Below are 60,948 nucleotides of genomic sequence, written 5' to 3' on the forward strand. Positions count from 1 at the left end.
TATACATAAAACCTATCATCAGCCCACCCAAACAATACAATTAATGATAACTGTTTTTAAGCATGTCATAACCATCCCTTCACCCTCAAAAACTTTTTAGACACATATAAAAATAAACTATTCTTCACCCTCTCATTCCCTCAATATCCCATCACCAGAATGTTCAAAAATGTATGCCCAACCCCAATACCCAATATACAAATTAATTTGGAAGCAACTTTTCATTAGAAAGTGTTCCACTGCATCCCTTAACACGTTCACTGTCAAAGGAGCTTCTAACTTCACCCTCTGATCATCCTACAAAAGTGGCAGCCGAGTCAAATTTCATAAAGATCTTCACAATTCACACTAGACTTAGAAATGTTCAGGTTTGGGAAATAGAGAAATGATGTCTCCAAAATTTAATCCTCCTTTTTTAACCAAAGAATTATCAGGCCTTCTCATTGCTGCCACATAAGATGATGATTCCTGTGCCTTAATTATAGAAGCCAGACATGACCACCTGCTTCTCCTTCCTCAAAGATCTTCTACTTCATAAAAAGACACTTATTTTTTGCAACACCTCTCAGATGATCAGCAACTTGAGACTGCGCCTCTTTCCAGTTAATTTCCGCCTGATTAGTGGAAGAATATACATATGCTTGATCTGCATCTGAAGCTCTTCGCTGAAGAGCCCTAATGACATCAACGAAATATAGACTTATGTGGGCTAGTCTTCTGTATAAAACAAGCACATATAAATGCCTTCATAGCATCCCACACTGCAACACTGAGAAAGAGCCAATGTTAATCTAAAAAACTCCAATAGAGCCTCCTCCGTTCTAGCATTACCATCAAAAAGGTTCAACCAAAAGGGATTTAACCTCCAAACTCTATCCAAACCAAATCCCCCACTATTCATAATCAACAACAAAGTGGAGAATGATCAGGCACAGTTTGTGCTACATATTCCACTCTACGAACATAAGGAAGCATAGACGGAGTGTCTAAAAGGACTTCTATTCTAGAAAGTGTATTGTGTGAACTCGAATAACGAGTATTGTCTAACCAATGGACTTCTCAACATTCACAGGCTACATAAACCCAATGCTATTGATAAATGTGCAATAGTTGGGGAAGGAGAAACCACTATAGGGCCTTTATTAAATCTAAACAGGGATCCAGGGAATTATTAAAATCACCCAAATTTAATGTAGGAACAGCAGGGATATAGCCACAAATTCCATCACCTTCTTAATGTATTTGCTGGAATACACAGGGAAGATATATATTGCCACCAAGAAATATTTTATCAATTAGTATACTCCATGCAAATAACTTGAGTACATAGAATGAAAAGAATGTGCCCATACAAAATGGTGAAGCAAGTGTACAGTATCTCCTGTTAAATGTGTTTCTAGTAGACAAACAATAGCTAGTTGGAATTGTTGAATAGATGAAAAAAAAAACATATGTTTTAACCCCTTGAGTGGCACGCCCGGAAAATTTCCGGGGCCGAGCTCCACTGCTCATAGCGATACTGCCCGGAAGGTTTCCGGGCTATGTATCACTATGGGAGCTGCAGAGCACAATGCCACAAGCTGTGACAGTGTGCTCTGCCTGCACAGACCCACAGAAAACAAAGCAAGGGCTATGACAGAAGCAGAAGATATTGCCGACATGTCGGCAATGTCCTGCTTTGTTTACAGGTTGCCATAGAGACCATCGGCTTGTCAGAAGCAAGCCGATGGTCTCTGTGGCAGGGAGAGCTAGTTGTTAGCTGTCAGAGGACAGCTAGGTACTAGCTCTTACAGCAGAGATCAGAGAAAACCTCCGATCTCTGCTGTGTTAACCCTTTACATGCTGCAGTCTATGTGACTGCAGCATGTAAAGGGTTGTCACTGCAGCATGTAAAGGGCTGTCACCATCGGACCCCCGGAATGTGATCAGGGGTCCTGATGGGTCCCTGTGGAAGTCCCCTATAGGGACAAAAAAAAATAAAATAAATTTAAAAAAATTTTAAAAAAAAGTAAAAAAATTATTAAAAAAATAAAAAAAACACTTGTCCCCCTTTACTTTGTAAAAAAATCAAAAATACAATCACACATGTGGTATCCATGCGTCGTAATGACCCAGAGAAGGAAGTTAATACATTATTTAACCCCTTAATGACATGGCCCCTTTTTTTCTTTTTTCCCCATTTCTTTTTTTCCTCCCCCCTGTTTAAAAAATCACAACTTGTCCCGCAAAAAACAAGCCCTCATATGGCCATGTCAATGGAAAAATGAAAAAGTTATGGCTCTTGAGACGCAACTGCAAAACTAGTTGAAATTCAATGATTAGACCATTTTAAAAAACCTGCCCTGGTGGGCACGACAGGGTGGTAGGAAACCTGCCACTCAAGGGGTTAATTGTATCCACCATATCTCACTCATTCTATGAGACTATATTACCCTCTTGGAGTATAGTAAATGATATTCATTCTCTATGTTTTACACATATAATTTAAAATGTTGGCTGCATTGCATGATAAAAGAGAAGAATTAAGGCCTCTTTCACATGGGCAACAAGATCATTGCTACAAAATGCATCTATGTGAAGCCTATGGCTTCCAATGGGTTCTTATAGGCTACAAAACATCGCTCACATGAAAGAACCCATTGGAAACCATGAGCTCCACATACATGCGTTTTGTAGTGACGATTTTGTAGCCGGGTAAAAGAGGCGCAAAAGAAGAAAAAAAACCCACCAAACCCAACCCCATTTACACATACTCATATTCGCTATGGCTCTAATCACCTAGGTGTAGTGGTAATGTTCAAAAAGAACAATATCACAGTGAAGGCCTATTTAAATTGGGCGAGCGTTGGGCAGATGGTGCCCAACATTCGTCCCGCACATACTCACCCCCGTGCTGCTGCACAGGAGCTAGTATCGCTGGCTCTCAGCGGGGATGCTGGAGGAGATTTTACTCCTTGCACTCCCCTGCCTTTCTTAATTGACATAACACAGCAGACGTTCAATACTGAATGGCTGCTATTTACACTGAGCAATCAGAGATCTGCAGCCTCCCCGCCCTCCTGCTGGCCACTCTGTGAGTGAGCCAGCGCTTTTACCTCCTGTGCAATAGCACAGGAACGAGGATACACAGGGACGAGTGTCAGGCATCGTTTGTCTGACATTCGTCCTATGTAAATGGGCCTTTAGATCACTTATACTAAGAAGTAGTATCCACGATCCTCCCACCTCTGTACCAAATAATCTCATTTCAGGTGGTGCATTACTCTATCAATAATTCACTAATATAAAGGACTACTTATGACTGTTATATAAATATTGCCTCCTAGATTGATAACTATGAACAACTATGAAAATTATCAAAGAAAAAAGTCTCCCCCTGCATCACAACTCTCAGCCGAGCCGGATACAATATAGCATAAGGTAGCTGCAAACTCTGTAACCTTCCCTTAACATCATGAAACTGCAGATGTTTTTTTTTTGTGTGTCTACTAAATAATATGGGAAAAATAGCTATAGGATGACCATCCATAGTTATCTTTTTCATTTCTCTCGCTCTCTTTAAAATAATGTCCCTATGGTTATAATACAGGAAATTTTACCAAAACAGTCCTCGGCCTGGCACGAGGTGGAGGTGGTGTAGAAGGAACTCTAGGAGTACTCTTTCCACAGCAAAGAAGGATGACAAAGTATCTTCCCCAATAGTTGATTTCAGCAATCCCTCAAAAAATTCTCTGCCAACCATCTTTCCACTTTTTCTGTAACCGCCACCAGTAGTAAATTATTTCTCCTTAGCCTAGATGCCTGTGCCTGAGCGCCATCATAAGGCACATATGCACCACCAGCGTCATTCCTTACCGTCATTGCAACTTGGTTAAATGACAGGCAGGTCTCATAACAGACCAGCCTCCGCTATCACTTCTCCTCCGCTCCTGCACAACAGAATGGGGTGCAGCACAACAAATACCATCTCAGGAAGAAAACCAAGCTAGCAAAACAGGCGGGAGCTCTCCTGGTGTGTCTCCACTGCTGACATTACGCTCTACGCTACACCCCCAGGGAAGGGTTTTTAAGGAGGACCAGAAGTGTTGTGTTGGTTGTTGGCATACTCCAGAGAACAGATGAAGGGAGTCATAAGAACTGAGTGTCAGAAGCTAGGTGACTGCCAAAGCATCTCAATCAGATAATAAAAGCACTAGAGGGGTGGAGATGACCAGGTGATTCCAATTCAGTGTGTGAAAAGGCAATCACTACTCGCACTGATCACTATACTCTGTATATGCCCATAGCCAGGAGACTTGGTGAAGCTAAGTACTATAGCAAAGCTGACCAGTCATAAAGAGCATCTGGTATACTGAAGTTCAGTTTACTAGCAAGAAACAAGAAATCTTTTGTTCCAGTATAAACGATGCAATTGATATTAAAGGAAATGTGTCATCAGAAAATGTACAAATCATGTTTTTACGTTAAACAGATTTTTTTAAGAATTTTTAGTGATATTATTTAATTTTTCATCTCACAATCTATTTTTAATAATGCTAAAATCCTGCAGGTTTTACCACTGAACCTAATAATAGTCCGACACTTCCTGTTGGGTATAAAAAAACGTTTCAGTGGTCATTTCATTATCATCTAGGGCAAGCTTACAATGACAGATGACACCAACATATAGATAACACAGGATCCACCATTCAAAGTACCTGGTGGCCACAGCTCACCTCCTCCCCCCTCCCTACACAATGACTTTTGCACGTCACAGAACATGTCTAGAACACTCTACCATATAAGTCAGTGGATTATTTCCTGTCCATTGTGTGAGTGGCCCATTAGTTTTGCTGTAAAGCATATCTCTAAATGCTGTTAACTGAGGCTCAGGCAAGATGGCCGCCGCCATAGTCATGTACACAATAGAGTTTAAAAAAATCTACAATTAGAAAGTAAAAACAGGTTAGAAAAATGTTAGTAATTTTATGTACTACTAACTAATATAGGTTAGTAGTACATAAAATTAGATAAATGTATGAATAAAAAACATAGTTAAATGGAACTGTCAATATAGTATCTGATCTGCCAGTGACGGATTATAGAGCAGGAGGTGCTGAGCAGATTGATATATAGCTTTATGGAAAAGATTCAGTATAACTTAATTTAGAGTAATTTATTAAGTTATGTCTTTGCTCACTCTCGGCTAAACAGTCCAATGGGTGGTCCTATCAGTAATGTACACGTATATCTCTGTATGTACACTTAAGGCCCATTTAGACTGGACGAATGTTGGGCAAACGATGCTCGCCCCTCAACCCGCACATACTCACTCTTGTGCTGCTGCATGGGAACTAGTATGGCTGGCTCACAGCGGGGAGGCTGCAGGAGATTTCACTCCTCGCTCTCCCCCGCCCCTCCCCATTGACTTAACATAGCGACCGTTCAGTACTGAACGGCTGCTATTTACACTGAGCGATCAGCTCATCGTCCATTGTTTATGCTGCATAAAGGATGGACGATGAGCTGAGCAATCACCGTTCAGTGTAAATAGTCGCTATGTTATAGTATATAGTAAATAGTCACTATGTAAATGGTCGCTATGTTAAGTCAATGGAGAGGGGCAGGGGAGTGCGAGGTGAGAAATCTCCGGCAGCCGCCCGCACCCCCCTGCAGGCCACTCTGTGGGCGAGCCAACGCTACTAACTTTCATGCAGGTGCACAGGAGCTAGTAAATGCAGGAACGAGTGTCGGGCATCGTTTGCCTGACATTCATCCCGTCTAAATGGATCTTTATAGATGGAACACTGTCACCCACTGGCACCCGATTGTATATAAAATGTTTAGTACATATAACAGTGATGGGCAACCTTTTGAGCTCGGTGTGCCAAAATTCGCCAAAAAAACGAGCATAACTCGGGTGATGTGTCACTTCGAAAAAAAATCCATACATTCGCGATATTTATAGTTTACATAACAAAAGAAGTATAATTGTAATATATAACTGTATTTAGTAAACCTAAAACACCCATAGCACAGGCCCTCACCTCTCCCAGCCTCCCCCTCACTCATCTTAGTAATGATGACCCCCAGCAGTGACAGTGCCCCCCCACAGCAGCTCCAAGCGGTGACAGCGCCCCCCAGCAGCGACAGCAGACCCCCCAGCAGCGACAGCAAACCCCCACAGCAGCGACAGTGGCCCCCACAGCGGATCCGACACCAGCAACAATGGCCCCCACAGCGGACCCCCCAGCAGCGACAGTGGCCCCCACAGCGGACCCCCCAGCAGCGACAGCGGACCCCACAGTGGACCCCGACAGTGGCCCCCCAGCAGCGGCCCCCCAGCAGCGACAGCAGACCCCCCCCAGCAGCGGCAGTGGCCCCCACAGCGGACCCCCCAGCAGCGACAGTGGACCCCAACAGTGGCCCCCCCAGCAGCGACAGTGGACCCCCCAGCAGTGGCCCCCCAGCAGCGACAGCAGACCCCCCCCAGCAGCGACAGTGGCCCCCACAGCGGACCCCCCAGCAGTGACAGTGGCCCTCACAGCGGACCCCCCAGCAGCAACAGCAGACCCCACAGTGGACCCCGACAGCAGTTCCCCCAGCAGTGACAGTGGACCCCCCAGCAGCAACCCCCCCAGCAGCAACAGCAGACCCCCCAGCAGCGACAGCGGACCCCCCCAGCAGCGACAGTGGCCCCCACAGCGGACCCCCCCAGCAGCGACAGGGGACCCCACAGTGGACCCCAACAGTGGCCCTCCCAGCAGCGACAGTGGACCCCCCAGCAGCGGACCCCCAGCAGCGACATTGGACCCCCCAGCAGCGGCCCCCCAGCAGTGACAGCAGACCCCCCCAGCAGCGACAGTGGCCCCCACAGCGGACCCCCCAGCAGCGACAGTGGCCCTCACAGCGGACCCCCCAGCAGCGACAGCAGACCCCACAGTGGACCCCGACAGCGGCCCCCCCACAGTGACAGTGGACCCCCCAGCAGCGGACCCCCCAGCAGCAACAGCAGACCCCCCCCAGCAGCGACAGTGGCCCCCACAGCGGACCCCCCAGCAGTGACAGTGGCCCTCACAGCGGACCCCCCAGCAGCAACAGCAGACCCCACAGTGGACCCCGACAGCAGTTCCCCCAGCAGTGACAGTGGACCCCCCAGCAGCAACCCCCCCAGCAGCAACAGCAGACCCCCCAGCAGCGACAGCGGACCCCCCCAGCAGCGACAGTGGCCCCCACAGCGGACCCCCCCAGCAGCGACAGGGGACCCCACAGTGGACCCCAACAGTGGCCCTCCCAGCAGCGACAGTGGACCCCCCAGCAGCGGACCCCCAGCAGCGACATTGGACCCCCCAGCAGCGGCCCCCCAGCAGTGACAGCAGACCCCCCCAGCAGCGACAGTGGCCCCCACAGCGGACCCCCCAGCAGCGACAGTGGCCCTCACAGCGGACCCCCCAGCAGCGACAGCAGACCCCACAGTGGACCCCGACAGCGGCCCCCCCACAGTGACAGTGGACCCCCCAGCAGCGGACCCCCCAGCAGCAACAGCAGACCCCCCAGCAGCGACAGCGGACCCCCCCAGCAGCGACAGTGGCCCCCACAGCGGACCCCCCCAGCAGCGACAGCGGACCCCACAGCAGCGGACCCCCAGCAGCGACAGTGGACCCCCCCAGCAGCGGCCCCCCCAGCAGCGACAGCAGACCCCCCCAGCACCGACAGTGGCCCCCACAGCAGACCCCCCAGCAGCGACAGTGGCCCTCACAGCGGACCCCCCAGCAGCGACAGCAGACCCCACAGTGGACCCCGACAGCGGCCCCCCCAGCAGTGACAATGGACCCCCCAGCAGCGACAGCAGACCCCCCAGCAGCGACAGCAGACCCCCCCAGCAGTGACAGTGGCCCCCCACAGTGGACCCCCCCCAGCAGCGACAGTGGCCCCCACAGCGGACCCCCCAGCAGCAACAGTGGCCCCCACAGCGGACCCCCCAGCAGCGACAATAGACCCCCCAGCAATGACAGCAGACCCCCCAGCAGCGACAGTAGCCCCCCAGCAGCGACAGTGGCCCCCCACAGCGGACCCCCCCAGCAGCAACAGTGGCCCCTGAGACCCGCGTACTCACCCCATCAACTTCCTGAAAGCTCTGCTCCTCTGTTGGGCTCCGCGCCCACCAGCAGTGATGATCTCTGGTGCACACTGTGACGTCAGTGTGTTGCAGGACGCCTTCTTCCCCGGATGCTCCCGCGGAACCAACAGGTAGGAGACGTCAGGGGACAGGAGGAGGAGGATCCTGGCTGCACGCACACTGACATCACAGTTTGCGCCGGGATCAGCGCTGGTTATTGAATACCAGCAGGGGAGCCGCGGCGGCCCCTGCTGGTATTCACCAATGGGGTGAGCAGCCGCGTGTCAGCGACTATGGCCACGCGTGCCAGTGCTGACACGCGTGTCATAGGGTTCGCCATCACGGACATATAAAATAGAGGTGTCTGACTGCAACTATCCTTCTCTTCCTATTGGAACACAGATGCATGCTCAGCTGATCCAAGCATGCATATTTATGGGAGAACCAAGGGAGATAGCTGTTACAGCGCTTTTCCACGGAACAATTTATCATTTAAAAAAAAGTATCATAGAGAGAAAAATATAAAATGAAACAATCACAGAGACTGGCCAGTCACTTACTGATACAAGAGGGCAGATAGCTGCATCCCCTTAACATGCTGGCAGCTAAACTGCCAAATGAGGGAGCCAATTACACCTGTGCTGGACACCGATGAGACGGCCACTCACACAACTTCCTATATAGAGGGGGGTGGCTGCTGGGTGTATACTCCTGCAGAGTAGATACAAAGTGCCAGACCTTCTGATATATGTAGTCCACCATGCAGATTAGCAACCTATTAATGATGCCATAATAGTTCGGCGGGTTGCCCTGCACCTCAAAAAGTGAACCACATAGCGTAATTAATAGATTGCTAGTCTGCATGGTGGAATACATGTATCAGAAGGTCTGGCACTTTGTATCTACTCTGTGTAGGAATATACACCAAGCAGCCACCCCCCTCTATATAGGAGGTTGTGTAAGTGGCTGTCTCATCGGTGTCCAGCACAGGTGTAATTGGCTCCCTTATTTGGCAGTTTAGCAGCCTGCATGTTGAGGGGATGCAGCTATCTGCCCTCTTGTATCAGTAAGTATATGGCCATTTTCAGTGATTGATCATTTAAAAAAAGAAGCACTGGATCGTTCAAATTTGGAGGATTGTTGGCGGTGTAAATATGGCCAACAAGCAACGATAATCCATTGGCCATATTTATAAGCCTACTGTTCATCGCTCATTTTATGTAAGCATGAAAATCATTGTTGGCTCGTTCACTAATCATTCGGTTTAAACACTGATCGTTCAGTTGTTTTCATTCACCGATACAGCGAACTGAATGACTAAGGCCGGATACACATGGCAGAGCTGGATTCCGCATGTGGGAACCCACAGCGGAATCCGACTCTGACAGCAGCGGCGTTCGCGCGTACCTATCCTTTCTCCTCTTCATCTGTATTGCGGATAGACCCGGCGGCTCACTATCAGACATGCGCAGTACAGATTTTTTTCCCCTGCGCCGTCGTTAGGCGATGATGCAAAAATCTGTGACCTGTCTATAATTTTAATTGTGGGCGGGCCGCAGGTCAGATGGCTTCCATTGAATTCAACGGAAGCCATCCACGTGGAATCTGCGCAAAAGTGGAACATGTTATGATTTTTTTCTCTGCTTGCAGAAACCGCAATTGGTTTCCGCAAGTGTGCAGGAAAAAGCATTTTTCTATAGCATGCTATAGATGGTATCTGCTACCTGATCCGTGGTACGGACTCCGACTGCAGATTCCACAGCAAAAATCCGCCCATGTGCAGGCGGCCTAAATGATGCTGCTAAAAAACAATTTATCTTTGTGTTTGAACTGACTGCCCGAGCGAACTGTACCATCATCTGCTCGTTCGTTCAGGTGAACAGTTATTGCTGCATGAAAAAGTCCCCCAAGTTGAATTGGTTGACAAAAAGTTCAGGTGACAACCATCTAATATGAACATTAGGCTTCATTCACATGAGCGTAAAATAGCTGCGATAAAATGTTGGCCGAAAGTTGCTATCATGTGAAGCAATGGATTCCAATGTATTCATTCACATGGGGGATTTTCCGTCATGTGAAAGAATCGCACAATAAAATAGGCAAATCACCAACTGTTTTCCATCACCGATTTTTCTCACAGCATTGAAAGATAGGTCATGATCTATCTTTTGACAAAAAACACTGGAGGCTCCCATAGATTCCTATGGGAGCTGAAAAAAAGCAGAAGCGGAGAGAGAGTTTACCTGCATCCAACGCCGGGAGAAAGAAACAGCGGGCTCTGTTTTAGCTATTTAAGCTAATAGAAGCCATTCTTCCGACCAACGAAATTTCGCGCTGCAGCAATATTTTTTTTACGCGATACGCTCATCTGAATGGATGAGAAAATGCTAATTAATGTCGGAATTAGATCGTGGCTATTTTTAACAATTGCGATTTTTGGCTGTGAGCGACCAGTGTAAAATCACATACGCTCGTGTGAATGAAGCCATAGTTACACTGAATATAAAATTTTAGCCAGGCATTTAAAATGTCTCATTATTAACTTATTCAGCTAATTAAAAATAACAACTAAGGAATGTTCATGCTTCAGAAATAATATCATATAGGCTCGAAAAGTGAACGGCTTGAATTAATTGTCCCAGCTTTACTTTGTCTGACAGACACAACAAAATCAGGACTCCAGATCCTGAGAGCAGCACCTCCATGAGCTGAAGAGGTTAAGTGTGAACAGACACTCGACCATCTGCTTATGGATTTTTAAGTAACCCCACACAAGGAGCAGATCCCAGATATGTTTTATTTATTTGCTTTAGGAAGAAGTTGTTAAGGGAGAAGTTAGCAGATGGCTTCCTGGCCAGTCCAGTTAACTGAAGGTCTAAATTCCGCTTTTTGTCACTGTCATGCCCTCTAGCATGCCCCTAGCCCGGCTCTTCAAATCTTCACCTAAGGCCATTGTAGAAGGCAATAAATATACCTTCTAGCCCAACCATCTGTTAATGTATTGTACCTTCTGGCTGTAGGGCCATAGGGAATATCTGACAGCCTCATCATATCTTGAGTAGATAGCAAGTTTATATGCCAGATGCAATCGCTTATTACAGATCATATCAGTTGCTGTGCTACAGTTCTTAAATGCTTGTATTTCGGCTATTAAATATCTTTACCTTATTACGCAATTCACGGTTATTCTTTACCATTTACAGTAATACTTGAGTCAGGACAATCAATCATGTTGGTTTATTAGACATACATCTACACAGCCCCCATTGGACAGACCATCAGGAGATTTGGCTTTCTGTACCATCTCTATGCTAATGACACCCAGCTATACACCTCTTCCCGTGACATCTCTGCACCTTTCCTCCAGAACACCACTGACTGTCTGTCCGCCGTCTCTAACACTATGTCCTCTCTCTACTTAAAACTGAACCTCTCAAAAACTCACCTTCTGTTTCCACCCTCTACTAACCAACTTCATACTGACATCTCCATCTCAGTGTGTGGCACCACCATAATTCCCAGCACACCCGCTGCCTTGGGGTTATATTTCACTCCGATTTCTCCTTTACCCCCTACATCCAATCTCTCGCTGCATATCAGCTGCACCTCAAAAACATCGCAAGAATCTGCCGTTTTCTTACTGTGGTCACACTAAAAACGCTCATCGTTGCCCTCATCCACTCTTGGCTCGATTATTGCAACTCGCTGCTGATAGGCCTTCCCTGCTCCAGACTCTCCCCTCTCTAATCCATCCTGAATGCGGCAGCCAGGCTCATCTTCCTGTCCAGCCGCTACTCGGACGCCTCTGCCCTGTGCCGGTCACTGCATTGGCTGCCTGTTAAATACAGAATACAATCTAAACTCACTACCCTCATCTATAAAGCTCTCCACAGCACCGCTCCGCCCTACATTGCTTCCCTCATCTCAATTCACTACGCAGCCCGCGCCCTCCGCTCCACTAAAGAAATCAGACTAAGTGCCCCTCTAATTCAAACCTCTCATTCCTGCCTCCAAGACTTCTCCAGAGCAGCACCAATCCTCTGGAATGCGCTACCAAAAAATTTCCGAGCAATCACTGACACACTAAACTTCAGACGTGGTCTAAAAATGCACCTCTTCAGGGAGGCATACCATATCCCCTAAACCAAACCCCTCTGTACTTTTCCTGATAACATGCTCCCTGTCCTACCGACTGCAGTTCCTGTTAGCCATAATCAACCAGCCCCTGCAGTCATACCGATTTCGCCACTACACGGCCTGACCATTGTTTGTGTGTATAGCATCCCTCACTCTCCACCTCACCATACTGTGCACATCTCCAGCCATTTACCTTCTGCTTGCTTGCTGTGAATTGTGTATTTTACATTTCATCTGTTTGCATCGGTACGTTCATTTCTGCATCATCCCACTCCAAGCTCAACTCCCTCTGCTTAAATCATCTGTGCTGCTTGCCTGCTGTGAATTGTGTATTTTGCATTTCATCTGTTTGCATCGGTATGTTCATTTATGGCTAAATGAAACTTTACTTTTAGTCATTTCTGCCATCCACCTCCCCCAAATGGCATCTTTCACCCATCCTTGCTCAGATGCTTTCCTTATCTAAGGAGAGCAATAAATTTCACTCCCCACCCTTGGTCATTAGGTTTGCAATGCTACAGTCAGCTGGCTAGTCAATTGGAACCTGATTAGTCACTCCCAGCTGTTTCCTAGTCGTACCTTAAACTTTCACTATAATATCAGTGTAAGCATGCATGCCACGCGTGTGGCTGCCACCTGAATATGAGCTCTATGAAGTATGGCTGGATGAAGTATGATGCAGTTTGACCATGGCAGTTCGACAGGGTAGGAGACAGGTAGGCCTCAAACTCTGCCTAAATACTTTACACTTCAAAGCTATCGCTAATGCTGTCACCTCTGTTCTCATCCTTGCTCTCAGTTTCAGAACTTCTTTCAAATGCCCACCTCTGGGGCACTCTATTCACATTAGCCCCTCTCTCCTGTCCTCACCTATGCACAGCTCGCATGCACTCTTTACCTTATTGCTTAGCCTCAACCCCCCTAATGCCACTAACAAACATAACAGTCATCCTCATAAATCTCCTAACCATCTGCTAACCCTCTCTATCCTGCTGCTACTAGCTGCTGGGGATATCTCTTCCAATCCTGACCCACCCTCCACTGCTCCTAGCTATCACCCCCTACCTGACTTACTAATAAAATCCCCAAGCCCAACTGCTAGCCCATGCATACCCTTCCCTGACTCCTTTAAATGTACGCTCTGGAACTGCCAGTCAGCATGTAATAAACTTCCCACCATCCACAACTTTTTTACTGCTAAATCTTTAAATCTGCTCGCTCTCACAGAAACGTGGATACAGCAGTCTGACACGGCCTCCCCTGCTGCACTGTCTTACAACGGCCTGCAGTTGTTCTATACCCCGAGACCAGATGACAGGTGTGGCGGAGGAGTAGGTGCTCTTCTCTCCCTGAAATGTACCTACCAGGTCATCCCCCCTGTACCCTCACTTTTCCATAATTTGAGGTACATATGCTACGGCTTTTCCGTCCACTGTCCATGCGAGTAGCAGTTATCTATCCCAGGTGCTCCTTGCCTGTTTTGGACCACTTTGCTGCCTGGCTCCCCTACTTCCTATCCTGCGAAATTCCAACCCTCATGTTAGGTGATTTTAACATCCCCACTAATGACCCTATCTCCCCATCTGCCTCCCAGCTTCTTTCACTCACCTTCTCCCTTAGTCTCTAACAACTCACAGCCTCTCCCACTCACAGGGATGGCAACACTCTTGATCTGGTCTTCCTCCTCGTCTCTGCTCTGCTTCCAACTTCACTAACTCCCCTCTCCCGCTCTCAGATCATAACTTCCTCTCTTTCTCAGTCACGCTCCCTAACATCTCTCCAGACCCACCTACCTACCATACCTACAGGAACCTTAAGGCCATTCACAGCCAGGACTTTGCTGACTCCCTACAGTCCTCTCTGTCCCCTATCTCTCTCCTCTCCTGCCCCAACCTGGCTGCCGCTCACTACAACACCTCTCTCAAACATGCCCTGGATGAAGCGGCGCCCCCCATGACCGGAGCCATCCGATGTAGAACGCGGCAACCCTGGCTCACGTCTCAAACACGCTTCATCCGGCGGTGCTCTAGAAGTGCTGAACGGCTGTGGAGGAAGTCGTAAACATTCGCCGACTTCCTCCACTACAAATTCATGCTCAAAACCTACAGCCTCACCCTCTACCAAGCCAAACAAGTCTACTTCACCTCTCTCGTCTCCTCACTATCGCACAACCCTAAACGGCTCTTTGATACTTTTCACTCCCTTCCCAGCCCAAAACCGCAGCCCACGGTGAGGGATCTCAGTGCTGTAGAGTTGGCTGCTTACTTCAAAAAGAAAATTGATGACAGCCATCAGGAAATAACTTCCCAGTCCCAGACCCTAGTCTTGTCAGCACTGCAGCTAGCTCCTGCTCACTGTCTGTACTCAGACCAGCGACAGAGGAAGAAGTCTCCTAATTTCTCTTCTCTGCTCTCCCCACCGCCTGCGCTAGCGACCCCCTCCCCTTACATATCCTCCGATCCCTCTCCCCAGTGGTCATCTCCCATCTCACCATTATATTCAACCTCTCTCTGACCTCTGGCATCTTTCCCTCTTCTTTCAAACACGCCATCATATCCCCACTGCTATAGAAGCTGACTCTGAACACGACTGATGCAGCGAACTACCGATCTATCTCTAATCTCCCCTTCATCTCCAAATTACTAGAACGCCTGGTTTACACCCGCCTTGTAAGCTATATATCAGAGCACTCTCTCCTAGACCCCCTGCAGTCTGGCTTCCGGCCTCAACACTCGACAGAAACTGCCCTTACAAGAGTATCCAATGACCTACTGACAGCCAAATCAAGGGGCGATTACTCCCTACTGATCCTCCTCGACCTTTCCACAGCATTTGACACTGTTGACTACAAACTCCTCCTCAGTATGCTTTGCTCCATCGGCCTAAAGGACACTGCTCTCTCCTGGTTCTCCTCCTACCTATCTGACCGCTCTTTCAGCGTCTCCTTTGCTGGCTCTACCTCTCCTCCTCTTCCCCTTGCTTTTAGGGTCCCCAGGGCTCAGTCCTCGGCCCCCTCCCTTTTCTCCATCTACACAACCCCTATTGGACAGACCATCAGAAGACGACACCAAGCTATACACCACTTCCCGTGACATCTCTGCACCTTTCCTCCAAAACATCACTGACTGTTTATCCACTGTCTCTAACACTATGTCCTCTCTCTACCTAAAACTAAACCTCCCTAAAACTGATTTACTGGTATTTCCACCCTCCACTAACCAACCTCATCCTGACATCTCCATCTCAGTGTGGGGCACCACCATAACTCCTAGACAACATGCCCGCTGCCTTGGGGTCATTTACCCCCTACATCCAATCTCTCGCCCGAACAGGTCAGCTGCACCTCAAGAACATCACAAGAATCCGCTCTTTTCTCACTCTGGGCACACTAAAAATGCTTACTGCTGCCCTCATCCACTCTCGGCTCGATTATTGCAACTCGTTGCTGATCGTCCTCCCCTGCACCAGACTCTCCCCTCTCCAATCTATCCTGAATGCGGCAGCCAGGCTCATCTTCCTGTCCAGCCGCTATTCGGACACCTCTGTCCTGTGCCGGTCATTGCACTGGCTGCCTGTTAAATACAGAATTCAATTTAAACTCACCACCTTCATCCCCAAAGCCCTCCACAGAGCAGCGCCCCCCTATATTACCTCCCTCATCTCAATCCATCACCCAGCCCAGGCCCTCCGCTCTGCTAACGAAACCAGACTGAGCGCCCCCTTAATTCGAACTTCTCATTCCCGCCTCCAAGACTTCTCCAGAGAAGCACCGGTCCTCTGAAACGCACTAACAGAGGCTACCCAAGCAATCCAGGACTCGCAGAACTTCAGGTGTGCTCTAAAAACGCACCTCTTCAGGGAGGCATACCGCATTCCCTAAACAAACCCCTCTGTACTCCGCCTGATAACATGCTTCCTGCCCTATTGACTGCAATCCGTGCTAGCCATCATAAACCGCTCCTGCAGTCATACCGATTCTGCCGTCACACGGTCAAATGTCTGACCATTGTCTGTGTGTATAGAATCCCTCACTCTCCACCTCACCATACCGTGCACATCTCCAGTCCCTTTACCTTCTGTATCACCCCATTACTTGTAGTATGTAAGCTCATTAGAGCAGGACCTCACCCCTATTGTTTCCATCAACTAATTACTATGTAACCGTGGTTCTCTAATTTTTGTATTTTTTGTCTTTCTGTATTCCCCCTGTCTATGTAAGCGCTGCGGAATATGTTGGCGCTATACAAATAAAGTTTATTATTATTATTCTGTATCACCCCATTATCTGTAGTATGTAAGTTCGTTGGAGCAGGCCCCTCATCCCTACTGTTTCCATCAACTGATTACTTCATGTAACCATGGTCTTGTTTTATTTCTCCTGTCTTCTAAGCGCTGCGGTATATGTTGGCGTTATACAAATAAAGATTATTATTATTACATATTCTTTAAGGAATTGTCGGTGCACAGAGATTTTTCTTAATGTTAATGACACTCTGTCACCCAATTTTAGCCCTAAAAATAAACTTATGGGCTGAAAGTAATTTACCCACCGTTTCCAGGGGTGTAAGTGTTATACTTACCTCCCCCATGATTCACCGGTGTCAGCGCTTGAAGCCAGTGCTCAATGTATTGAGTGAAGCTGCTAAGTAGTCCACCCATTGTAAAATTGGAATGGGTTGACTACTTAGCACGCTGCTCAATTAACTGGGTGATGGTTTCCAGCACTGACCCCAGGGAAACGACGTGGAAGGTAAGTAAAAGGGCTCTGTTCACATGAGTGTAGGCATTTTAACATTTTCTCATCCACCCCGTTTATTGGCGTGAATAGATGTTTTTCCACGATCATGGCCAGCGTTTTCTCACCCATCCACATGACCGTGAGTGATGTTTTTAGGAGTCTATGGGAGCCGCCAACATATATCGGGCAAAAGATAGTTCCAGAACTATCTTTTTGCCCAGCGCATATGCATCTGCGTGTATTTCGGTCACATATGTTACATTTTTGATGGTTCCTTGTTTTTACGTGCCGTATATTCGCCCATGGGAACGGATGCATTGGAAACCAATGGCTCAGATGGTCACGTATATATGTTCGGGCATAAAAACGTCGCCATTTATGCGCTTGGATGAATGAAGCCTAACACTTACATCCCTGGCTGAAAGCAGGTAATACATTCCCTTTAAATACATGGGAAAGATTGCTCCCAGAGTTCATAGGCAATGGTAGGATCAGCATTCTTGCACAACAGTAATTTTTTAAGCGCATTCCGCATTCTGTTCATTCTCACTAGATATCACGGACTGTTATTGAATACTCAGGCCAGGAACATTAAGAACATTTTAAAGGGTGTCATTAATCAAAATCAACTGCTTTCCTGAATAAACAGTGTGGCAATACTCAAGAAAGCACCAGGATCCCTAAATTGTTGAACTGTTTTTATGCAAGCCAGGGAGCTTGGCGGTGAGATTTTAAAGGGCCACTCCAGTGAAAATACATTTTTCCACGCCTGCCCCCCTCACCTGATTGCCTGTGACACTCCGGACATCTCCTCTATATATTCCAGTCCCTTCCCTGTACTGTAGCCCCCTGCCAGCGACCACCTTGATGGTAAGACTTTTTAACTTTCACTTTCAATTAATCCTGTGATGCATCAGCACAACATTAGCTAAGACTAAACCACTTTTGTGTGCAGGAGGAACAATTTAATTATTTAATTATGATTACCTTCTGTATTCACCTAAATAAACTACAGCCCATACGTATACAGTCAGGAGGATGAGCTGTGATCTCCTCTATTATAACTGTGTGACAGGAGCTGTGAGTGCCTGTCTTTCTCAACACAGTTGCAGTGATATAGACAGACAAGAAATAATAACAATGAACTTTACTTATATAGTGTCAACATATTCCGCAGCACTTTACAAGTCAGAGGGAACAGAAAAGAAAATAAGACTTAACATGCAGTATTAAACCAATAGGCAATATGATCGATATGAGCAGGGGCGTAACTATAGGGGATGTGGTTGCACCCGGGCCCAGGAGCCATAGGGGGCCCATAAGGCCTCTCTTTTCTATACAGGGAGCCCAGTATTATGACTAAATCATTATAGTTGGGGCCCATTACAGATTTTGCATCAGGGCCCAGAAGCTTCAAGTTACGCCTCTGGATATGAGTAAGCGTCCTGCTGACAAGAGCTTACAATCTATGAGGAAATAGGGGTAACATTGGAGATAGTGCTTGTTTTGTACTGTGGTCCAGCCATATTTTATATAAATAGGGTACTATACATAAATCTGTATGAACCAGTTACCAGCCAGTATCAGATATGAAATGCATTAGGGTGTATGGGGTGTGTGGCATGCAGTGGGATGAATAAAATGAAGTGCCCTAAAATTAATATTGCAGTGATCCATCAACTCACAATGGCCTCAGTATACAATATTTACAACTATTGAGAAAGCTTTTCAAACTCATTTCTTTTTTCAACTTGAGGTCAGGGGCAGACTAGTGCTATAGCTGTGCATGTGCCACAGCATTATTTAGAAGTAGGAGCCTTATCTACTATGGGGGCAGAAAGAGTAGCATGATTTATTACGGGAGCAGAAGGGGGCATTATTTATAAGTGGGACAGAAAATGAAGCATTATTAATTACGGGGAGCAGAATTGGTGACATTATTACTTATGGGGGCAAAAGTGGAAACCTTATCTATTATGCGGTTAGAAAGGATGGTATTATTTATTACAAGGGCTAAAGAGAGACACTATTTATAAGTGAGGTAGAAACGTAGGCAATATTAGCTGCAGGGGCAGTTTATCTACAGGGGCAGAAAAGATGGAATTTTTACCTATGAGGGCAGAAAAGGCAGTATTATTAATTACGGGTGCAGAAAGTGGACATTATTACTTAACGGGAAAGTGGCATTTTTAATTATGGAGATACAAGAGGCAGCATTATTACTGCTGGGGGCAGAAAAGGGGGCACTTTTACTGTTTGGAGGGCACTGAAAGTATCACTTACTACATGAGGCCTAATTACTATCTGGGGCACTATAGATTGTGTGGAGGTGTGGGAAACATAAGGATAGTGATGTAAAAGCAAGGAGCCAAAGATTTCTGTGTGTCAAATTCTGCTGAAACAACTTGAGGGCTCTTTCACTCGAGCGTATATCGGCCGCCATTTTCACGGCCGGCCGATATACGCTACGGTGTGAGGTGTAAAAACTCGTGAACGGGCGCATAAATCTAACATTTGTGCACCTGTTCAGACGGCATGGGCTCCAGCCAGAGGCATAACTTAAAGGGGTTGTCTCGCGCCGAAACAGTTTTTTTTTTTCCATAGGCCCCCCGTTCGGCGCAGGACAACCCCAATGGATGTGTTAAAAAAAAAAAAAAACATATTACTTACCCGAATCCCCGCTCTGCGACGTCTTCCTTCTTCCTACTTCTTCCTTCACCAAGATGGCCGCCGGGATCTTCACCCACGATGCACCGCGGGTCTTCTCCCATGGTGCACCGTCGGCTCTGTGCGGTCCATTGCCGATTCCAGCCTCCTGATTGGCTGGAATCGGCACACGTGACGGGGCGGAGCTACGATGACCAGCTCTCCGGCACGAGCGGCCCATTCACCAGGAAGAAGACCGCACAGCGCAAGCGTGTCTAAAAACGCCAGAAGAAAGCTAAATTAGACGGATCCATGGCGATGGGGACGCTAGCAACGGAGCAGGTAAGTGAATAACTTCTGTATGGCTCATATTTAATGCACGATGTATATTACAAAGTGCATTAATATGGCCATACAGAAGTGTATAACCCCACTTGCTGCCGCGGGACAACCCCTTTAAAGCTTCTGGGCCCCAATGCAAAATCTGTAACAGGGCCCCCAACTATAATACTTTATTCATAGCACTGGGCTCCCTCTATGGAGAAGAGAGGCCTTATGGGCCCCCTAAGGCTCTTGGGCCCGGGTGCAACCACATCCCCTGCACCCTCTATAGTTACACCCCTGGCTCCGGCACATATACGCCGAGGCCACCATGCCGTTGCCCCTTCCGCTTCCCTCGCCGGCTCACCTCTTCTCTCCTCTCCTCTGACTGATTGCAATGGGAGGGGGCGGAGCTAAGTGCTGCCTCATCCCACCTCTTCCCATTGCTGGCTGCGGATAAGGGGCAGGGTGGGGGCTGAGCTAAGCTCTGTCCCCCCACCCCCCCAATGTAATCAGTCGGAGGGGAGGAGAGAAGAGGGAGGGAGTTTAGCAGTCACGCTGCTAAACCTCCTCCCACCTCCCTTCTCCGGCCGCTGTCATTGGCTTCAATAGGAGCCCAAAAGATAGTTCCTAAACTATCTTTTGGGCTCGACATAAAAACGCCCAGCGCTATATTGGCTGGCCAGGCTCTTTTACATCGCTGGAATATGGCCATGTGATCTGATATATTTGAATCCAATGCATCAGATCACAGCGTATATCAGCCTACCGTGAAAACGGCAGCGCCGATATACACTGGTGTGAAAGAGCCCTGAGGCTGAGAGTCAATGTGATGGTCTTGGCGCGGATAGAGAAGAAAAGGGAAGGAGAGTTATACCAATCATTAGGTACCACCTGTGAACACTGCAGGTAACAGCACTATAATCAGTATCACTATGTAGAGCTAGTAACTGACTATAAGTTAGAAATATACTATTATTATGACGGGGTTACTATTGAGCACTATCAGTGACTGACAGCTATTTCTCTATGCACATTCAAACATAGATAGCTGTCAATCACTGATAGCTCCGCCCATTGGACTGTTCAGCTCAAAATGAATAAGGTCCAAGTTATACTGAATCTTTCCCCATACAATCATATATAAATCGGCTCAGCTCCTCCTGCCCTATTACATGATACCTGCAGTTTGCACAGCATGTTCCAGCTGACAGGTTCCCTTTAAGCCAAAATTTACACAGAACTATCTACAGTTCCTGCAGCGGGCCTTATTCAGTTGAACTTTTCAAATTTCAGTCCACAAAAATGGACTGAATGTAATCTTTGAGTATATCCATCCATATATGTTACGTGTGTCCGCTTTGTTACTTCCGTGTGTTATCCGTTTTTCTTGCATGCAAAAACTGGTAGGAGGCCCAATTTTTTTTCCAGTGTTGCTTAGCAACAATTCATGAAATACATTTTTTTCCCGCAACCATTAATTTGAATGAGGAACTGCCATCTGAGAAAGCAGACCAGAATAAATGAGATTTATGACCGCAGAGTCATGATTTATCAAAGCCAAGTAACACCTTTTGAGGACATTTAATCTTGTGTTATCCTTGTGTTGTTCAGAAACTGGACCTGAATGCTCATGTAGCATGACTAATTATGAATGTGTTTCATCAGTGATATACATGTCAGTAAGGAGTCCTCGCATACAACCTATTCTGCACTAATATTCTCTAATTTTCATATTCTACATCAATGGCTACCATATGTATCCCCATCTGCACTCCATTTGTTTTATCAGAAATTGCAGTTGGAGGTGTCATTCTTGATAGAAGAAGTTTAAGGGGTTGTACAAAGATTTCAAGTTATCCCTTATTTACAGGCTCCTCTTCACTGAATACCAGGCACAGTGCTGTATATTTTATATAGCAGCCCCATCCCATTCACTTCGACCAAGTGATGAATGAACGTGACTCAATTACTTGAGAAGAGGTGGCGATGCTCAGCAAGCACCATAGTCTATTCCAACAGCTGATTGGTGGGGGTCCCAAGCAGCAAACCCCACTGATCACTGATCAAAATCGCTAGATCGTTCGAATTTGAATGATATTGTTGAGTATAACACAGCCAATGATCGAACGATGACGATAATTCGGCCGCTTCTTGTTTATCATTCAAGCAAGCATGAAAGTCATTGTTGGCTTGTTCGCTAATCTTTTGTTTTAAATACCTATCGTTCAGTCATTTTCATTCACATGTACCATGAATGTGAATTACTGAACAATTAACAATTTATCTGCCTGCATAAATAGGCTGCACAAATTCTGAAATTGTTTGCTTGTGCGTCAAAAAGTATCCCAAGAAAATGTCAGGAAAATCCTACCAGAAGAGCTGAACTTTATATGGGCTAAATCAGAATCATTGTAAATAACGTCAGTGGAGTGCTGACTACGAGTAGAGATGAGCACGCTTGGTAAAGGCAGATACTTGAGCGAGCATCGCTCTTCTCGAGTAACTGCATACTTGTCCAAGCAAATGTGGGGGGGGGGGGGCAATGGAGGGGAGAGGGGTAGAGAGAGATCTCTCTCTCTCCCCCCCCCCCCCCCCCACTCCCACCCCAACTCTCTTTTTTGACAGCTCCCATAGAAGTCTATGAGAATGGTGGCATATTGCAGCAAAAGATAGGACAAGTCCTTTCTTTTCTGGCTGTGCGTTGAAGCGGCAGGCCGGAATGCGCCCCAAATGTGCTATCTTTTCTGACGTGTTAATTTTGGAAAATCGTCCATCTGAACAAATGTATTGGAATCTAATGCTTCAGATGGTCGCGATTTTCGGCCGGTGGTTTATCGCGGCAAAATAACAGCAATAAAACGCTCATGTGAAAGAGGCCTAAATGTGATTGAACACAACCACATCCCCAAATATAGCAGGGTGTTCCCACTTATGCAACCACATTATTTTAGTTTTGTTATTTTTATTTTTCCACCCTAAAAGATTTCAATTAGTTTTTCAGTGGAATTGCTCAGATAACGGGTCACTCTGAAAGTGGAGATAAATCGGAAATGATTCATTTTGTAACATGACAAAAACCTGGCACTTTAACAGGGTTTGTAGACTTTTTATTTCCACTGTATATGGCTAACAAATCTATATTTCAGAGTGTCAGAGAACTACAGAAGTTGAACCCGGCCCACTCAATTTATATAAGTAATAATGACTGATGAGACCCAGAGAAACTAATTACTAGTTTGTCCCAAAGTTTTGTGACGTTTCCAGCGGCAGTGTAGGGGTTGGGTGTTTGTGAGAGACATGTAGCAGCTGGATTACGACGAGAGGCCAAAAGCACTGATGAGAGATGAGGAGCAGCAGGTCAATGACTTACAATGAATTTCAGATATGTTAACATTTCTTAACTATTTGCTTTTCAAAAACAGCACTTTTATTAATATATTAGAATGCATAGGAATGATTTGGGTCTGCTTTTCACACACAGAAGCAAAAAAAAAAACCATGGGGGAAATTCAACCAAAATTTGTCTAGTAAAATTTTAATGACCATATATACTTGAGTATAAGCCTAGTTTTTCAGCACATTTTTTATGCTAAAAAAGCCCCCTTCGGCTTATACTCGACTGAGGGAAAAAAACAAAAAAAACCTGCAATACTCACCTCCCAGCCGTCGTCTGTGTTCCCAGCGCGATGGTCTCCCTGGCGGTGCGACAAGCTGCTTGAGAATTCCCCCCGCTGTCATCTCCCTGCTCAGCTTTGATTCCCCCACCGTCAGCGCTGTATAGGTAAGTGCTGTGATTGGATCGAGCGCCAGCCAATCACAGCCAGCGCTCGATCATTCACAGCCATTCAGTGGATGACATCACTGAATGGCTGTGATTGGTTTATCGAGCGCCGGCTGTGATTGTCTGGCACTCGATCCACTCACAGCACTTACTTACACAGTGCTGATGGCGGGGGAATTCAAAGCCGAGCAGGAAGATGACAGCGGGGAGAATTCTCAAGCAGCTTGCCGCACCGCCGGGGAGACCATCACGCTGGGGACACAGATGCCAGCTGGGAGGTGAGTATTGCATTTTTTCTTTACCTAGTATATACTCGAGTATAGCTAGGCTCATACTCGAGTCAGTAAGGTTTACCAGTTTTTTGTGGTAAAACTTATTGACTCGGCTTATACTCGGGTGGACTAATACTTGAGTATATACGGTATATATAAATCTGTCAGTCTGGCGCCGCCATGCCCCTCCCAACAAGCCCCACCCACTTTCCAAAAAAGAGACAGGGCTAGCACCAAAAGTTAAAGTCACAAATTTTTGATCAAATATTCATTTGCAAGAAAAATTGCAACTTTTTTACCCAAGAAATTGGCATAAAGGCTTTCATAAATGTGCTCCTATTTGAGTAGAAACTGAAATATTGAGAGGATAAAATCATAATTATTCTAAGAACTACAACCAAGACACTACAAATACCATCATATTTTCCTGGCTGGTTAATTATGACAAAGGACATCTTATGATGGATGGAAGCTCATGTCAATACAATCTTCCCAACAATGTATCAGTATACTATAAAGGTTATTATTAAAGAATTTTAATTAAAGGAATTTTCCAGAACTTAAAAGAAATCCTACTGAGAACTGAGTAAAAAGAAAGAAAAATTACATACTCACCTACTGCAGCGGCTCCCCGTCCAGCGCTGTAGCCCTAGTGCCCACCATTCATGAGAAGCAGGCAGATGGTCACTTGGTGTGCGTTGTGCAGGTGACCACTCGGCTAAGCACAGGCTTCAGCGCTGATTCTTCCATGACTGCTGATTTAGACAATTTTAAGCCTGTCAATTGTTTTTTCCAATGGCCATTTTTTACGCGGGTCGACTGTTGTTTAAACGACTGCATGAGCGTTGACGTCACCGCTAAGGTCGTCAGCGCTTGTGCAGAGCGTTTATACTGAAAGACTTATTGCTGGATCGCAGGCTTCTCGCTCAACGCTTCACCATGTAATGAGAAGCCATGGACCCAGCAATAGTTTTTTTGCTGACTTCAAGTCAGCAACAACGAAAAATGAGCAAATAGTGAGTGATTTTTTTTTTTGCATTTACACGTAACGCTTATCGCTCAAATTCATTTGTTTGAACGACTTTTCAGGGGTAATCGTTACGTATAAATAGCCCTTAACCCCTTTAACAAATAGAATTATTCACCCCATGCTGGTTACCAGAACCCTTAGCAGACATGTCTTACCTTATGTTTGACCTACATAAATGTGTAAATACCTATATTGATCACCACTTTGTTCTATCTCTTTGTAGGGGGCCAACTATTCTAAATACCATTTCAGACCAAACAAGGGGCCAGAACAATGCTCTGTGATCATTGTCATTATGCCAAAATGGGTGAATAGGAAGTTATAACAAGTCCAGACATCTCCTGAAGACCACTAAAGGTCCTTTTACACTGCACAATTATCATGCAAACTGCTGTTAGATCAAGCGGTTTACACAATAATTGTTAGATGTAAATGCATGCAGTGAAGGAATGATCAGCCAAAAATTGCTGATCGGATCTTTTATGCAGGCCAAAAAGTCATCACTGGTCTGCCGCTCCATCGCATCTTCTGAACAGGCAGCTTGTTTCCTGTGAATGGAGGCAGGAGCCAGAGCGATCCTTGGCCTGCTGAGCCTCCATTCACTGTGTAAGGAGGGAGCGTTGCCACTGGGCAGCTGCCAGCTGCCAGAACAAGCAGCTCAGAAGCAGCGGCGCTTGGCACTGGCCCCCCTGGTCTGATACTTGACCGGGAGGAGGAGCGAGGACAGGAGGACCAGTCAAGGGTTGGAAATAAAAGATCTGACAAGCACTATGTGCAAAGAGGTCTCATTCCATTTTCTTTAAACCCTGATGATGATGACAGCACTGATTCAAGTAGAACATCAGCAGTGGAAAGTGCCATCTTGATGGAGAGATGTGGTGTGGACTAAGCCACATCCCGACTGAGCTCTTGGCAACCATCTCAGTCCTTATATATAAGATTAGAGATGCATGATAAAGCAAAAACTATGCTCTCCTTTTAAACGTCTCGCTAGACCTCTGCTTCCTCTACAGTCCCAGAAGTTCCTGCATTGTTCATAGGCTGGTTCATCATTCACATGATTGTTGAAGGCAATCACTGGCTTCAGTGGTCATGTGCCATTCATGCAGACATGATCGCTGAGGCCAGTGAATGGCTACAACAGTCCTGTGAATGATGAACTGGCCCGTGAAAAATACAGGAGCTCCTAGGACTTACAATATTGTTTATGCATAGAGTCCAAGTTGTGTGAAAAGCCCCGGCCTTTAGTTGCTATAATCTGCCACTTGTGGAACTCACATCTATTGGGCATTTATGCTTAATTAGTTTTTATTGAAGCATTTTAGTTTTACATAATTGTAAATAAACATTTTCAATCATCATCATTACATGTTTTTTTCATTAAACCGCCTATTACATCTGAGCACAACCAGGTAGTTAAACAACAACAGTAATAAATTCCTAATTATATTAATAGCCTTTAATTAGTATCCATGTCGATCAAATGATCTTACAGTTGCGTTCATCTAACCTCAACTTTTTAAGCTTTCCCGTGAACCATAGCTTTTAGTACAGCTACCAAAATTAGATTATTCTAAAAGGGGAAGAAAGAAAAAAAGAGGGGTGAGAGGAACCCTCATCCACACACTATGCACACATCAGTGGGAAAGGAAAAATATGCAGTATAATGATTAGAGATGAGCGAGCATGTTTGGATAAGGCAGTTACTTGAGCGAGCATCGCTCTTCTCGAGTAACTGCATTCTTGTCAGAGTAAGCTCGGGGGGGCGGCAGGGGCGCGGGGGGGGGGGGGAGTGAGAGAGATGGGTGATGAGATGCATTAAAAAATGCAAAAATAGAATAGACAGCTCTCAAAAATCACGGCGTTAGAAACAGTGCGTTCAAGGACAGTTGTGAGTAACTCCATTAAAATCAATGGGAGCGTTGTACCGTGGTTTGCATGGCACTTGAAATGCAGCGCTAATAGCAGTGAAAAGCATTTTAAGAGTGTGAGAGTGGCTTAAGGGGATGCAACAAATTTTCATGTGGTCCAGGAAATGAGTCATGTTTGGAAAGATTACGCTAAGGGGCCAGATCATGTATGGAAATTTGTTTTGCAGCTGTATACAGTACGATTTAGGCATGGGTACTTGGGGGGGGGGGGTGACCTGAACTTTTGCACCTGAGTTACCCCTTTGAACCTTCCCCTTATTTAATAAATAAGTTTTTGCTAGTCTTCATTGCCAGATACATAGTACTATTATTTGGCAGAATACCTCATATCTAGAAACCAGAAATGGACCAAAAACATGATTATTTGACCCTTTACTTCCTGAACATCTGCAATCTTGAGTGCCGGCATTACTGGAAATTCATCCTTAGAGTAAATATGTTCCTGCCATTACTCCTTATTATACATCCAAAGATGCACCATATTGTGCCTGTTTGGCAGCTACACAATTGATTTTAAATTACAAAACTCAGTGGTGACTACACAGGAAGTCACTGCCTACAATTATAATATGTCATTAGCGCATCTGCTCCAGGTTCATTGTGTCTGAATATCACTGCAGCAGTCACAATCTTTTAGAATTGCTTAGTAGTAAATATATGCCATTGAGTGTTTTCATCATTGTGAACTTTAGAAGAGATAAAGGACAAAAGAAAAGTGGGCTATCCAGTAAAAAGGGTGACACCCTGAAAACACAAAACTGTTTTCCATTGGGATATATACACCTTTTAACAGTTGATACTCCAGGTTAATCCACAAGGGACATCAAAGCTTTGTCTGGGACGGAGTATCTCCCACCTAAAGAGAAGCTTTCAGAGTCAATAAAGCCATTTCACACCTTTCAATCCTACAACTGGAGCAGGATCCTTTAAGAAAGAATGGGTTTTCGGGCTGCAGGCTATCTCTGCCCATGATCCTATGAAAGATGTATTAAAGGAAGGAAGGTGTGAAAAGTCACACGTTCAGGCTTGCCCTAGACACATGTCCAAACTGCATTATATTGAGTTTAGCCGGGTAGCAATAATCCTCTTGTGTTTGCAGAGGATTAGGTAGGTTAGCTTTACTTGCCATTGATGCAGAGAAAATAGTTTTATTAACAAGTCCTGAAGCAGTTGAATAAATACTATAATATTAATCATTCTAGGACCACGATTGCGTACAAACCCATTACTAGCAGAATATAACCTGGCGGATGGGTGGTAAAGGGAAGGGACATAAAAGTTAATCATAATTTGGCATCCTACTTCATTGTAGTTCTTTTGACTTTACTAAAATGATCATAAGCGAAACATTAAATGTATTATTTATCCAGAAATCATTTAAAGTTAAGAATTTATTTATCTAATGTGTATAATCAAGAATGAGAAAAATAATCCATATGTGAAAACGATAATACACGTTTAAAGGGATTTTCTGAGCAAAAACTAACGATGACCTATCCTTGGGATAGGTCATCAATAGTCGCCAGGGACCCATTGCTCGGGATCCCCAGCGATCAGCTGATTGTCTGGCCTGCTGTCAGTGCAGTGGGGCTGGACACCAGCAATGGGGATGAGAGCTTCAGTGCCAAAGCCAGCTGCACTCCCATTGAAATTAATGAATGCTGAAGTGGCTATTACACTTGTGGCACTTCCACCTCCCACATTGGGGTCAGATACAGAAGTGTAACAGGAGGCATTTATATCAATGGGAGCCGGCTATGGCACTTCCACTCTCAACCCTAATGATGATGTCCAGCCCCACTACACTGATAGCAGGCTGCTAGACAATCAGCTGATGGCCAGGGATGCTGAGCAGTGGGTCCCTGGCTTTTAACTATTGATAACCTATCCTGAGGATAGCAGCAAAGTAGAAAATCAGAAGCAGCACAACCATCCCTCAATGTCTAAGGGATGCAAGAGCTGTCCTGGATAGATAAGGCCACATCCAGTCAATATATGTTAGAACAAATGCAAGTATGGACGTTAGCAATTTATCAACGTTATTAACAGGCCGGAAACACCATACAATGCAATGTTTTGGCTCTGAGTCTTTTTAAGCAAATTACAATGGCCAAGGTATGTCATTATATAGCGTCAATAAATATGCAAATATAGAAAAACACATTGACCAATAAGCTGCTAATTCTTAAAATCACTATATCAAAATATAGAGCATATGTCGCCTGATATGTTGGGGTATGATTTATACCCTAGTTACATTACATCCAGAGGTTTTAAATCTGAAGCATTATGATCGTGAACTTTGGGTCTGAAATATGCAGTATGTTTAATAGCATTAAGCTTTATTATTTTTTATGTACACTACCGTTCAAAAGTTTGGGGTCACCCAAACAATTTTGTGTTTTCCATGAAAAGTCACACTTATTCACCACCATGCGTTGTGAAATGAATAGAAAATAGAGTCAAGACATTGACAAGGTTAGAAATAATGATTTGTATTTGAAATAACATTGTTTTTACATCAAACTTTGCTTTCGTCAAAGAATCCTCCTTTTGCAGCAATTACAGCATTGCACACCTTTGACATTCTAGCTGTTAATTTGTTGAGGTAAGCTTGTGAAATTGCACCCCACGCTTCTAGAAGCATCTCCCACAAGTTGGATTGGTTGGATGGGCACTTCTGGCGTACCATACGGTCAAGCTGCTCCCACAACAGCTCAATGGGGTTCAGATCTGGTGACTGCGCTGGCCACTCCATTACCGATAGAATACCAGCTGCCTGCTTCTGCTGTAAATAGTTCTTGCACAATTTGGAGGTGTGTTTAGGGTCATTGTCCTGTTGTAGGATGAAATTGGTTCCAATCAAGCGCTGTCCACTGGGTATGGCATGGCGTTGCAAAATGGAGTGATAGCCTTCCTTATTCAGAATCCCTTTTACCCTGTACAAATCTCCCACCTTACCAGCACCAAAGCAACCCCAGACCATCACATTACCTCCACCATGCTTAACAGATGGCGTCAGGCATTCTTCCAGCATCTTTTCATTTGTTCTGCGTCTCATAAACGTTCTTCTTTGTGATCCAAACACCTCAAACTTGGATTCATCCGTCCACAACACTTTTTTCCAGTCTTCTTCTGTCCAATGTCTGTGTTCTTTTGCCCATCTTAATCTTTTTCTTTTATTGGCCAGTCTCAGATATGGCTTTTTCCTTGCCACTCTGCCCTGAAGCCCAAAATCCCGCAGCCGCCCCTTCACTGTAGATGTTGACACTGGTGTTTTGCGGGTACTATTTAATGAAGATGCCAGTTGGGTACCTGTGAGGCGTCTGTTTCTCAAACTAGAGACTCTAATGTGCTTATCTTCTTGCTTAGTTGTGCAACGCGGCCTCCCACTTCTTTTTCTACTCTGGTTAGAGCCTGTTTGTGCTGTCCTCTGAAGGGAGTAGTACACACTGTTGTAGGAAATCTTCAATTTCTTAGCAATTTCTCGCATGGAATAGCCTTCATTTCTAAGAACAAGAATAGACTGTCGAGTTTCAGATGAAAGTTCTCTTTTTCTGGCCATTTTGAGCGTTTAATTGACCCCACAAATGTGATGCTCCAGAAACTCAATCTGCTCACAGGAAGGTCAGTTTTGTAGCTTCTGTAACGAGCTAGACTGTTTTCAGATGTGTGAACATGATTGCACAAGGGTTTTCTAATCATCAATTAGCCTTCTGAGCCAATGAGCAAACACATTGTACCATTAGAACACTGGAGTGATAGTTGCTGGAAATGGGCCTCTATACACCTTTGTAGATATTGCACAAAAAAACAGACATTTGCAGCTAGAATAGTCATTTACCACATTAGCAATATATAGAGTGCATTTGTTTAAAGTTAGGACTAGTTTAAAGTTATCTTCATTGAAAAGTACAGTGCTTTTCCTTCAAAAATAAGGACATTTCAATGTGACCCCAAACTTTTGAACGGTAGTGTATATTATGGGCTGCTCATGCCCGTTGGTTAGATCAGCCCTGTAAATATTTGTCAAGGTGTATTGATCAGTACTTTTATAAGCAGAGGTCTTCTTGCTGCCCTGTAAAGGCAGTGAAGTGATGTGCTATAGCCAGGTATCACATGGTCCATGGCTAATTGCCACAAAAGACTACAAATTAAGCACATCACAGAATGGTACATGATACCACTAGACACTGTTCCAAGTGATAGACAAGACTCCATGTGCAATAAAATGGAAGAAGAAAGCCAGTAATGCTATATGCATGTAAATAGCAAATAGCATGTGTGAAGGCACAAAATGTGAACCTATAGTATTTAAAATCCAGTCCACGGGGATAATATAGCCTTTGCCAATGAATTAGTGTGGACAATATTCACAATCACAGGACACATCAGAAAGGTCGGTGTAAGCTGCCATAAGTTGAGGTGATGCAGGAAACACCCAAGGGTGTAAAGCGGTTCATCAGACCAAATGCTGCCCCTGCGCTAAAAATCAAAGATGTGTCACTGTCTCACACACTCCACTGCTAATTACTGTGCTGCGATGGCAGATGCTGATCTGCATATATACCCCCCTATGACACCATCTACAAGCTGTATGCAGTGCAGACTGGGGCTCTGAATGCTTTAGTAACACCATTAGAAATACATTTAGGAGCATGAAAGTGAATTAGAGAAAGTGAGAAATGAATGATATGACTGTATATAGATTGGTAAATGACTGCAATCTATCTATCTATCTATCTATCTATCTATCTATCTATCTATCTATCTATCTATCTATCTATCTATCTATATAGATATATATATACACACACATCTGACATCTCAGTCTTTGCATCTTATTTAGAAGTCTCTGGTTAAACCTCAATGACCTAAAACCAGACGGCAACAGTAATGAAACGATCGGATTATTTGCTTTATTTATCAGCTGCCTTTTTAGACAAAATCTGCGCAGATCTTCTACAAAGTGTGCAATATACAAGGGACTCTATAGTCAGGAATGGTTTAATAGAGAGGCAGGTGAGCATGTGAGACAAGCTAAAGGATTCTTTACTGTCATTGAAAGTACCAACAAATTCCAGTGAATGTAGTTCACATTAATTCAGTAACTGGCGATCGCCTTCTGCCTCCTTTTTCTATGCTAGACAGATGACTGTTTGTCTGCTGCAAGTGTGCTAGATGTTTACTGGCGGCAAGGACCGAAATCATCCACCAGGTGGCCGTCAGATATAGAAAAGTATTCTTAGAGCTTGGCCCGCTGCTCGGAGTGGCAGACTCCTCATTTGCATCATTTGGTTAGAGAGCCTCTTTAAGGCAATGATAAATGGGGTGCTAGACTGATCATCCACGTCCCTCTGTGCCGGCTCTGCCATACCAGTGCCCTGCACTATTCAGGTAGTGAGGTTCCTGTAAAAGGACACTTTTACACAAGACAGAATATTCCACAGGATGCTGCGGAATATTCGCCATGAGAAAAGATCTGCATGTCTAACGTATGGATTTCGATGCAGAACTAAAAATGGAAGAAGTCAGCTGGCAATTCTATATCAAAATCAGCATTTAGACTTGTGGATTTTGGTGCAGATTTAGACAGCGAAATATCCCGTAGTGCATTGCGGAATATTCCATACCATGTGAAGGCACCATTAGGCCACTGTTACATGGCCTTTTTACCGCAATTATTGTGGCAATTCGTATGCCACGCTAATCGCGGTACAACGTTTCCATTAATTTCAATGGGGCCTTGCAATTTTCGAGCACCATCTGCTCTATTTTGGCAGGTTTTAACACATTTCATTACCCATCAGAAGGATAGGGTGCATTAAAAAACACTGTTGAATGCAGTAAACTGCGTTCAAAACTGCCAATAAGAATTGCGGTAAAACACCACGATCAAAATCGCAACGTTTTACTAACGCCGTGTGTGGGAGTGGCCTTAGGCTGCACTTTATATTGGGCTTTAGTGGTGTTTAATATTCATTTTTAAACCCCTGCAACATGTTCGTTGGCAAAGTGTGAATCAAGCTGATGAATATGGCACACTATGCATGGAGGAGGACACTGTTGCACCCCTCAGATGCAGCACCAGCATTGAGAAATCTCTCCACTTCATTCCTATTTTAGTAGATTTTACCCCCATGGTGATTTTATGTAATAAACCTCAGGAGGCTTTAGGTGTGACATTTTGAGGACATTTTCCACCTATACACTCCAATTTTATGATAAACTGCGCCAAAACTGCCCATGTGATGTGCATTGTAGTTTTTAGAGCGTTTTAATACACCTTATGTGAAGATGCACTGCAGAGGCGAATATCAGGAAGTTGTAATTGAGAAAAACCTCAATAACCTAGCCTGGTTCTCTATCAAATTTCTTCTTTCTGGGAAGCCACTTTAATCTCACATCAAAGTGACCTATTATGGCCATATAGGACAATCTCTTTTTGCACACGGTGAGATAAATTGGAACACGCGTGCAACCCCGCGCAGAAGTAGCGATTGTATATCGTACGCTTGGCATGCATTTACACTGAACAATAATTGGTAGTTTCGATCGCTCATTAGATCATAACCGTATCTATAGTCAACCCTTCTGCCACTGCTCCAGGGCAAAAACACATGGGCGCATGTGCTAATACGCTCGTCGCTACAGAACATATTAGCGCATGCACTAGGGGGTTTTTTTTTTGACTATTCAAATTCAGTGCCATGGCTCGTGAGTTTGAGATAAAAAGTGGGAAGATAGGTCTTGCCCTATTTTTCTCACATGTAATATTAACTATGTGCAAAAAAGAGAGGGCAAGTCCTACCTTTTTTCACGTGTAATTAAAACTCATGAGAAACCTTATAGTGAAAACAAAACCACTGAAATCAATAGTTTTGTTTCGTCGTCCATGATTTTCACAGCCACATGACGGGTCTAAATCACGCCTATCTGTTTAAGCCCTCAAGCAGCAAATCGTTACAACGCCTGTTTACAGGAAAGTATTTGCAGCAGACAAACAATTTAGTGCTCATCGTTCGGTCGCTGAACACGTTACACCTAACAATAATTGTGCAAACCCCTCGATCTAAGGCTGGCTGCACACGGCCGTGACGGGCTCCGCTGCAGAATTCCGGGGCGGAGCCAGTCACGGCGCCCCCCAGAGACCTCATACTTACCTGCGGATCCGGCGTCCTGGGTCCCGCATGACGCTTCGGTGTGACGCGCCGCAGCGTCATGTGACACGCCGGCCACGTCACATAACACGCACACAGCATCACATGACGCGGCCGGCTGTGTCATATGGCGCGCCGGCGGTAGGCTCAGAGGCGATTTCACGCTATCTTCCGCTGTGCTACAGCGGAAGATAGCGTGAACGGACGGCTTACATTGACTGCAAATAGAGCATGCCGCGGGTGAGGACGGGAGATTTTACGGTGCGGAATACCGCGGTGGAATTCCGCACCATAAGCATTGAGCTATTAGGTTCAATAGAACCTAATAGCTGCGGGCAACGCAGCGGATTTCCGCCGCGTAATACGCGGCGGAAATCCGTCCGTGGGAAGGAGGTTTAAAGATAATCGTGCTATGTAAGTGCCTTGAGAATATTTTGAGGATGTAAACAGGATTGCCATGTCCAGCGTAGAGACACAGAATTATTTCATGATGCAAAGGAAAAGCCCAATGTAAACATGTCCATCCTTGCTCTTCACAGTCAGCACAATTCTAGTCTATACTAGCTGTTACATTTGCTAGATATCCTGTTCTCTTGTATCCTGCATGTAAATAACTTGACGCTACATGTTGACTCTGATACTTGTTGACTTGATACATGTTGACTCTAATAAGGCAGCTGCATTTTATTAGCTTTGATTTTTTTTTTGCCAAATATATTTGTATCACATCACAATGAAACGACATAGGAAGCACCTAGCACACACACACTGCTCTACAATGATACTATTTAGCAGAGTCTATATATACAGTATATTCTGGACAGTGACTGTACAACAGGTTTTCTCTGTACAAAAAAAATATGAATTTAATTCTTTTAGGATTAATTTCTTGAGCTGTGGCTTAATAATATTTGTTTAGAATTATATTACATGCTTCCTAGGGCAGACTGCATAGCTGGTGGTACACAGTACAGAAGGAAAAGGGGGGTGAAGACAGTGAGGGAGGGTCAGCATCCAGGGAATGGTAGGGGTGGAGCTGAAATAATGTGGATAGACTCCTGATTGATGTCAGTGGGTGGCCTTTTGCCTTTAATTTGTCTTTCTGGGGGTGGGGAGTTCAGGGGATTCTTTAAAGACCTTGAGTGGAGGCAGTTTTCATATCTCAGGTCAGAGCAGATACAGACAGCACACCAGGAGCTTACTGTCTGAAGAATAATTTCATAGGACTGAACTGATCTTAGCAATGCACAACCGTACAGAGATGGAATATGATGACTACGGCCATGACTACAACTATGACTACATGAATGATTCAGATGCTTCATGTATTGAGTCAGACTGGGACTTGTCCTACTCCTTGCTGCCAGTATTTTATATGCTGGTTTTTGTCTTGGGACTGTCTGGAAATGGAGTAGTAATCTTCACGGTGTGGAAAGCTAAACCTAAAAGGAGATCCGCGGACACTTACATAGGTAATCTTGCCCTTGCCGACTTGGCATTTGTTGTTACCTTGCCTTTGTGGGCGACATACACCGCTCTTGGTTTCCACTGGCCTTTTGGTTCTGCCCTATGCAAGATCAGCAGTTACCTTGTATTGCTCAACATGTTTGCCAGCGTATTCTGCCTCACCTGCCTCAGTTTTGACAGATACTTGGCCATTGTTCATTCTTTGTCCAGTGCCAACCTGCGTTCCCGTTCAACTATGATTATATCCTTGACAGTTATCTGGCTGCTCTCAGGATTGCTGGCCCTTCCAAGCCTGATTCTACGTGATACACGTGTTGAAAACAACCGCACGCTCTGTGACCTGGACTTCAGTATTGTCTCCAAGAAGGTAAATGAAAAACTTTGGATAGGAGGTCTCAGCATTATGACCACATTACCAGGCTTTCTGCTTCCACTTCTCCTCATGACCATCTTCTACTGTTTCATTGGATGCAAAGTCACCATGCATTTCCAAAACCTCAAGAAGGAAGAACAGAAGAAGAAGAGGCTTCTAAAGATCATAACTACACTTGTTGTTGTGTTTGCTATTTGCTGGCTACCATTTCATATAGTCAAAACCATCCACTTCCTGGACCTGATGGGCTACCTGGATCTCTCTTGCAACGCACAGAACGTGATCGTCAGCCTGCATCCATATGCTACATGTTTGGCGTATATCAACAGCTGTCTTAACCCTTTTCTCTATGCCTTTTTTGATCTTCGCTTCCGCTCTCAATGTTTTTTTTTTTTTGGACTTAATAAGACCATCCAAAAACAAATCAGCAATACCTCCTCCAGTCTGAGTGCTCAAACGCAGAAATCTGAAATTCACTCTTTAGCAACTAAGGTATAATTGGGGAAATGGACACCTGATAGACGGGAGGGAGAGACAACCGTTCTTTGAGTCTGTGTGGCTAATTGAACTTTATCTTTCAGTGCTGGGAACACTGCTGATTTAGAGAAAACCGCCATATCTTACACTGGAGCCTGGAAGACTTTACTGGAGACGGTCTGCTTGGAAAACAACAGTACTGTCTCTTTATGTCATCAAAGACTTGCTCAATCTCTCTCTGTGGTACAGAGGAGCTGGCTGGATGGAGCAAGATATGCTATATCTTGGTGGGACAATTGTAACTGTAAACTATACTACTTTGATAACATATACAGTATCAATCTGGTCATTGCATATCACAATATTTAGTGGTTTATTTTGAAGACTGTTTAAAATACGGCATGTTCTAGCACTTCCATAATAATATAGAGCTTTTATCTAACACACATGTTAATTGTTTATGAAGAGTTGTATACTTAATGTTCGGCAATGTCTTCCAATGCTGCACCCACTTCTTTCTAGAAATGATGTGAATATGGGGGAGTTAAATGGGTTAATCATCATCTCCAACCCTTCTGTGTATAAGAAAGAAGCAATTCCTTGCAGAGCAAAAGTCCATTGCTGTTCTCTTCACTCATGTGGTGTGTTGCTCTTGGATCTTGTATGTTTGTATATAAATAATGATAACGTATCCCCTCGGAGAGGGGCATCTTTTTACATGTTTGGTATACTTTTGTAAAATGTTGCAATAAACTTCTTCAGTTTAGAAAGTAAACAGCGTGTCCGAGTTGTTTTGTAAATAAGAGATTTTGCAATAATCCTTTGTAAACCCTAACACAAGAGTCAAAGCCATAATGTGGAAAAATGTCCTTACTTATATAGCCAACTATGACAATACATCTACAGGCATTTAGGAAGTTATCAAGACTTCCTGATGACAATGGATTGCAGGGCAGGTTTCTATTCCTTAATAGAGATGAGCGAGTATACTCGCTAAGGCACATTACTCGAGCGAGTAGTGCCTTAGCCGAGTATCTCCCCGCTTGTCTCTAAAGATTCGGGGGCCGGCGGGGGACAGAGAGCGGCGGGGGAGAGCAGGGAGGAACGGAGGGGAGATCCCTCTCTCCCCCCGCTCCCCGCCGCAACTCACCTGTCACCGGCGCCGGCCCCCAAATCTTTAGAGACGAGCGGGGAGATACTCGGCTAAGGCACTACTCGCTCGAGTAATGTGCCTTAGCGAGTATACTCGCTCATCTCTATTCCTTAATATTCTTTCTTTTCATCACACTGATTTCAATGGACAATGATATATAGCAAGTGTCAGAAAATGACAATACTATTCATATTTATATATATTTTATGAAATTCATGCAGTTTTCAAGGAATGCTGCATTTATTAAACTGAGAGCATTCCCTAGGGGTCTGTGGTGTTCTCACAGTTTGAGGTTTTATTTACACAAGCATATATCGGCAGCCGTTTTCACGGCTGGCCGATATACGCTACCGTCTGATGTATTGGATTCCAATACATCAGATCAGACAGGCGATTTTGCGCCGCATAAAAGCTCCCGCCCGGGCAAGATAGTGCACTTCGGCCGGGAGCTTTTAGGCGGCCAGGAAAGATAGTTCAGGAATTATCTTCCTGGCTGAAATACGTCAGTCGCTGCATAGACTTCTATAGGAGCCGATGGTGGTCGCTGCATAGACTTCTATGGGAGCCAATGGTAGCTGCCAGCGAAGGGATGTGGGAGGGAATTTAGCAGGTTGACTGCTAAACACCCACCCCGTTCCCTCTGCTCTGCCAATTGCCGGCTGTTTGCAATGTAAGGGGGTGGGAGCTAGTTGCTAAGCTCCTGCCCCGCCCCTTTCCCGGCCGAAGGTCGTCGAGGGGGGGGGGGCAAAGAGGGGGATGCGCATACCCACGATCACTGGCATGCATTAGGCTTATTACTAGAGATAAGCGAGCACGCTCGGTAAAGGCAGATACTCGAGCGAGCATCGCTCTTCTCGAGTAACTGCATAATTGTCCAAGCAAATGCGGGGGGGGGGGGGGGGGGGCGGGAGGGAGCCGGGGGGAGAGAGAGAAAGACAGATCTCTCTCACTCTCCCACTCGCTCCCCTCCACTCCCCCCACAGCTGCCCCCCCTGCATTTGCTCGGACGAGCATGCAGTTACTCGAGAAGTGCGATGCTCGCTCGAGTATCTGCCTTTGCTCGCTCATCTCTATTTATTACCCATTTTAAATCAGAGCGGGGTAATTTCCCTGCCCACGTGAATGACCGATGACTGTGTAAATACGCTCAGTATCTGCACAGGCATGAGCGCAAAATACACTTGTTTACCGTGCAAAAAAAATTGCACTGGAGCGAGCATATTGCATAAAACGCTCGCCTGTCGAAGCCTTTACTCCATTAATTAATTATAAAGTAAATACATAAAGGAACTTTTACATGTGCAGAATATTTCCGCAAGACTCTCCTAAAAATGCAGCTCTTTTTACTGCTGCCGATTTCTGCTCCATAACTCGCATGTATCCATGGGGATTTGGTGCAGAATTTTCTGAACCTTTCAGTGAGTCCTGCAGAAATATTCCACATGTGTGAAAAGGCCCTAAGGGCTCCTTCACACGGACATATTTGTGTGCGCTTTTGTGCGCGCAATATACTGAGTTCTCAGTTCCTGATTCTGTATGCGCATTTCTTGCGCATTTGTACACTGTATTTTTGTGTGTATTTGCCCACCAAGGGACCCCATAAAAATCTGTGGGAGGTGTGCAACTGCATGCACAAATATGCAATACCCTGCGCAATTCCATGAAAAAAAGTGGTATAAGGAGGTACAATAAAGACTCATGGATTTCTCTGGAAACCTTAGTAAAGCTCTTTAACATATGCTCGCAGTTTGCAACCAGAGCTGCATTATTAAAGTTATAGATTTAGGGCTCCTTCACATAAACCTAGGTGCAGCTAAGCTCGTGATAGCGCAATGAAGTATGCACTATTTTGCACGTTTCTGTGCTGTGTACTATACTTTCTGCACTGCTGGGAACCATTAACATCGGCATGGGACACACCTGTGCCATGATTGAAAAGGCTGCGCAGCCTAATTAGTCCCGGTGTTATCAAATCCCGGTGTTATCAAGATCGGGTACGCATTTGCGCACCCCCGTGGACTCCTATGGTGCCTTAGGTACAGAAATGCACACATAAATAGGTAATGTTGCTGGTTTTATTTGCTCGTGCAAAATGCGCATGCAAAAGCAAATTGAAAACAATGGGTTCTATTCTCTGCGTTTTTTGCACGCAAACACGCTCGTCTGAAGCCGCCCTTTCTGGGAATTAGCTCCGCCCCCGTCCCGTCTCCCCTCATTGAAAATAGTGCAGAGGGGCGGGGAGGAGGCAGAGAGGGGGCGGGAGCTCAAAGCACTGCTCCTGGCTCTTCCAGCCTCCTCCCCCTGCAGAGAGAGTCGCCGTTAGAGATGAGCGAGTATACTTACTAAAGGCAATTGCTCAAGCGAGCATTGCCTTTAGCGAGTACCTGCCCGCTCGAGACTAAAGGTTCGGGTGCCTGCGCGGGGGAGTGGTGAGTAGCGGCAGTCAGCAGGAGGGAGCGGGGGGGGGGAGAGAGTGAGAGAGATCTCCCCTCCGTTCCTCCCTGCTCTCCCCCGCAGCTCCCTGCCCGCCGCTGGCACCCGAACCTTCAGTCTCGAGCGGGCAGGTACTCGCTAAAGGCAATGCTCGCTCGAGCAATTGCCTTTAGCGAGTATACTCGCTCATCTCTAGACGCCGTATATCGGCTGGGCATGAAAAGCCAGCCGATATACGGTCGTGTAAATGCACCCTTAAGGGTAGTTTGAAACACAGGCTTCTGTGGCAGTTTTTCATGCTATTTTTGGGCCAAAGCCAAAAGTGGATTTAAGAAATATGGGAAATATAAAAGAAGGTTTAAGGCTGGGTTCATACAGGGTGGATTTGCCGCGGAATTTCGCTGCGGCCGCTAATCCCGCATATAGCCAGCCATGTGGACAAGATTTGTCAAAAATCTTGTCCACACGGGGCGGACAATCCGTTGCGGCAAATCGGCATTAGCGGATTCTCGAGACACAACATGTCACTTCTTTTTTTTTTCCATTGCGGCCTTACTCCTCTCTATGGGAGAGCTGTCCGCACCGGAAAAGCATGCGGCAAAGCCGCTCCAAAACTCGCGGCTAAGTGCCGCAGGTTTTGAAGCTGTGCTTTTCCGGCGGAATTCTTAGGCTTTTTGGGTGCGGCCACACTGCAGGAATTCTGTTGGAAATCCGTCCCATGTGAACCTAGCCTTATACTTCTTCCTGCTGGATCCCTACGTAGCTTTGACTCAAAAAACTGTAAAAAAGCCCTGTGTGTGAAGCACCCTGACATAGCTGGGATATTAAGATATCAGTGAATTGTTTTACAGAAAGGGAAGACAGCAAATCTGTCAGGAGAAGCTGTCCAACATGGCGGTCATTTTGAAAGCCACCATTTTCAAACCAAATCAATATTTTCAAATGGAAAGTGGCGCTTGTGATATACGTATCTGACAGAGAATTAGATGGAGAATCTACATTTGTGCTTACATGTGACGTACCTTTATTCCTGACAAAGTTATTGTCAATTTTCCCTTTGTTACAGATGGAGATGTGGCTGCGAGATTAACATGTGGGGAGAGGACAGAAATTATGCTGATCCCCAGGGAGTTTAGTACCTGAGTCATTGTAGTGAATTTCAATGGTCGGCACCCTAACAGACCACCCATCGCCATTGCACAGTTGGCAATCACACAGTCTCATTCCAGCCTGACAACTCCTTGTAGATGCTTGATTTTTTTTTTTTACCATGAGTGTTATTAGTATGCGTATATATATATATATATATATATATACACATATAATATATACACACTTATTGCAGCATGCTCCCCTGCATATGTACTTTGCACGCTATAATAGTACGCACAGTTCAGAAAGTCTGAGATGCTTTATTGCTGTCTTCACAGTAGATAACCTTTCGTCTGCTGAGGGCATACTGCGAATAACAGAAGATGTCTGTAACCTATGACTTTATCTGTCAGCCCTATCTTTCTGCTCCCATTGTAGGGCTCTGGATATTGTCAGATATGTAAAGTTTTGCTGTCTGGGGGAGGTGGCCCTTCCTTGCCATTTGCTATCATGTTTACTTCTACCTTGTGATAAACCATCTGCTGGTTCTCCGTCCCCCACTTCCTTGTGCAAAACAATCATCACCTTAATCCCTCAGTGATGCCCTAATTGCCCAGCCCTTCGGAATCCATTAGATTATTATTATTATTTATTCTTAAAGCACCATAAATTACAAGGCGCTGTGCAACTGGAGAATAGGACTAAACTACAGCGGGAGGGAGCACCCTGCCCGGAAGGACTAATAGCCCATTTACACGTAATGATTGTTGCTGAAAATACGATTAAACGAACAAAAGTGTGCGATAATCATTTCATCTAAACGCGAGCCATCAGGCACTTTCATTAGTCGCTCAGTTTCATCCTACATAATAATCATCGCTGGTTCGCTCACTCCTCGTTACGTCTAAACACTCCTCACTCAGTGTTTCATAGGAATGTGAAGCGCTGATTGACAAGTTAGCGATTCTCAGCCATGACCTGGCTGTCTAAACATTCTGCACAAGCGCGAACAATTAGTGGTGACTGGTTGTTTTCCCCAAAAAGTGTTAATAACTTTGCCAAGAATAAAGGTACATGGCATTTATGCACAGATTTCGATTTCTCATCAAATTCTATCAGATTCATATGTCACATGCACCACTTCCCATTTGGAAATATAACCTTGGTTCCAAGATGGCGGCTTTCAAAATGGCTGCCATATTGGACTCCGCCCCTCTCAGGTTTTCCCCTTCCCCTTAGCAACATGTCACAATTTTCCATTTATTCAAATGCCTCTATATGTTTGGACTATCCTGTACTGTAAATACACCTTAAGGCCTTATGTCCACGGCAAAAATGTAATTTTAAAAACCGCGTGGGTCTCCCACATGCGTGATCCACATCCACATAGAGAATCATTGGGAACTCGCAGGTAATTAAATACCTGCGGATGTTATTTTTCCCGGCGTGCGGATCGCACGCGTGGGAAAACAACTGCAGCATGCTCCATTTATTTGCGGCGGGACGGCTCCCATTAAAGCCAATGGAAGCCCTCTGGATCTGCGGTACAGACACAGCGGGAAAGCAGAAGTTTAAAAAAGAAAAAAAGACCGCACGGCGCATTCACCCGGCACGCCACCGGCGTCTCGAGCACATCCGCTGTGCAGAAGAAAGAGGATTCGGCCGCCACAGAGGAGAGCCCCGCAGCGTCCGGACAGGTGAGTATAATGTATTTTCTGGCCTCATTGCTACGGGCCAAGTGGAATCCGCTGCAGGATTTTGCATATGAAAAACATGCGGGCCCGTGGACATGAGGACTAAGGCTTTGTTTTCACACAGCAAAAATCACTTGTGCTTGAACTGCACCCAGCTGCGGCAGCCAGGAGCTGCACAATCTTGCCAATATTGTCAGCAAGAACATTCGGCCGCTGGTTGCCGCGGGTTGCCGCGGGTGGGTAATGTTGCAGCAACAGGCGCTTTTTGCTGTGTGAAGACACAGCCTATAAATCCCTTTAAGACTATCTAAACTATAGACAATAGTTTAAAAATGTGGTCCTGAGTCACTAAAGTTCTGTGCACTTTGAGTCAAAACCTTCTGTTTCAGGTAAATGTCAGTCAGATTTCCCATATACTATTCCATACCTCCAATGGAAGGCTCTGCTGTATGCCACTCTATAGGCCTATACAGTGGCATATTGTTGGGCATGAAGTCCCAATGTCAAAAAAAAGAATATGGCATGAGATACATTTTTTTGCTGTGGCTTTCTGTATAGAAAAGTGCAGTCTGCTGTACTTTCTTAGAGTTGAAGAAAGGCATGCCAATGCATATCACCCCAACAGGGGCCAAAAGAACAATCCTCTGGCTTCTGTCAAGTCAATGAAGCCCTATGGTTATGTTAGGTTCCCAGTGTATGCGCTACCTATAGGGCTCAATCACAATAGGCAAAGCATAATAGACATTTCCATTTACACAAGGTACTGCACTCTTGCTTTGCAATAACTCTTTTCAGTGTTTTGATATTCTAATAGGTTTTACTGAGCCACAAACTACAACTAGAACTAATTTGATATAAAAAAAACTATTGTTTTGTGTTCGGACTGAAATTTACAATACAGAGATAAGAAGCTCCACAGTACGTGGTTGGAATTGGATACAGAGGAGACCAAAATGTCCAGTTAGGATTGGAAACTTGGACTTCAATCCATTAAAGTTTATCCTCTTAATTCCTAATATTAAGACACAATAACACTAAGCAGTTATGAAGATGGTGACCGAGTATGGGCAACAATACATGGATCTAATCCTGCAAGGCATTACCAGAAACCCCAGGCTTATTTATATGTGCAGGCTATTTATATGTAAAACTTACCAGGTAAATGGTTATATTTAAATAAGCAGGAAATTAAATAGGATTTAAGGCCATATATTGTATGGATGGATAGATAGATAGATAGATAGATAGATGACAGATGTGCATTCATGTATTATTGAAGCATGTATGCATTATGTATGCATTCATTATGGTCTATGATTTATTACACAGCATAATGAATCCCTTGTTGTGAATTATGGTGACATTAAAAGTCACTGTTCCATCATCATAATAAGGGAGAAGTGATAGGTGAGGTCATATCACCCGAAGGTCACTCAGACATTGATACATTTCCCTTCCAATGCACAAGGAAATAGTTCATTTAAAACAAAGTCTTAACTATTTATAAATATACACACAAACAATGGTATTTCCCTTTATTTCAGCTAGCTGTTACTTATTTGTTAACATTAGAAATTGAAACTTTCATGCAGATTGAATTTACAGGTAGTATATGAATTACCTATAAGAGATCATTCAAACTTCTCATGTTCCTTTTATTTAATCTGTTCCTTAGTACTTAGGGAAGAGAAGTGACTACTCACTGCCAGGTGGCCATTTTTCAGGTTACAGTCCGACAGCCTCAAAACCCCTTTTCTAGTAGTGAAGTATTATATGTAAATATACTCATTTTAAAAAATCAAGCACCTAGAAGTTGTTGTTTTGCTGCAAAACTCAGCATGCAGTTACATCTCAGGCAGATATGTAAATGATTAGAGTTGTGTGATTAGATGAACGGTCTTGTCTCCTGAGGCCCTAAAAGTGGTTCCACCGATGGCCAAAAAAGGCTCTAAGAGGCTCCTTGTGTGTAGTGACCTCCTTTTTCTGCTTGTGTAGAGCTTGTTGATGCCTCTATGATGTAATCCAAGAGCTTTTTTCCAGTTAACAGAATTTCAGAGGGGGAACATTATTGGAATGTGAGAAAATGGATGGTCATATTGACAAATTGCCCGCCATCTGGGCCGTCCTGACCAGACACTGGGGTTGGGACCAGTGGATGTGTGAGGGCATGCATGCAAAGTGACCAGGCTGAGGACACCTTTGACAGACCATCAACAGAGAGGATCATCCGACCATCCAGCAAGCACGAGCAGCTCCAACTGTTTTGTTGTTCACCATCCAGAGACAGGTGGCACCATCATTACACCCCTGTGTCTGTCAGAACCATTTCCAGATGCTTGGCTGAAGGACGTTTGGTCTCATGGTATCTTTCACACCCATCCACCATTGCCTCTGTTTGCAGTGCTGTTATGAATGACTAAACTGGACTGCCATGAAGTGGAACCGAGTTGTCTTCAGTGATGAATCCCGGTTTTGCTTCGGCACTGACAATGGTCGTGTTCATGTCTGTAGACCTAGGAGTGAGCACTTCAATCCTGCCTTTGCAGTGGAGCGGCACACTGTCCCCCACTGCTGGTGTGATGGCCTGGGGGACCATTGCATATGACAGTTGGTCACCCCATATAGTGGTACGAAGGACAATGACAGCTCAGCAATATGTTCAGGACATCCATATGTGTTCCTTTCACTGCAGGGCTTCCAAGAGCCAATTTCCAGCAGGAAAATGCACACAACAAGGATGTCACAGGAAAGCCACATGTATGCAACCATCTGAGATGAAAACTTTGATAGCCTATGAGTTTGCATAATCTAGAAATGTTCTGCAACTTTCTAATATACGTATATCTGCTTGCCATCGGAAATTGAGACTATTCCTGCAGCATGTGCATGAAGTTTACAAAGTACACTCACATGTATGGAATCGTCACAGTCTATCGTCAAAACAGTATTAAAATACTAATGTGTTACTAATGTCCTCAGTCCTCCATGCTGAAAAATAGCTAAAATATCAGAGCCTTAAGCCTATTCCATTTTAACATCATGTTATTCTGTGCTTCTCTGTGGCCCTCCAGGCATATTAACCATTTTCCTGTTTGGAGGATGAAGTATGTAGCTACTGCACAAAATACATCAGTTCTGCTCTTCAATAGCAATAGTAGGCTGCAATGTCTGCTTCTGTGCACTTCTGATGTGTGTAATAGTTATAGAGTGGCTCTTCTTCCACAAGTGTCATCCTCCTCCAGCTCCTTATCTCCTTATCTATCACTCACTCAGATAAATCCCAGATGTTTTTCTGCCTCCTAGTGACAGATAGGGAGAAAAAGCCAAATAAACACACGAAAAAGAAACATTTAGCACCTGAAATCATACTGATAGCCATACGGCCTGTGTCGCAAAACGCAGAAAATAGAACCCATTTATTTCAATGAGTTTGTGCACCAGCACATATTTGGCATGCTGCTAATAAAATGCAGTGCGCTCTATTTTCTTCCACATTTGTGCAGAAAAGAACACATCTTGAACTCATTACACTAACTGGCCATTTCAATGGCTGTGAGTATTGGTGTGTGCTTTTTTGCACACGCAAATGTGTAAGACTTGAAATAAAAAATGCACTTGCGCACACAAATATGCATATGATTGTGTGACACAGGACTAATGATATGTCCACACGGGGCAGCATTTAGGGCTCCCTCACACAAGTATATGCACAAATGTGTACGCTTCAGCATAACATATTTGTGCTATGAACAAGGTTGATTTACGCGCGAGTCTGCGCATTGTACTGTACTTTTTTGCGCACGCAGGGCCTGTCCATATGCAGGCACAACATGCCCTCATCCTGATTTAGGCCTCAGTCACATGGGCACATCGGCGCCCGTGTTACTGCAGCCAGCAGACGGATGTACCTGAAGATGGCCGTCTCTCTGCAGTGCCGGGAGGAAGAACATGTGACCAGCTTCATTGCCGGTCATGTGTTCTATGATCAGCGCTGGAGAGAGATGGCCGTCTTCAGGTACGGCCGTCTTCTAACTGTCAGTCACACGGGCGCATGGGCGCCGGTGTACGGGTGCCGATGCACCCCTGTGACTGAGCCCTTAAAAGGCTATTTAGCATAATAAGGTCCAGATATGTTCATTGCAATCAATGGGTTATATTCTCTGCGTATTACACATGCAAATTTTGCGTGCACAAATATACTTGTGTGAAGGAGCTTACAGAAGCAGCAATGTGAATGAGATTTTCAAAATATTGTTTACACGCTGCCAAGGAAATTCACCCAATATCCGTGCAGAAACTGACACATGGTGTGGAATTTAAATCCGCAGCGTGTTAAATAGCTGAAGCAGATTTGCGATACAGATTTCACCTCTTTCAATGAGGAGATGAATTCTGCACCAAAATCCGCATTAAAATATGCATCAAACAGTACACATTTAGTCCATAATGGTAGTAAAAGTTGTTCAAACTGGCCATACCGCATATAGTCAATGACAAAGGCGAAGGATGAGTAATCTCTCACTGTGGAAATGTTCTTCCATGGAATGAGTGTTCTTGTTGGTGGCTGGCTGCACCATATATTGTACATGGAAGCACTACTGACTATAGGATGAAGATTTGAAACACGGACGACTACTTTCAAAACTGTGCAACAGTTGGCTAAAACGATCGTTTCTTGTTGCACCTGATGAACAATTTTTTGGGTCGAAATCATTTGCTTTGATCAACTTTCGACTAAAGTGCAAGATCATCTGGTTTACATCAGCATATGGGGGTTCCGTTTTCCCACTCTGTTTGTGGAGCACAAAAACGGCACCCCCTGAAGGTGGGAACCAAACGGAACTTCCTATACTGATGTGAACGAATCCTTAGTCATAAGTGGAAGAGAAGTTATAATTGACCAGCTGCCAGGCTACAAAATGCTGCCAGCAAACTGTTCAGAAATGCTTTTAACTAGCTAAAAACATAAGTAGCATTATCTCCCCTGAGGTGGTGGGTCCAGGAGCGCACAGTACAGAGTGCTGTCAGGTGAAGAGGAGTGCTATAACCTTTCACTGATGTTTCTATAACTATAGGTTTCAAATGTCAAAAGTTCACAAACTTTCAAAATATTCATTCTCAAATTTTGTCCTGCGGATTTCTGTCAAACCAACCAAGAATTTTAAAGGTGACCATAGACCTTGGATAGCTGTTGGCCAAATGCTTGTTAAGTTGATGGCTATGTTTTCCACCCCATCCTCCCCAAACCAGCCTGTCTTCTCAATAATGAATAGACTATAATATTATAATTTTATAAAAAAGCAGACAAAAGTAGCACATGTTACATTTCTAAAACATGACCAGCAGAAATCTGCCCAAGTAAATAAATTCCTAAATTTACATTATCTCCGCAAAACACAGACCAAAAGCAGAATGCAAATACGCTGTGAAAGCGATCTAAGCCTGGGTTCACACAGGGCAGATTTGATGCGGTTTTGCCGCGGATTGCCGTTGCATATCCGCACTACCGCAAAACCGCTGCGTTTGCAGTGCAATGCAGCACAAATGAGATTTGCCAAACAGCTGTTCTCACAGGACGGATTTTTTCCGCACAGCCGCAGTGCGGAAATGCAACTGCGGCGCGGTTTTAAGGCTGGGTTCACACAGGGCAGATTTGCTGTGGTTTTGCCGCAGAAGAACTGCTTCTGCGGCAAAACCGCTTCAAACGTTAATTTGGGCTTGCGGATTTTGTTGTGGATTTTCGTGCAGAAAAATCCGCAAGCGTTTTTTTCCGCAGCACTTTTTTACTTTTTGTCGCGTATTTGGTGCGGTTTTGGCTGCGTCCATAGAGGTCTATGGACAAAAAAGCGCTGCGGAAAAGACCAAAGAATGAACATGCTGCATCTTTTAAAACCGCAACGCAGTTGCATTTCTGCACTGCGGCTGTGCGGAAAAAATCCGTCCTGTGAGAACAGCTTTTTGGCAAATCTCATTTGCACTGCATTGCACTGCAAACGCAGCGGTTTTGCCGCAGTGCGGATATGCAACGGCAATCCGTGGCAAAACCGCAGCAAATCTGCCCTGTGTGAACCCAGCATAAAAGATGCAGCATGTTCATTCTTTGGTCTTTTCCGCAGCGCTTTTCTGTCCATAGACCTCTATGGACGCAGCCAAAACCGCACCAAATACGCGACAAAAAGCGCTGCGGGAAAAAACGCTTGTGGATTTTTCTGCACGAAAATTTGCAGCAAAATCTGCAAGCCCAAATTAACCTTTGAAGCGGTTTTGCTGCAGAAGCAGTTCTGCGGCAAAACCGCAACGGAAAAACCGCGGCAAAACCGCAGCAAATCTACCCTGTGTGAACCCAGCCTTAATGTCCTATAAAACAAATGTCTTCAGATAACTTTATCATCCACTCACAAGATAAAGCTCACTTATCTTCTGCGTCGCCATGATCCGGCAGAGGTTGTGCAGATAACAGATAGTTTGGTCAATGTTTTATTGATATCAACGAAGCTGTTGAGCCCATACTTGTACTTTTATACTGCAGTGAATGCATTAGATTTTAGCCATTTTGTGCAATTGTTGTTTTTTGATATTGTCCAGAGCCTGTTACTTGATGGTTTGAGTGACAGACAGGAAACCAAAACCCTCAAATCGTCCATCACATGATCTTGATAATTTCAGGCACTGCTGCAGATTGTCTTTGCTGCAAGGAAGTGACAATGTACTGTCAGGGAATGTTCACACACAGCAATCCAGTGTATTGCACTGTATTCATGATAGGCGTGTTCCCCTATCTCTCCCACCCGTCAGCAGTGTTTGTCAACATATAAGCACTCAATCCATAACTGATGTATTCCTCTTGATGCAATGTTATGTAACAAGGACCCATGTATTGCAGTGCTTTTTCTTCTGTCTAAAAGCCTGGCAGCTGGGTGGAAATTGAACAGACCCCATTATAGTCAATAGGGCTCGTTTAGTGTTGTTCGGTTCCATCTTGGGACAAAGCCATTCTGCCAGGGCATTCTCCTTTCCTGCTTCCCGAATGGAGCAGGACAGTGAAACCCCAAGCGCAGGAATGAAACCACCCTAAATCATTGTTTAAATGTATATGTGCAATAGAGATTCGATAGCAAGATGAGATGAGTATAAGGCAAGAGAAGACTGTTGTATTTAACTCAAGATGTTCTAATTTTCCACCACTTTTAAACATGAGCTACTTTTCAAACACAGGTTTAGTAAAGGGATCAAAATACCGTAAAAACAGTGTCAGTTCCCAGGATGGGGGAGGAACTCACACCTCAGATGGAGAGGGGGTTCCTAGGAGCAATTTGTGTCTATTTAACAACTTGTTTTAACTGCATTAGCAATTGGGAGCCCAGGGGAGATAAAACTTTGACAGGCAGCTGCTGGGGAAAAGAGAAGAGACAAAGCTGTGTACCACATCAGTGCCAAATAATACCAGACATTTCACAGCCTATTACAGGGGTATTCACATGGGCAAGTTCCGTACGATGGCGATATGGACGGAAAGTGCGCGTGTATATATGTTTATTCATATGAGCGACTTTTCCATCGCAGTGATGCTACAAGGTTGAAAAATCACTGCATGTCCTGTTCCTTGCGAGGAATCGTCCATTATTTCCTATAGGATCTTGAAAAAAATCGCATCACACTCACATGCAATGTGATTTGCTTGTGAGTGTGATTTATACCATTGAAAACTGTTGGAAGCACTTGCAATCTTTTTACGGCCTCAGAATGTCAGAAAACCCCTTTAAGGGTTGGTCTGCTGATCTTTTTTTACTCTTATGAGCTGTCAATGGCCAACAACAAGATGTATATGATAAACAGAACACGAAAAGAAGGCTTAGGATCCAAGAAGAAGACTGAATATTATGGAAAAAAACTATCTGTATGTTACTTAGTCATTGAATTAATGACACCTAAAGCATATCTGCAGTTTCAGAAACTTTTCTAAATAAACTGCTATATGTGTTCATAAGGTATAACATTATATCTGGCCATTCATTTTTCCCCTCTGCAGACTGTATCTCTAATTCTCTGGTTGCTGCTGCAGTGTCTCTGTGAGTCTCTCTCCCTTCTTGCCCCTCATCTCTCCATAGATTTCTATGAGCAGCATGAGGCATCACCCTCTTCCACTTCCTGTAATCAGTCTGTTATATCTGTTACTAGAGACTAACTTCACTTGATAATAGGCAGTAAGAAGGGAGTAAATTAGAAGGGTGACCCCTAGTGGCCAACACTTTTGCAGGATTTTTCAGCACAAAAATGTCCTTTTAGGTAAGTAAAGTGATATGCACTTTTGCTAGTTATCACGTTGGCTATCATATTAACACAATTTGTCTCAAAGTGCAGAGATTATTTAAAGGTTGACCCTCACCTGATTGCCTGTCACACTCTGAAGGTCTCCTCTGTGTATTTCAGTTACCTCCATGCACTGCAGCCCCCTGACTGATGCTTATCAGGCACTATCTTGAGGCTAAGATTTTTTTTACTTTCAGTTTTACATCAATCCCATGATTGATCCCATCACAGCCTTAGCTAAGGTGTTACGATTCTGCCTGCTGGGGGAATAGTTTAATTATATCATTACCTTCTATCATCACATATATAAGCTACAGACATAAGTAAAGCTTCCAAACTGTGAGGTGACTGAAGGCCTATTTACACACAACGATTATCCCTCAAAAGCCATTGTTTGAGCAATAATCGTTGTGTGTAAATGCTCCCATCTTTCACTCCCTGGCTGAATGATGATTTTTAGGTGAGCATAAAATCCATCTTTCAACTGGAGAAAAGATAACATAGAGCGCATGCTGTGTTTGCTGTCCAGGGTGCTGTATTCTCCATGGGAGTTGCTGATTACATTGTATTCAGCTTGCAGCCTTGTGGCAGAACAAAAAAACTAAATGCAGAGAACAGACCACCTGCTGTTCTCTGCATACAGGTCCAGGAGGCTCATTTAAAAGCAAATGAAGGTGATAAACTGCTAATGGACATTAGTGTCCATTAGCAGTTTATGCAAAACAATCGCTCAAAACCTATCTTTTGAACGATTATGTTTGCATGTAAAAGGGCCTTAATGCTAGAAGTTGGTGAACTGGAAGTAATAATGTCTGAGGAAAACTACGACATAGCGAAAATAACGGAGATCTGGTTGGATGAAAGCTGTGACTGGGCAGTGAACTTACAGGTTTACAGTCTGTTCAGAAGCAATTATAAAAACTGGAAAAGGGAGGGGATAGTCTTTATGCAAAATCTTGTTTAAAGCCCACATTACGGGAAGATATATGTGAGGGAGATGAACATGTGGAGTCTTTATGGGTGGAAATACATAGAGGGAAAAACAATAATCAAATCCTCATAAGGGTTTACTATAGGCTACCAAATATAACAGAAGCCAGTGACAATCTATTACTGAGGCAAATATATGAAGCGGCAAATCACAATTAAGTAATTATTATGGGGAACATTAACTATCTGTATATAAACTGGGAATCTGAAACCTGCAGATCTCATAAAGGTAACAAGTTTCTGTAAATAACTAAAGATAAGTACATTATCCAACCTGTACAGGACCCAACTAGACAAACGACCATTTTGGACTTAATATTTGCCAAAAGACCTGACAGAATAACAGGGGTGCAAATTGAGGGGCGCCTTAAAAAATAGTGACCATAATATAATACAATTCAACTTGTCTTTCAAGAGAGAGATTTATTGGGGAGGCATGAAAATACTAAACTTTAGGAAGACAAAGTTTGATCAGCTTAGTGATGCCCTTAACCTTATTGACTGGGACAATGTCCTCAAAAATAAGAGTACAAACAATAAATGGGAAACGTTTAAAAACATCCAAATTACTTACTGTGAGAGGTTCATACCTTACAGGAATAAAAAAAAAAAAATATGGCTCAAAAAAGATGTAAGGGGGCCATAAACAACAAAAAGAATGCGATTAAGCTACTAAAACAAGACAGCAGTAAAGAAGCACTAAAAACCTATAAGGAAAAAAAACAAATTATGAAAAAAGCAGCAAAGATGGAGACGAGAGAGATTTATTGCCAAAGAGAGTAAAACTAACTCTAAACTGTTCTTTAAAGGGGTTGTCCCGCGGCAGCAAGTGGGTCAATACACTTCTGTATGGCCATAATAATGCACTTTGTAATGTACATTGTGCATTAATTATGAGCCATACAGAAGTTATAAAAAGTTTTATACTTACCTGCTCCGTTGCTGGCGTCCTCGTCTCCATGGTGCCGACTAATTTTCGGCCTCCGATGGCCAAATTAGCCGCGCTTGCGCAGTCCGGGTCTTCTTCTTTTATGAATGGGATCGCTCGTGCAGGATGCCGGCTCCGTGTAGCTCCGCCCCGTCACGTGCCGATTCCAGCCAATCAGGAGGCTGGAATCGGCAATGGACCGCACAGAAGAGCTGCGGTCCACGGAGGGAGCAGACCCCGGCGGCCATCTTCAGCAGGTGAGTATGAAGACGCCGGACCGCCGGGATTCAGGTAAGCACTCTCCGGTTTGTTTTTTTAACCCCTGCATCGGGGTTGTCTCGCGCCGAATGGGGGGGGGGTTAAAAAAAAAAAAAAACGTTTCGGCGCGGGACAACCCCTTTAATTATAGTGAAAAGATTAATTCTGAAAGTGTTGGTCCTTTAATAAATAATGTAGGAAAAATTGTAGAAGGTGATGAGAAGAAAGTAAATCTATTAAATTGTATTTTCTCCAGTGTATTCACAGAGACAAATGAAATTACAAATGAGATGCAAAGTGATAATGTAAACTCTCCACTAAATGTCAACAGTCTAACTCAGGAAGAAGTACAAAGCCGCATTAAAAAAATTAAATCGCTGGGTCCCGATGGCATACACCCCAGGTGTTAAGGGAATTAAAGGGGTTGTCCCGCGCCGAAACGGGTTTTTTTTTTTTCAACCCCCCCCCCCCGTTCGGCGCGAGACAACCCCGATGCAGGGACCTAAAGAAAGCTTACCGGAGCGCTTACCTTAATCCCCGCGCTCCGGTGACTTCTATACTTACCGGTGAAGATGGCCGCCGGGATCCTCTTCCTCCGTGGACCGCAGCTCTTCTGTGCGGTCCATTGCCGATTCCAGCCTCCTGATTGGCTGGAATCGGCACGTGACGGGGCGGAGCTACACGGAGCCCCATAGAGAACAGGAGAAGACCTGGACTGCGCAAGCGCGGCTAATTTGGCCATCGGAGGGCGAAAATTAGTCGGCTCCATGGGAACGAGGACGCTAGCAACGGAGCAGGTAAGTATAAAACTTTTTATAACTTCTGTATGGCTCATAATTAATGCACAATGTACATTACAAAGTGCATTATTATGGCCATACAGAAGTGTATAGACCCACTTGCTGCCGCGGGACAACCCCTTTAAGTAATGTGACAGACTGTTGTTTCTCATATTTAAAGGGGTTGTCTCGCGGCAAGCATCAAAATTTAACATTACCCCATTCCCCCTGTCACCCCCCTGGCATGAAATAGAAAATTAAAGCGTTTTTTAAACCGCTTGCTACTCACCGATCCGACGAAATAAGGAGTTTTAAAAATCTTCTCCCTAAGATGGCCGCCGGTCCTTTCCCAGGGATGCACTGCGGTTTTCTCCCATGGTGCACCGCGGGTCTTCTCCCATGGTGCACCATGGGCTCTGTGCGTTCCATTGCCGATTCCAGCCTCCTGATTGGCTGGAATCGGCACACGTGACGGAGGCGGAGCTACGATGACGACGCGGTGACCAGCTCTCCGGCACAAGCGGCCCGATTCACCAGGCAGATGACCGCACAGCGCAAGCGCGTCTAGAAAAGCAAGAAGCCAGCGAAATTAGACGGAGCCATGGAGACATGGACGCTAGCAACGGAGCAGGTAAGTGAATAACTTCTGTATGGCTCATATTTAATGCACGATGTATATTACAAAGTGCATTAATATGGCCATACAAAAGTGTATAACCCCACTTACTTTCGCAAGACAACCCCTTTAAGGACTCCATGATGGGGTCTTTTCCACTGGATTGGTGCATAGCCAATGTGATGACGATAATCGAAAGGGATAAAAAAGTGAACCTGGAACTACAGGCCGGTAAGTCTTACTTCTATTGCGGGTAAAATATTTAAAGGGTTTCTGAGGACCTCAAGGAAAATAGCCGTATGACTCCGTATCAGCATGGATTTGTGAGATCGCTCCTGTCAGACCAATCTGATCAGCCTCTATGAGGAGGTAATTTCTAGACTGGAACAGGAAGAGTCATTGGATCTTGTGTATTTGGACTTTTCAAAAGCGTTTGATACTGTGCCGCATAGAAGGTTGGTATATAAAATGAGAATGCTTGGTCTAGGCGAGAATGTGTGTAACTGGGTAAGTAACGGGTTCAATGTTAGAAAGTAGAGAGTGGTTATAAATGGTACATACTGTAATTGGATCACCATTACCAGTGGGATACCACAGGGGTCAGTATTGGGACCTATTCTTAGCATCTTTTTTTTTTCTTTCAATAGTTTTTTTTATTGAGTATATGTTTGTAGTTGTTGTTACAGCAAGTCAAATATTTAGTCTTTTTTTTAACAATCAGAAGTACAAAGATATAGTTACAGCAGTTATAGTCAACATTAGAGATGAGCGAGCGTACTCGGAAAAGCACTACTCACTCGAGTAATTTGCTTTATCCGAGTATCGCTGTGCTCGTCCCTGAAGATTCGGGTGCCGCTGCGGCTGACAGGTGAGTCGCAGCGGGGAGCAGGGGAGAGCGGGCGGGAGCAAGGGAGAGAAAGATCTTACCTCCGTTCCTCCCCGCTCTCCCCTGCAGCTCCCCGCTCCGTGCCGGCACCCGAATCTTCAGGGACGAGCACAGCGATACTCGGATAAAGCAAATTACTCGAGCGAGTAGTGCTTTTCCGAGTACGCTCGCTCATCTCTAGTCAACATGTTAATCATGTTACATTTGCATAATCAAGATATCATCCTGAAATACATATTGTTTTGACTTATATTTCTTGGGAGACATCTAAACACTTTGTACAAAACATTTTGCATAAGGGTTAGAGATGCTGTCATGTTTGTAGTCAGATATATTTGAGTATTATGAATAAAGAAAGTACAACTTTGTAGAAAAGGAATAAACAGTAACAAAACTTGGCATCTATGTGGTTAGTTCGATGGATTTAGTCATAAAGTTTCTCCAGAGTTCCCATGATCCTTTGAATTGGTTAATAGAGTTATCACGATAGGCAAGCCATTTTTCATATGTATATTGTTCCGTCATATGGCCTTTAAACTCTCCTATTTCTGGAGGGGATGGGTTTTTCCAGAATTTTGCAATTATTGATTTCGCTGTCATTAATGAATGAGAGAGAAGATTCGGGGGGCACCGGGGGGGCGGCGTGGTGAAGCGGGGGATAGCAGTGGGGAACAGGGGGGAGCTCTCTCCCCCCCCCCCCCGCCACTCCCCTCTGCAACCCCCCGCTCACCCCCGGCACCCCCCGAATCTTTTCGTCCGGGTAGTCAGTTACTCGGAAAAAGCGGTGATCAAGTGCAAAAACACCCAAAAAGAGTACGTTTGCTCATCTCTAATTATAACGCATCCAAGCTTCTGGTTAGGCTACTTGCACATGGGTGATTTAAAAGTTGTGTCCTATGCTCAACTCGCATCGGTCAGCACTGGGACTTCCCGTCCATTGTATTGAACATTTTTAGTTACTTGAACTACTTTTATACGAACCAAACTAGAAATATTTGCTGTGTAGGATAGAATTAGAGAATATGCAAGTCAGTCTAGAAAAATATATTATGCTGATGAAACTTTAAGAAAATGTAACCTTTAATGAGGAACACAACCTTAGAATCAAAAAGCTACTGCAAATGAAACTCCAAAGATCTTGTCAATCATGGAAAGTCAAAATAACATGACTATCAATGTGTCATTAGGATTGATGGATGACAAGCCCCCAAAGCAATAAATACAGAGTGACAGAGAAGAAAACAAAGCTTCAGGGTGGCTTCACACATAACATTACTATGAAAACACACTTGCAGATTTTAATGCAGTTTTTTGAGCCAAAGCGGATTAAAAAAGACGGATCCATTTCTGGCTTTGGTTAAAAAAACATCAAAATCTGCAAGCGCATTTTCCAAAAAAATTTCTGTGTGAAGCCACCCTTAAGCATAAAACAACAACATGAATGTGTAAGACCTAAATATTCTGGATTCAACAGTCTACAGTTAAAGAATAGATTCTAGTAAAAAGTGTAAAAGATTCATAAACAACAGCTCAGCATTGTACCACAAAGAAGGAATGAGAGTGCGCTCTGGTTCACTAAAAATATACGGTATATAACTACAATATAAAAAACAATGTATGGCACAATTTTCCATATATGGCCATGAGGGCAACTTCCCACAGGCGTATTTGTGTGCCCAATACGCAGAGAATAGAAGCCATTGATTTTAATGTGTTTCTTCTCATTTCTTCCTTCTGGACACAAATTTCTGGAACCTGCTCTATTTTTGTGCACCTTTTACCTTCGGGGCCTGACAAACAGGTTTATGACATTGGCCAGTGTTAGAACATTTCTCAAGACATTGAATACATTGCCGCACACAATGTCTTGACACTGGCCAGCATCATTCCCTTCTATGCGATGAACATGATGGATGAGCTCGAGAACTGGTGAAGGGTGCGGCATGCTTATGTGGAGAAGAGTGGGCACCACTTTGGGATCTTGCACATGGGTGGAATTTTCCGCATTCGGCACCACTAGTCAGGATAAATTCCGCACCACAATCCGAATGGCTCCGGATATCCAGGGCCTATTATTTTTGCTCAGTTGTTCTCTTGAATAGCTCACATTTTTTGTCCAAATGCTGGGGCTACTTCAATTCTTACTTCCCTGTTCATGCCCAGAATTCAGTACTTTCTGTAGCAACCATTGAGAATAATGCATTTCTGTTTGTCTCATTCACTTCAGTGGGAAAAGCCTGCGTACTCAGATAAGCCACTATAAAAAGTATGGTCTTCTGAGTGCTAACAGGATCAAACTCAGAAGTAGAAATGGAAGTGGCTATGTGCTCAGATTATCGCCATGGCCTCTTCAATCAATTGATTGGCAGGGATCCCTAGGGTGCCGAACCCCCACGGATCAGATATTGATGGCCTATCCTGAGCATAGACCATCTATGTCTACAATCTAGATAACCCCTTTAAAGAGTAGACCAATATGTCATTAATAGCAGTATGGTAATGAAATGAACAGCACGTTTAGTAAATATTTACTTTCACACCTCTGATCTGATCTCTCGCTTGTGATTTGTGCATTCATTAAAAGGCTAGTGAATTCTTTTTAACTCTGTGTTATATGCTGATCCCTATTAGCAAATTAATTCCTTTATTTCCACTTAAGATCAGTTAAACAAACTTCTCCCAATTACTGCAGATTCAAAGCAGTGAGATCTCTCCTCACATCCCCTCTGACAAACACATTGGACTTCACACCTCTTCTTCCTGATGTGCTTTTCACAGGTAAGGGGTCTTCAATGTAATTGAACATGTGCACTACCCGTTTTTCCTGTGCTTGTTCCTTTAATTCTCTGGAAAAAAAACAGCCACATTAACAAGTGTTTGCCGAACACAGCCACCCAGCCCAAACAGTTAATAACTATGTATAGATATATCAGGGGTCAATACACAATTCTCTCCCACAATCTATTTATACCCAGGACTGTGACTATAACAAGGCGGCATCCTCTATGTAACAAAGAAAGGTTGCTACACCAATATAGAAGGGGGTTCTTTACTGTAAGAGCAGTGAGACTATGTAGCTCTCTGCCTGAGGACATGATGGCGAACTCAATAAAAGAGTTTAAAAGGGGTCTGGAATTGGATGCTTTTCTTGAGTGCTACAATATTAAAGGTTATAGTCACTGACTACTTCAGAAGGGTTGTTGATCCCAAGATTATTCTGATTGCCAAATTAGAGTCTGGAAGATTTTTTTTTTACCTTAAATGAGGAAAATTGGCTTCTACAGGATTGTTTTTGTTTTTTTCCCCTGGATCAAAGTTTAGGGGGCTGTGGGGGAGTTATAACCTGAATTAGATAGACATTCTATACTCTTACCATCAGAGGTGCCAGCTGTCCATAAATTCCTGGACAAGAAAAATTATTACTGCCCCCAATGGGAGTCCGGCTATAACCATCACTGACATTCCATAAGGCATACTAACTTGATATTACCCCCTTTAGAACTTAACTTTTATTATTAGACTGTGTCTTCAGAGGGTAGGGCTATAATGAAATAAGGAGAAAGACACACCGAGCATTTAAAATCACCCTCCCTGCAGCATTGGGCTGTGTCCCCCATGTCTGTGAGCCAGTCAATTTTCCCTTTGCTTTCCCGCTCATGCTGCCGGCGATCTCATAGGTAAATGACAGCAACTCCCCATCATTTCTTGTCAGTGACATGATCGGGAACTGCGACAAGCCTTATTATCGCTGTGTCTACTTCAGGGCAGCATCTGCTGCTTAGACAAGGGGCAGTTTTTTACCTGCATTGCTAAGTAATGCCCAATATGAGTCCTGATCACAGAAAACGATTGTTATATCTATCCCTCATGCCCTACATAATACCTATATTGTAGAATTGACTAACAACAATGTATCAATTACCCTCAAGATTTGTTTCATATGATGTTTGCATTACATAAATAATACATGATTTAAACGCTTTAAATTGGTTATATTGATCCTATATCTGTCATGCACCAATGTATGTATTATATGACATTTGCAGCATTACTATTACATGTGTTTTTCAATATATGTGTTGTATAAATTCATAGAGTATTATCTATCAAAAATATTTATTATTAATCACATAAGCGAATCCATATAACTAAATGTCATTTACCATTAGAGATGAGAGAGCGTACTCGGAAAAGCACTACTCGCTCGAGTAATTTGCTTTATCCGAGTATCGCTGTGCTCGTCCCTGAAGATTCGGGTGCCGGCACGGAGCGGGGAGCTGCAGGGGAGAGCGGGGAGGAACGGAGGTAAGATCTTTCTCTCCCTCTCTCCCGCCCGCTCTCCCCTGCTCCCCGCTGCGACTCACCTGTCAGCCGCAGCGGCACCCGAATCTTCAGGGACGAGCACAGCGATACTCGGATAAAGCAAATTACTCGAGCGAGTAGTGCTTTTCCGAGCACGCTCGCTCATCTCTATTTACCATACATCATATGTGTAATATATAATTATATGTATAATATTAAATAAAATTAGGGACAGAGTTACTAGATCAGTCTTCAAATAAATATATAATTAAATATTTAGATCGTATGACTGTGATACATTTGATATATTGGCAAAGTGAGAATATTAAGCTCTTTATTAGAACAAAAGGAATGCTGCTCAGGGGTTGAAAACCTCTGTGGCGTGAAAGTGTAAATCAATGAGATGGTAACACAAGTATCAAAAGAGGCAGCAGAATTGTTATAAAAAAGCTGAAGAAGTAAAGCCCTCATTAAGACCGTGAAGGCTCAAACTGCCTAAATGGAAGATCCATTTTGCTTCCTCACGAAGAAGTTTGTTGTCCAAATCGCCACCTCTGGGGCCATTATATATCCGGCTTAAACCATAGAATTTTAGGCCATTAACAGCAGCACCATGGACTGTTCATATGTCATGCAACTGGTATATCAATTTTCATTCTAATTGAACTCTGCTGTTTCAGATCCTTTTTACATAGTTGCTGAATGGTTTTGCCATGTATAATTTAGGACATGGGCAATCAGAAACATAACACCAGCTGTCCGACAATTAATACATTGTTTGATTTAGTATGTTTTACTAGCCACCGAATTATGTAATGATGTCATCTTTATAATGGAAAAACACAATTTATAGTCACGACATGGAAAGCTGCCTGTAAGGCCTGTTTTCGCGCATGATAGCCACGCAGAAAGATCACGGCTATACTGCTCTAAAGGTCACATGAACAGGTTAATTTCTGCTACTTAAAGTAGCCTATTAACATGATCTGTGGTGCGAGGTGTGTACTTTCCAGCTCCCATAGAAGTCTATGGAAAGCGTGCAACAAAGATAGGAATGGTTCAATGGGAAGCCA

At 44.4% G+C, this 60,948-nt stretch overlaps 1 protein-coding gene across 1 annotated transcript; it reads left to right on the plus strand.

The window, feature by feature from the left end:
• The first annotated feature begins 35,265 nt into the window (after positions 1 to 35,265).
• Positions 35,266 to 37,209, plus strand: APLNR (apelin receptor). Its single transcript, XM_066603747.1, has 2 exons — positions 35,266 to 36,449; positions 36,539 to 37,209. Exons 1-2 carry the CDS (start codon positions 35,361 to 35,363, stop codon positions 36,554 to 36,556), a joined length of 1,107 nt encoding a protein of 368 aa, XP_066459844.1. The 5' UTR covers positions 35,266 to 35,360; the 3' UTR covers positions 36,557 to 37,209.
• Positions 37,210 to 60,948: the final 23,739 nt, after the last annotated feature.

The sequence above is a fragment of the Eleutherodactylus coqui genome, chromosome 5, assembly GCF_035609145.1.
Source record: "Eleutherodactylus coqui strain aEleCoq1 chromosome 5, aEleCoq1.hap1, whole genome shotgun sequence".
In the NCBI taxonomy this organism is placed as follows: Eukaryota; Metazoa; Chordata; class Amphibia; order Anura; family Eleutherodactylidae; genus Eleutherodactylus; species Eleutherodactylus coqui.

Coding starts and splice junctions, on each gene's coding strand:
- APLNR (XM_066603747.1), top strand. CDS start 35,361: ATGCACAACCGTACAGAGATGGAATATGATGACTACGGCCATGACTAC.